The following is a 72,089-nucleotide window of genomic DNA, read 5'->3' on the forward strand; positions in this document are numbered from 1 at the left end:
AGTAATAACAATATGGGGACAATAGGGGCACAATAATAACAATAAGGGATATAATGACAATAGTAATGGGGGAATCACTAGTATTATAGGGGCCTAACAACATTGTTCATGTGTCCTAGGTGATATATGTTGTTGTGTCTTCAATTATTCTAAGTTGAGATCACATTCGAAGTATTATCATTGTTCACATTAGTCTAAATTTTCTTACACTTAGCCATTTCTGAGAAGGCTTCCCGACTAAGCAACTTGTATTCACCCGGCCTCCCTAAATAGTGTACTGTATAGTTCTAGTCCTCTAGCCGAGACCTTTCCCATTGACATTGTGTAATGCATAGTTCCTACCTCCCAAGACTATTGTACTACACATTTTTTTGCTCAAGCTCTGATCTTGACCTCCATAATTGTGCAATCATTCCTCCCAGCCCTGCCTTCACTGTGCACTGTGAAACCACAAGCCTCAATATCATCCCCTAAGCCTCTAAACTGCACAATTGTGTAGTATACCTTCCTTACTTGTCTCCCAAAATTGCAGAGTGTGTCATCTCAATTCTCATCCCCTCATCCTCTCCCATTGTCTCTCATAATTACATAGTTTTTTCCCTCAGTCCTACATGAACTGCGCAGTCTCAAGCTCAAGCCGCACCCTTGTTTGTTGGAATTATGCACTACATATTCACTAAGCCCTCCCTCCCAACCTATCACCTGGTTCTGGCTTAGCTAATGGATCAAAATGAACTATCTTAAACTAGGGGGCTTTCAGACTTATGTCATCTTGTCATCAGTGAATTACAGATGCAAGTACTCTATTAGACCATGGAAAGATGATGAATAAGGAGATGAAGGATGGAACCATGCTAAAGTACACACTTGTAGCTGAACATATAAGTCGATTAATTAAGAAAATAAAAAGGGACATCACTTTGCGATCGTAACTTAATACTTAAGATTATTGAAGATTCCATATTACCAAGTCATATCGAGGTGAAAAAGAAGATCATCTTCAAGGAGACACTCAACACTCATCACTCAGTAACAGTAGTGGCTTGACATTTCCACATCATGCGGTCCATGCCAACAGTATCATGTCATGTCATGTCATGAGTAGTCACATGCCACACCTTGTGGCCAATGATGTAACATATGTTTCAGAAATGTATTGTAAAGTGAAAGTCCAAAGGACATGTGTAGAATACAAAAAGTCATGTAAGTTAAAGAGTCATAGGAATTCAAACAATTATGAGGGTAGTCCAAAGATCATAGGGAATGGGAAGCATCACCCCTTGGTTATATATACTCCCTCATTGTATGAGCAAAGAATTTTTCACCTTGGCTCCTCTCGTAAAGCATTAGAGAGATAAGCTGGTTCTTTGGGGAGCAAGGAATGGCTCCAATGCTCCACTACTAGAGGTAGTGATGTACATTGTAAACATTTGTCTTGGAACTTTTACTTAATAATAGAAGCCTTCAATGCCAACACTTTCTTAATGCATGGATTATGAATGTTTGTAAGACTATTTTTTTGATGTTTGTATTCCATGCTTGCTTTCACATGTGCTAAGATAGTTGAACTATTTCGGTTGTTTTAGTACTTATCTTATTGAATAATGTGTTGCAATTGTTGTTATTTTTGTCCCATCCTTGTGGACTATTTCAAAAGACATTAGAAAAACCTTTCTTCATTTGTTGGTTGTAATTATTGTCACATACTCTGTGGACTATTGTGCTAGATGTTAGACAGATCCTTCTATTTCATGTGTGTCTTTTCTTGGGTGGTACTACTACCTCTCTCTTAGAGGCTCACTTTTCTCCCCTCTCTGTAGTAGAATAAACTTAACACATTTACAACTGAACACTCACCAGGAACACCATCTTGCTTTTCATAGGCACCATTGCATCACTCTCTCTTGCTAACAGTTAGTGCCAAGGCTAATATTTAAGGATTCGACAACCGAGCCTTTACACTTGATGGAATTCCTACACAAAACTGTGTGAGGTATAATTGGGACTTCATATCGGGGATATCCCCTAAATGTTGGCGGATCTAGCACCATCAATATTTATGGTGCTAGAAGGAGGGAAACCAAAATTTTATGGTTTATAACCCCACCAACCCCAATATTACTTCCTTTGGTGAAGGGAGTAACATTCCGAGCAACTACCCTGCGTACATTCCTAAAGTTGGTAATTATTCTCAGCCTGAGACTGCATAGCCTTATGAACTCTCATACGAAAAACTCATGCCCATCTACCCCATCACCTGAACATTTTTGAGAGATATTGGATTGATACCTCAAATAGAAACTCTTATGTATTTTCCGAATAATAACCACACCACCCCCACTAGGATAATGGTTTCAATAGTTGAAGAGTTTGTTCTTTCCACCCTTGAATAGTTAGTAGTCTCTAAAGAAAATAAAGAAAAACCATAACAACCCCCAACCTTCAACGGTGGTGATGGTTATAACAAAGTGCTCTCATATGATACTTTTCGTGGGTTTGGAAGAGAATTAGAAGAAGAAGAATAAGACCAATCAAAGTTTGAAGAACAAGGGGAATACAATGAAGAAGACATGGCAGACCAGGATTTGGATTGGATGTCTCAGGGCCCACTTGTTCTACCAGGTGTGTTACACAAGATATCGAGGCATCCGTAAAATTTCCTAACGAAGTACAACCTTGACGAAATAGTAAAGGTGGAGGATCATTTAGACAACTTCTACCTATATCTGCAAAAACTTGAGGTACACTATGATGATGTTTCATGTAGACTATTTCAGTGTAGCTTAGATGGTAGATTAGTTGTGTGGTATCATAGTCTTCCTCTGAATTCCATCCAGAACTAGAGGGGGTTTAAGAAACTTTTCCTTGAGAAATTTTTTGATGACAAGACCCCCACCATGTCTTTGAAAGAGCTGGGCACTCTTAAGATGGAGTAAAAAGAAAAAGTCAAAGATTCTAATAAGATGTTTAACCATATTTTGAATAAGTTCCCAACAAATTCTAAACCTCATGACTGCATCACCATTGATTAATACACTTCTTCCTTGCCAACCAGCATTATGCAGTTTGTAAAGAGAACTATGAAACAAAATTTGACAGAAAATTATGAAGAGGAAATCACGGTTGAAAAGGACTTGCACGTAATTGGGGTCATTGTAGATGATGAACCAGCCAAAGACTTCAAAGACATGGGTAAAAGGTCTCAGGCTTCCCTGAGTAAGGCTAGATAGAAACAAACTATTGATCTTGAGAGCTTGACTCGTACTGTCAAGAGTTTGTCAAATGAGTTGGCAGAGCTAAAACAAAGGTCAGGCGAGACCACCGTGAGAAGCAAGCCTCCTAAGTTCAACCTGTTAAGAAGGACTACAAATTCCAACAGTGGCAACAACCAACTGTTTAAGTCTGCACAGGGCTCGAATGTCGTATTGAATATTGAAAGCATGGGATATACCAATACTATTTGTATCATCAATAATATCATTCCGAGAAAACATGCCCATAATGGAATCACATCATGAGCGTTCTTGCTATGCATATTTTTGATGCGATAATGGTTGATGAGAAGACTGATCCTGCAAAAGAAAAGAAAGAAAGTGATCCAACCGAAGGGACTTCAAGTGTGGGGCACACAGTAAACATGTTCAATTTCATACTCACAACCTAAAAGAGTATGGCTGAAAAACAACCTCTGAGTGATGGTCTAGACCAGAAGAAAACCAGCTGGTACAATATGAGAAGCCAAGGGCTAGTCATTGGACCAGAGCTGATAAAGAAGAAACTCAAAGAAAATTTGTTAAGAAAGATCAATCCACCCGTCAACTCATCACAAAACACTCAGAGCAAGTCTGGGAACGCAACTACAATGAAAAGTGCTTCCGTAAGTAGTAAGAGTAAGACCAACATTTAGGAAGTGAAAAACCAAGTCACACCCCCAGACACATCGAAAATTTGTCCCACTTTGGATTACTACATAGTTTAAGACATGAAAAAGTTTCATGTGAACATCTCAATGTTCGAACTAACAAAGATCACCAGCGAACGAGACATCCTCTTACGTGCACTTGGGCAATCCACCACAGGGAATGATGCTTCTTCAGACAAGGGATCTGGTACGTCCTTTTGTTCCCTCGAATTTGTATTTAATGCTTTGAAAATGGATGCAAATACACTCTTCCCTCCTTTTCTGTTAACTTTTGAAATATTCAATTCCAATGTACACAATTGCTTGGTTTATTCTGGTGCATTGGTAAACGTAATGCCATTATCCGTCGCCAACGCAAAAATGGGAAAAAACAGATGCACAAATCATTTAGCTGGATAAGACTATTGTCCACATAGTTGGTGAAATTTGAGATGTGCTTATCCATTTATGATCCAATGAGCGAGTCCACCATTGTATCAATATAGTGATTGTGGACATTTTGGAAGCATATGGAGTATTGTTGAGCAAAGATTGGTCCACCAATATATAAGATTATTTTTCTATGGACTAGTCACATTTATGGCTTCCGTACAAGGGAAGAAACAGTCATATTTGAGTGAATTTAGAGAGATAAGGAAAAAATATTGTTACTCCCTTGAATGGACATAATGAACCAATAGCTTTCACGGAAATTATTTTCGACAATTGCTTCGTGGAAACTCAACTGGGTTGTTATCTTGTGCAGCCATCCCCAGTCCCACCAGATACACAGTTGGAGCTCCTTCCTAGTCCAACTGGTGAAAATGACATTTGTACTGTTAGTAGTGGTAGTAATAATAATACTAGTGAAGGTCCCAGTCCTTGTACATATGATATGTGGACTTTTGTTAGGTCCCTATAATACTAGTGTATTCCCTTATTATTATTATCATTGTAGCTCCTTATTGTTATTGTTATTCCCATGTTGTCCCCATATTTTTATTATTGTGCCCCATAGAAGCCCACTATTTTTATTGTTGTGCTCTTACATTATTATTGTTATGTCGGCTCTGATTATATCGTGACCCCTTAGACTCCTATATATCGAAAGGAGGCCTTGTCATTTGTATCATCCAAGAATTGTTCATTTTTATAATTTAAAGGAGGTTCCCCCCTCAAAGAGGCTACTTTTGAATTCATTGATCTATCTCATTCTGCTATTTTGTGAGCTGGTTGCATAACAATTGGTATCAGAGGTTTGGATTCTAGGGTTTTGCTGCTTCAAACAGGTCGTTGTGGAATTTACACTAGAACGTTTTTGCTACGAAGATTCAAAAGCTGAAATTAAAACCCATTTGAGCCGAAATAGCGATGAACCTAGGGACCAAATTTCAGATCTTGTATCGCTGTAGTTGTGGAGATATGAACTGAAGAAGTTAGGGTTTTTGCAGGCTCCCGAATTTGATTGCAAATAGGTCACCTTGGGAAAATCGCTATAACTTTGTCTCTGAGCATCATATTGAGATTTCGTATATACTTATAAAAAGAGTACAGAATTTAGTTTTCTTTGTATTAGTTTCAGGTCTGAAGGTTGAAACAGTAACACATGGCACTTCGTACAAGTTCGTTATATTGAACTAGTCTATAATCAGGTCATCATGGAAGATTTAACATAATGCATTCTTGGAGAATCCAATATGGATCAGACTTGTGGGGTTGGAAAGAGGACTTATATGTCTATCGCAGAATGAAATTTCACACCTCGGACATCCAAAATTACAGATATACAATAGATTATATATCTAGCTCCTACAAAGAGGAAAACGGCGTGTAGTCTTTTTAAAATTTTTGCATAAGTTTGGTTTGAAAATTTTGTTTGAAGTGATTCAAAGAGCTGAGTGAATCATATTTATCATTAGTTGATGCCAAGAAAAAATAAAATGGAAACACCTAGTAAGCAACCTGAAATCTCTCGCATGACTCATGAAGAAAAGGAAGAAATGCAACATGATATATCAAAATTACAAGACCAAGTGCAACAAATTTCACTCTCACAAAAAGTAACGGAAGCTAAGATGGATGGTTTAAAGAAAGGCATGGAAGCTAAGATGAATGGCGTGGAAGCTTAGATGGATGGCATGGAATCTAAGATGGATGGTTTAGAAGTAAACAATGAATATTTGAAGAAAGGCATGGAAGGTTTGAAAGGAGGTTTGGCAAAGTTGCTACAAGAAATGCTTCCTAATAGCGAAAATATAGTAGAGGAAACTCATGATGAGAACAAAAGAAATGTTATTCATGATTGCATACACTCTAACGTTGGATTGAAGACCCACCATGTTCCAAAGACTGATATGAGGAAGATTGAATGTAAGAATCCCGTAACATGGATACTATAGATGGAGCAATATTTCGATCTCCATAATGTGAAAAACACACAAAAGGTACACATTGTGACTTTATATTTGGAACCCAATCAGGATTTATGGTATCGATGGCTTTTCTCTCTTAAAAAAATTGTCACTTGGGAAATTTTTATGGAAGAAATGATAGCACATCATGAGGATACAAAAAGAAACACCTTTTTTAGCCAATTGATAAATCTCAAACAAAAGGGTTCATTGGTGGAGCACATTGAGGACTTCCAAAAATTGAATATAACGGTAAAAGATATTCCAGAGGAGCAAAGGACTGATGTGTTCATAGGGACTTTAAAGGATAACATCCAACATGAGGTTCACCTTTGGGAACCTGATTCATTGGAGAAGGCATTTAGGTTGGCAAGAAAAATTGAAAGCAAAATTATGGCAACAAGGAAGCCTACCAATCACAACTATAAAGATGGAAGTGTTGTTACCCCTATCTTTCCATAATCTAAAAGGTTGAAACCACAACAATTGGAAGAAAAAAGAGAAAAAGGGATTTGTTACAATTGTGATAGAAAATACACTAAAGGTCATAAGTGTGTTGAGAATAAATTATTTTACATAGATTGTGAAGAGGAAGAAGAAAAGGAACAAGAAACATCAAAAGAAGAGGATACACACCAGGAACAAACCCTAGAAAAAGAAGAAATGATTCTGACCATATCTTGTAATGCATTGGATGGAATTACCACTTCTCAAACTATCAATATAGAAGGCCATATCAAGAAGAAAAATGTAATAGTGTTGATTGATTCGGGCAGTACCCATAATTTTATTCATTGTAAGATAGCGAAGGAATTGAATTTCTTCCTATATCTAGCACCAGAGTGTCGAGTGATGGTTGCAAATGGAGGAACCATGCTCTGGAAAGTGCCATAATATCAAGCTATCCATGGGAGAATATGTGTTGAATAGTCCAATTCTTTCCATTCCAATGGGTGGTGTTGATGATGTACTAGGAGTCCAATGGCTGCAATCTTTGGGTACGATAGATTTTAATTTTCAAGAACTTTTCTTGAAAAAAAATTCAGAAGCAAAGGAAGTTGAATTAAGGGGTATCACAGGGAAACCAGGAAATATAATCATTTCTAATGGCATGACAAAGATTCTAAAGAAATAAAAACGTGGCGTAATTGCACAATTATGTTCGCTAGAGGTTCCTACATCGAAATCATCTATTTCTCCAGATATCCAAAAAGTCTTGGACAATCATTCTAAGGTATTGGAGACTCCCAAAGTCCTCCCACCTATTTGTGATCATGATCATGCTATTCATTTGTTTCCAGGAAGTGTTCCTCCAAACATCAGGCCTTACAAATATCCCTATGCCCAAAAGAGTGAAATTGAACGTATGGTTGCAGAAATGCTAGAGGATGGTATAATTCAACCTAGTCAAAGTTCTTTCTCTGCTCTAGTAGTATTGATGCACAAGAAGGATGGATCATGGCACATGTGTCTGAATTATAGGGAGCTCAAGAAGCTCACTATTAAAGATAAATTTCCCATTCCTGCCATTGATGAATTATTGGATGAATTGCATGGAGAAATTTACTTCACCAAGTTGGACCTTTTCTCAGGATATCATCAAATCAGAATGAAGACTAAAGACATTCTGAAAACAACATTTAGAACTCATGAGGTTAATTATGATTTTTTGGTCATGCCTTTTGGCCTTACCAATGCACCTTCTACATTTCAAGGTTTGATGAATTCCATTTTCAAACCCACCCTTAGAAAATTTGTGTTAGTATTTTTTGATGATATACTAATATACAACAAGTCTTGGAAGGATCATGTTCAACATGTTGATAGAGTGATCAAACAATTGGAGGAGAAACAATTATATGCAAAAACCTCAAAATGTTTCTTTGGAGTACAAGAGGTGTTATTTTTGGGCCATGTTGTATCTCATGAAGGTGTTAAGGTAGACCCTAGAAAAATTAAAGCCATTAAGGAATGGAAAATCCCCACATCCATAAAGCATTTGCGAAGATTTCTCAAGTTGACAGGGTATTATCACAAGATTGTTAAGAATTATGGGAGAATAGCAGCACCTCTAACAACATTACTGAAGAAAGATGTATTTTCATAGACTCCAGAAGCAACGAAAGCCTTTCAACATCTTAAAGAGTCAATGTGCCAAGCACCGGTCTTAGCTATTCCATACTTCACAAAAACCTTTATTATGGAATGTAATGCCTTAGGAAATGCCATTGGAGTTGTTTTAATTCAAGAAGAAAGACCCATTTCTTTTTAAAGTTGTCCAATGAAAGGAAAGTATTTACACAAAGCTATTTATGAGAAGGAAATATTGGCAATACTACATGCACTTAAGAAATGGCGACCTTACTTAATGGGAAGACACTTCAAGGTTAAAACAGATCATGATAGTCTTAAATAATTTTTAGAACAAATATTATCTTCAAAAGAGTAGCAAAAATGGGTCACAAAAATGTTAGGTTATGACTTTGAAATCATTTACAAAAAAGGGAAGCAAAATGTTGTTGCAAATGCACTCTCAAGAAAGGATCAGGATATCGAAGCATTTCTTTGTGCCATTTCTATTATCCAACCATATTGGATAGACGAAGCAAGGGATGAATGGAAGAATAGTGAAGAAGTGTGGGAACTCATTGAAAATTTGCAGCAAGATCCCAATACATCTGATACATTTAGCTGGAAAAATGATTCGTTATGGTACAAAGATCTCTAATATCTCTGTAAGAATTCCCAACTCAAACAAATATTCTTCTGGAATTGCACACCTGTGCCTTAGGAGGGCATTCAATATTTTTATAAACTTACGAGAGGGTTAAGAAGGATTTTTTTTGGGATGGCCTTAAATATGATATTCAAAAGTTTGTGACGGAATGTTTGGTTTGCCAACAAATAAAGTTGAGACAATTAAGACCCCGGGTCTATTACAACCTTTATCCATTCCAATTCAACGTTGGGAGGAGCTTTCAATGGTTTTTATTATAGGTTTACCCAAGTCTGAAGGAAAGAGTGTCATCATGGTGGTAGTTGATAGACTTACCAAGTATGCACACTTTTGTGCATTATCTCATCCATTTAAAGCTAGTACAGTTGCTACTGCATTTATGGAAACAATTCAAAAGCTACATGGAAACCCAAAGATTATTGTAAGCGACAGAGATCCTATTTTCACTGGAAATTTTTGGACAGAATTATTTTCTTGTCTGGGTACTCAGTTAGCTCATAGCTCATCTTATCATCCTCAATCTGATGGGTAAATTAAGATAGTGAACAAATTTTTAGAAGGATATATTCGTTTCTTTGTATATGATAAATAGACACAATGGTTCAAATCGTTGCCTCTGGATGAATGGTGGTATACCACTTCCTTCCATACTGCAACAAAAATGACCCCATTTATGGAACTTTATGGATATCATCCACTGTCCATCATATCATATTTATGAGAAAATTCTAAGGTTCAAGCAGTGGAAGATCACATCGAGCATCAACAAAAAGTTCTCCAACTCTTAAAGGATAACCTGAATTTGGTGCAGAATATAATGAAACAATAGGCAGATCAACATCGTAGCAAAAGAAGTTTTGGTGTAGGTGACTGGGTATTTCTATGGCTACAACCATACAAACAAATGTCCCTCAAGAAAGCTAAGAAGGATAATAAATTATCACCAAAGTATTATGGTATGTACAAGGTGTTGCAAAAGATTGGTACTATGGCATACAAATTGGAACTTCCTGCATCTTCTTGAGTGCAACTAGATTTCCATGTTTCATGCTTAAAGAAGGTTATAGGCGACAAGATCCAAGTTCAAACAATATTGCTAGAACTTGACGAGGAAGGAAAAATCATATTGGAACCTAAATAAGTCAGTGAAACAAGAACTCAACAACTATGAAATCGATCAATTTCAGAGTATCTCATCGAGTGGAAGAACTTACGCACTAAAGATTCCACATGGGAGGATGAGAATTTTATACGGAAGCATCGAGAACTACTCAAGCATTGAGGACACCAATTTTTTGAATGAGAGGGGCATGTTAGGCCCCTATAATACTAGTGTATTCCCTTATTATTTTCATTGTAGCCCCTTATTGTTATTGTTGTTCCCATGTTGTCCCCATATTGTAGAAGCCCACTATTGTTATTGTTGTGCCCTTACATTATTATTGTTATGTCAGCTATGATTATATTGTGACCCCTTAGACTCCTATATATAGAAAGGAGGTCTTGTCATTTTTATCATCCAAGAATTGTTCATTTGTGTAATGTAAACGAGGTTGCCCCCTCTAAGGGGTTACTTCTGAAGTTGTTGATCTATCTCATTCTTCCATTTTATGGGTTGGTTGCATAAAAACTTTATACTTTGATGGTTCTAAAATGTAGGAGGGCTCTAGATCTGGTTGCATTTTAATAGACCTGATGCAGAGAAAATATCTGATCTCTAGCCCCTTGGAATTTGAGTACACGAACAACACTACAGAATGCAAGGCACTTATTTTGGGCTTGCAAAGAGCCATTTACCTCAGCACTGTGATCCTAAAAGCAGTAGGTGGCTTAGAATTTGTTGTGCGAGAGGTACATGATACCATATAATATGTGTCACCTCATATTAAAATATTTCAACAAGAGGTATGGCATTTGATTTTTAAATTCCAAGCTTTTAATATTATCGTTGTTCTTAGAATGCGTAACGTAGTTGCTGATGCAATTGCAAATGTTGCTGCTAGGTTGTCAACATTAATGGATGGTTTTCTGTTGAAAATGTTTATAAGCCGTCCATCCCTGATAATATCACTAATTTACATGTTTTCAATGATGACCAACAGATATTGCACTTCATGGAAAACATTGATGTTTTCAAGCATGCATCAATTGATGAAGATGAGCACGAAAGAATGTTGCAAGATGCAACTAGCTCAAGCAAAGAAAATCTCATGCCGAATGGCGTGGTATCACCTACATAACCATTTTCGGGGACCTGTTAATGCTAAAACTCACAATTCCACATTGTTGCATGAGTAGATCTATTTGGGAACATAAAATGATCCGAAGTTTGTTAATCTTGGTAGTTGTTGTAAACCACAAGAGTGAAAAGACTTTATCTTCTTATTCAAGTAGTACCGAGATGTATTCACATGCATGTATGATGAACTTAAAACTTATGTCACATGAATTATAAAACATGTGATTCTGCTAAAAGAAGGGGCCGAGCCAATTCAAAAAAAGCTACGAAAGGTACATCCGATGCTTGAGCCCCTAATTCAAAAGTATTTAAGGAAGTTGTTGGATGCTCGGATCATATACAAAGTGAAACACTCCACCTGGGTATCAAACTTGGTCTTGATAAGAAAGAAGTCATGGGAAATCCACTTATCCGTTGATTTCTGAAATCTGAACCGCACCTCGGACAAAGATAAATACCCTGTGTTGTCTATGGAGAAGATATTGCAAAAATTATCGAGGTTAGAAATGTTTTCTCTCTTGGATGGATATTTAGGATAAAACCAAGTTCTGGTCTAAGAGCTTGATATGCTTAAAACAACTTTCCGCAAAAAATGGGGCATGTTCACATTCAGGCGAATGCCATTTGGGTTGATTAATGTCGATGCTACATTCCAACGTTCCGTGGACATCTCTTTCCGATGTTTGATTGGACATAGTGTAGTGGTCTATCTTGATGATGTTACAGTTTTTTCTAAACAAAGATTGAATCATATACACCACTTGAAGATTGAGATATCTCTTAATCCCAAGAAGATTATCTTTGCAGTGTACAATGGTAACCTCGTGGGCCACATCATTTCTAAGAGAGGGATTAAAGTAGACCCAAAGAGGGTCAAATAAATTACACAGATTCCTTTCCCAGTGAACAAAAAATCCATGCAGCCCTTTCTGGGGAAAATCAATTTCCTGTACAAGTTCATTTCCAATTATGCTTAGATTGTTAAACCAATACATGAGATGATAAAGAAGGATGCAGTATATAGATGGGACCAAAGGGAAGAGGACACATTTTCCTATATCAAACAAGTTATCACAGAAACACCTGCATTATACAACCTAGACTTCAACATATATTTTTTTCTCTACACCTTTTCTTCTGACACTTCTCTTGTCTTTGTGCTCACACAAAAGGATGATTAGAATAATGAGAAACCTATATCTTTCATGATCTCTAGTCTTCAAGGACCCAAACTTAATTATCCCACTATTGATAAGCTGAATTATGCAGTATACAAGGCAGTGAAGCACTTTCCGTCCTATCTTCTAAAAAATCATTATATGATATTTGTTCCCCACCCAGTAGTTAGATCATTGTTTGTCGAACAAAATCTAGGTGAGAGAAGAGTGAACTAGATGACTAGTCTACAAGACTATGACTTAGAATTCAAACTAGTTCACACAATCAAGGGTCATGGTCTATGTCGACTAGCAGAAAAAGTAGTATACACAGAGGAAGAAGAAGATCTCTCAGGTTGGGAGCAAGAAATTGAAATTTCCAATGTCAAGCGAGCTTCCCCCTTTTACTGTCATGAACTCTTGGTACAAGGATGTGCACCAATACCTTGAGCATGACATTGCTCCCTCCCATCTATTTGCACAGAAAAATGTAGCACTCAGACTCAAATAATTATCCTACCAGCTGCTGTAGGGGGTGATTTTCAGAAAGCACCATAGTGGAGTACTTATCAAGTGCTTGGAAGCACATGATTTAGATAAAGTACCGTGTGATCTCCACGATAGACTAGTTGGGGGACATTTTGTGGGTAACAAAATAGAACATAAAGTTATGCGGGCCGAATTGTATTGGCCTACATTATCCAAGGATATTCATGCTTACACCCACAAGTGTCTAGTTTGTCATAGGTGTGCCAGCAAAAACAAGAAGTTAGCCACCCCATTGCAGCTTATTGTAGTGGAAGAACCTTTTCAACAATGGGGCTTAGATATTATTGGAGAAATATTTCTACATTCGTCAAAGAAACACCATTATATTCTCACTGCTAAAGATTATTTCACATGGTGGATAGAATCAGTTCCACTCAAACAAGTGAATGATTAGGAAGTCAAAAATTTCCTTCAGCAGAACATCGTTTCTAGGTTCGACATTCCTACTTCACTTGTTTTAAAAAATGAAACATAATTTTCATCGCTAATACTTTATGATTTTTCATTGGAAAATGGTATTTTATTGGAGAATTTAGCTAATTACTATCCACAGGGGAATGATCTTGCTGAATCCATAAATAAGAACCTAATCTGTATCTTCAAAAAGATAATATTGTCTAAGTAGCAAAATTGGTAGTCTACTTTGGTAAATGCTTTATAGGCTCATCGAGTCATGAAAAATCCCTTTCTGAACACCTCCACTTACTTCCTAGTATAGGAAAAAAAATACATCCTCCCACCTAACATATACTTGCCTACAATCCAACTTTTGCAAGAATCCCAAGGCAAGCCATGCTTACTAGTGCAACATAGGATGGAAACCCTTCACAAATTACAAGAAGAAAGGTTGAAAGAAAAAGGAATATTTTCACTTCATTAGAATCGTATGAGGAGGTGCTTTGACAAGAAGTTTGTAGGGAAGAACAACTTCAGTGTGGGTGACTTAGTATTGAAGTGGGACAAATCCCGCGAGGAAAAAGGAAAACACACTAAGTTTTAATCCTTGTGGATTGGTCCATTCACTATCCACGAAAAGCTTGCCTAGAACACGTATCGTCTTCAATCACTTGATAGGAAGATTGAATCTCTCCCTATCAATGACCAATACTTCAAACATTACTTTCAATGAAGATCCGCGGTTTTTCCGTACATTGTGTACATAGTCTTTTCTTTCTTGTTTGTTTGAATTTTTTTTTTTCATCATATGAATAAGTTTTGTGAATGAACATGTTGTGTCTTCTTAGTGTGTGTGCGTTCAAACTCTAAAGATTCTTGTGACATTTCAACATATGGCTAAACTTCTGTCCATCTTCATTGTGTTGGTTACATCTTTTGGCCGATGAAGTTCCGACAGAAAATATGATCCCTCTGTAAGGAGCTTTTTGGTCCAACGATGAACCCATGTATATTCTGGAAATCTGATGCTTACACTTGGTCGTTATGTTTCATTGTTTTCATGCTTATCCAATTAGTAGAAGAGGAGAGGGGGAAAAATCTAAACGAGTTGTTGGGTGTGGAGTCTGATCATCTTCCTGATTCAGAGGTCTTAGTTTCAGCCATATGTATACCATAGGAAGGTTGTACACCCCTCCACGTGGGGTGAGCAGATCTGGGGGAGGGGGGGACTTGTCCCCCCCTCCCGTGGGGGTCTGGGGGGGTCACCCCCTATTTGGGGGTCCAGGGGTAGCTCCCCTAAAGCTAAAAATAGATGTAAAATTACCTTGTAAAATATTGTAATTTCATAGTCAATCTGAGTCGTTCATTAGGTGGATTATATGGTGATAGAATTTATGTTTAACTTAGGGATTTTTTTTCCTAGAAGGATACCCCTCACTATATATCAGGGAATTGTATTGCGGTTGTGGATATGTGTATTCTGAGTGAGAAAGAGAGACGAGATTGTGTGAGATCGAAGAGGAAATTACAATGGATCTATTGTAGGTTGTATCTCTTCATTTTTCTAGATAATATAATGGAAGGACTGGTTGTTTCTCTGTGGACATAGCCCAAATTGGGTGAATCATGTATATCTGTGTCTCTCTCCTTTTATTTGTTTTCTGTGTTTGTGTTTCTGCAATATTTTATGTGTACCATTGCTTTGTAATATATAATTTTCTAACACAAGCAAACCTAAATCAGAGATATCTATATGGTTCTCTGAAGGAACAACCTCTTCTACTCTCAATAAGTTGGGATCCCTCTTCGACGCAAAAATGAATTAGTGCTCATGATCAGTCCGGTTTAAAATAAATAAATAAAGGCGAAAGATGAGAAAGGATTCCTACGCACAGAGGTGAAACAAGCAACTCTGCTGGGGTACTATCCAGGCTCACTGGAAGTAGAGAAATGATTGTGTTCCTGTGTGACTTTGTCGGGGTAATCTCTAGGCCTACTGGTAGCGGAGCAACACCAGAGATGAAAAATTATACTCTAAAAATCTTAAGCTCGTGAGCTACACTACCCTTCCCAACTCGAAACATTGTGATATCACTGAATCTTATGTTGTGTTCAACCAAGAAGGCATAAAGGAGACCATGTCTATTGATGGGATAAGTGTGAAGACCAAAGTAATCTTCGCGATGTATCAATACTCCTTGAAGAACCAAAGCCCTGCACAAAAGAAGTTAAGAGAGGAAGAGAAGCTAGAATCCTACTAGTGTGTCACCAAGTGTTGTAGCTGCTATAATACCCTCCAAAATTTTAGCCTACACTTAATTTCAAATCCTTCCTTGGTTTTGCATCCTACCGTAGCAAACACTGAAAAACATTTCATGATATTTCTTAAGTATTTTTCTCCCCTTTGCAAGTTGGGTTAACTGTCATCTTTCGACATGATTGGTTGTCGCACAATGTGTAGAAGCCCGTTCTGATGGTTTCAAGGGTTTACCTTTGTATACACGAGTTGTTATAACTATGTAAATATCTATCACACTCATTCACAAATTTTTGAGCACTATTGCACAAGTGTTGTCACAATGGTTTCAAAGTCTATCTTAAGTGCCACACTTGTCGTAACCGGTCGTAAAGTGGTTGCATAGAGGGAAATGAATTTTTCATGTGTCCTGGGTAATTAATGTTGTTGTTTTGTCAATTATTCTAAGTGTGAGATCATAGTCGAAGTCTTATCACTATTCGCATTAGTCTAACCAGTCTTACACTTAACCATTTCTGAGAAGGCTTCTTGACTAAGCATCTTAGCTTCACCTAGGCTCCCTACATTATGGACTATGTAGTTCTAGTCCTCCACATGAGATCTTTCCTCTTGACACTATGGATTGTGTAGTTCCTGCCTCCTAGGACTGCAGCACAACGCAATTTATGTGCTCAAGCTTCGAGCTTGACCTCCAGAATTGCACAATCATTCCTGTTGCACAAAAAATTGTCACCATGACTTTCTGCAATCTGTGTGAGTCTATCACCACTCATACTTACCTCCTTTGCAAGTCTTAAGCCTCAGTTCTTCATGTCAAGCCTTGAAAATGAGAAAAAGCCCTTACAAAGCTCTAAAACTCTGGGCCCACACTTTCTCTTAGCCTTTCCTGCAGTCCCACACCCACTGGTCATGTTCCCTGTGGACCTGCCCGCTCTGTCTCTAAAGGAATGGGTGCGGACCCCTGTAGAAGTCAAAAAGGCGGAAGTTTATTCTTAAAAACTCACTTTGGGTAAATTCTGGAAGCTTCTAGAGGGAATATTGCGGTGGCAAGTTCGCTCCTTGGTGGTTCATGCATCCCATTATGAAAGGAGCTAACCCCTTGATGTGAGGAGCTTATCCCTTTGAAGGAGGCCTCTATCCCTTCATTGGTGGCCCTTGTAACCTCCTTCCATTGCACTATAAAATGAGGCATTGGGCTGGTTACTAGGGAGGTTGAAAGCTGAATATTTTTTAGGGTAAATGCTGTTGGAATTTAGACTTCCTAATTGAGCTTGAGAGGAGAGATTACATACCTTTTGATCTTATTGGGAAGAGAGTGAAGCTTGTCAAAGTAGAGGAGATTCTTGTCTGGATCCTGGGAGGAGCTTGTACAACATCAAGGCGCCAAGGTTGTAAAGTTCTTCTTATTTTGAAAGTTAATACAATCAAGTTTATTTTTCTCAATAAGCTGTCTTCTATGGTTTATTTCATGGACTCCTTGATCATCATGATGAATATGATTTATTATATTGGCTATGCAGGTGTTATTTGATGTGTGCTTGTTTGTGTTTGAAGGTTCTTAAAAGGAAACTTGTTCGGACGGTCGAAGCGTGGCTGCCACAAACTAGCGTTGGACTTAAGGTAGGGTCTAAAACACCTCTTGGTTTTTATTTATAAATCGCAATATATTTAGAGAAATGTAGATTTGCTTGTTCTGTTCGTCGCTAGATATCAGTTGATACTAGGGAGATCGGTCTTGTCCGCAAGAACGATTTATCCGGCCGACAAAATGGTGACTCCGCTGGGGACTTGAATTTTGGTTTTTTGCCTTTACTTTTACTTTGACTTGAGAAATTGTTTCTCTGTTTCTGGTTTTTTCTTGATGTGTGTGGGATTGGGTAGGTTTTTAGATTTTGAATTGTTTTTTGTTTTTTCACGTTTTTGAGAGAGGACCGCACGTGCTGTTTGTAACACAGTGCAGACATCCCCGCACTGTTTCTTTACTACACAGTGCGGTACCGCACCTGGTTATACCGAGGCCTGCAGACCCTGTCAAATTTTTGAAAAATTTAAAATGTTTCCTCCAGTTAGGTTTAGGTTTTATTTACGGTTTTTAGTCTACCCAGATCTGCATGTGTTCTGTCAAAAATCCTTGTTTATGAGTTTCTTTCAGCAAATTCTTCATCTCATCAATCTCCATTAAGTTAATTGGGTGTTTTGAGTCTCTTTTTTGAGAAATTCTTAATTTGATTTCCTTTGGTCATTACTTGGAGGTTTGTCTCAGTCTTTGAGTGTTTTTATTTTTTGATCTTTGGAACTCTCACCCAATTTTCTTGACTTGCACTTGATTGGTTCTTAGATTACATTAGAATCATCTTGTGTTTGAGAATTCTCTTGCATAGATCACATTTGCATAATTAGAATTCTCATTTTCAGAATATGAATGAAAAATGTGCATAGATTACATTTGCATACTTTTCAAGTGAATTGTGCATAGATTACAATTGCATAGTTTACATTCTGAAAAATCAATCGTAGATTTAGATCAGTTTTCTTTGATTTGAATTTAAATATTTTTATGCTTGTTTTTAACACACAAAAATAAAAATAAAATTGTTTTGGAATTGATTTGCATTAGTTTTTCTTGACGAAATTAGTGCATTAGATAATTTGTTATATTTTCTCTTAGTGATCAATTTTTTGCATTGTTGGAAGTGAATGGAAACTCTCTCCTTACTTTAGTTAGGATTCATCGAATTGAAAAGATTACATTATCATATTCGATTGCATTCAGTTTTGGGTCGGGTCATAACACCATTGGTTTCATATCCATTTACCCTTTTGAGTAATAACAACCTACATAACACAACGCTTAATTAAAATTCATCTAGTAATTTTTACATTTTTAGGGCTCTTTCCACCAATCTAGCTTAGGCTAGTGTCTTGGAATAGGTTTTAGTTAACTCTCCAAGACAGTAAAACAAACAAGTAGTTGATCTTGCGGTAGGAAAAATTCCAATTGTTGCATGTATGCTCTGGGAAGCTCCTCCTAAAGGAGTCAAGCACGAGATCATATCTGAACCAGTGAGGTAATCAATCCTTCCTCATTGGGAACGATAGCAGATATACACGTATTAAAAATGGTAAACCTCAGATTGACCATTGTTGAGGAGCCTGGGGTCACTTGTTGGTAAACCTTGGATTATGTCAAGGAGCCTTCAAGGTTATTGAGCTTTTTTACTCTGCCCTTGCGTGTGTATCGGATCGTAGACTGTTGCCCCAGGTATATTTGTTTCTGTTGGTAACCTTAGTGGCCATAATCTATAGGATTCTTTCCTAAGGTGACGGTGGAGGGAAGATCCCACTGTACCTGGAGCAGACGTCGACTAGACTCACTTGGACTCTCTGGGGGGTTCTCTTCACTCGAGATGGTTTTGTGAAGAAACTTGTGCCAGTCTATTTCATTAAGCAGGTTGTTGGGGTAACTGTTCCAACCGCCCTTTCTATATTAAATTTCTACTAAGTTGGATTTCATCACCAACTAGTGTTTTTGGTACGGAAAGTTACTGTTTGTGTGTGGTTTGACTCCTAGATTTGATAGCGTGTGTTAATTTGTTTGTTTTTACTTTTAGAGACCATAGGTGTGAATTGTGAATTTTAATTGTTAGGTGTGAATTGTGAATTGTTAATTTTGGTTTTAAATTGTTAATAAAATTCACTGAAGTTGAATATAATGGCAACTGTTCCGGAATTTACTGACCAAGGAACCCCTCTTAACGAGGATCCTAGTACTTTTCCTTTCTTTGGAAATGTTGGTCCTCCTTATATGGCTACTTTGTCATTACCTGGATTTACAATAGGTTTACCAATATGGCTATTTTCAACTTCGTTGGCCCCAAATACTCCAATTGTTCCACCTCAACCAAATGCTTCACCTCAACAGAGTTCACCATCTCAACATCACCAACTTTCTGTTGACCCTTTACCTTCTTCGCCTAATATTTCTTCCTCCATTTCTTCCTCTTTGCTTGGTAAAATCTTTGATGCTAGTAACCAGGTGGCTAAGAAGAAGAAGAAAGGGAAGAAGAAGAAGAAGAAGAAGAAGCAAGATAAGAAAGAAGTCAACCAACCAACCATGGCTGTAAGTGTTAGTTATGTTGAGGAAACCTCCAACATGCATCGTAAACCCAAATACCCTTGCAGGCTTTGTAAGGGTGACCACTTCCTTATCAATTGTCCTGGTATTCCAAAGGTCTTGGAAGTGTGGTCAGAAAAATCTCATCAACTTTCCATTGATCCATCAACCAATGATAGTCAGGTCCCTAGGAAAAAGAGTAAAGTTAGGTTTCCTTGTAAGTTATGCAAAGGGAGTCATCAAACTCACATTTTCCTTCACATGGATGAAGCCTCAAATTTGTTGGAAAACCTTACTGTTCCACAGCAAGAATTTCCAACTGGTTATCGTAAACTTTCTCCCAACCTACCGTCAACTGACGGAGTGATTGATCTAATTTCAAGTACAGTCGATCCCACTCTTCCATTGGAGAGTGAAACTCATATCACTCAGGTTGATGATCCTTTAGTTGATCAAGTGGTCGATTCAATTTCACATTCGGTCGATCCCACTCTCCCTTTAGAGAGTGAACTTCATACCGCTCAGGTTCTTCTTGTTACATCAGATTATTCTATGCCGGGGGGCATTTCACCTGTATCTACAGAACCCCCTCCAAGTACTAAGGTCTTTTCCTTTGATTGGAATAGACTGACAGAACCTCTTCTTCCTTCCTCCATCCCTTTCCAAATCATTGTCAAGGCTGGTGGTAGGGACATACACCGCACACAGGTAGATGAAGGTGCTTCTGTTAGTATTTTATCCTCAAATGCTTGGAAAGCTTTGGGTTCCCCTCAGCTTGTGCCTATTACACAGAATCTGAAAGCTTTTAACAGAACCATTAGTGAACCTTTAGGGATCCTTCCTAAGTTTTCTATTACCTTGGAAGGTAAAACTGTCTGTATTGATCTTATGGTAGTTTGAGGTCCCTTGGATTTCAATTTACTCCTTGGGCGAGACTATGTTTATGCAATGAAAGCTGTTGTATCGACACTCTTTCGTGTGATGTCTTTCCCTCACAATGGAAATATTGTGACTGTAGACCAGCTTTCATTCCCTAGTCTTGTTTCAACTACCAATAATATGACACCCCTAAATGTTCCTAATTCTAAAGTGGTATCTACCCCGCCACGGGTTAATTATGTGGCAACTGGTCCCATGTTTTCAGTTATGGATGAAAGTGAGCCTCTCACTGTTTGCTCATCTTCCCTTGATTTAGATCCAGTAATTGACATGGAAAACTCTATGGGATTACTTGAACGCGATGTTCTTATCCCTTTTGAGTCCCTTGACATGTGTTCCTTCCAGAGAACTATTCTTCCTTCTGATGAAGACCTATTGGAAGCCATGATCAAAGTGTGTCCATTGACATGTCTTTCTTCTAGTTGGAAGCCATAATCAAGGGTTTTGAGGACAGTTTTTTTATACTATTTCAATCTCGTTAAAAAATGAATCAGTGAGTATGAGGATAGTTCTTTTCCTGTGTCAACCTCGTTAAAAAATGAATCAGTTAGTACGAGGAAAGTTCCTTTTACTGTGTCGACCTCATTAAAAAATGAATCAGTGAGTACGAGGATAGTTCCTTTTCCTGTGCCAACCTCGTTAAAAAATGAAACCAGGAGTCATCAAGGAAAGTTCCTTTTACTGTGTCGACCTCTTTAAAAAATGAATCAGTGAGTATGAGGACAGTTTTTATACTGTTTCAACCTCGTTAAAAAATGAATCAGTTGGTCAGAGGATGGTTCCTTTTCCTGTGCCAACCTCGTTAAAAAATGAAACAGGTGTCAGTGAGGACAGTTCCTTTTACTGTGTCGACCTCGTTAAAAAATGAATCAGTGAGTTCGAGGAAATTTCCTTTTATTGTGTCGACCTTGTTAAAAAATGAATCAGTGAGTATGAGGACAGTTCTTTTCCTGTGTCAACCTCATTAAAAAATGAATCAGTTGGTCAGAGGATAGTTCCTGTTACTGAGTCAACCTCGTTAAAAAATGAATCAGGTATGAGGACAGTTCTTTTCCTGTGTCAACCTCATTAAAAAAAAAAAAATGAATCAGTAGGTTATATAGGTAGATTGTAGAGAGTAGACTTGAGCATAGTTCCTTGTCTTGTGTCAAGCTCGTTAAAAAATGAATCAAGGATTTTTGAGCATAGTTCCTTGTCTTGTGTCAAGCTCGTTAAAAAATGAATCAAGGATTTTAGAGCATAGTTCCTTGTTAGGTAGATTGTAGAGAGTAGACTTGAGCATAGTTCCTTGTCTTGTGTCAAGCTCATTAAAAAAATGAAACAACTCCCCCGAGTCTTTCCAAGATCTTGAAAGTAAACCTTCATTTCATCCACCTGGTTGAATGCAATGAAGCTTGGGGGGCATGTACCTCGATTTGCGTCATTATGCTGGGGGCATGCGAACTTATAACAAGCATAGTTTTTCATTTCAAGCTTTCGTAAACAGGAAACCGAATCCGAGCATAGTTCTTTTCCCGTGTCAAGCTCATTAAGAAATGAAACAAATCCTCCTCTAATTGAGTTGAGAGTTTGACTAGATCTCATAAATGTTAAGTTGTATGTTTAGGTTAGTTATTTCAGTTTTTTGCATAATTTTCTTACAGTTTTAGGTCGAGTCTTTCATATGATCTCGTAAATGAACCTTCATTCCATCCAACTATTAATTACCAACAATGTACTTAGTTGAATGAAATGAAGCTAGGGGGGCATGCGCTCTAGCAGTTACGCTTAGGGGGCACCAAGCACAGTTTTCTCTCTGTTTCAAACTTGTGTAAAAATGAAACTACTTTGAAGCATAGCTTTTCTCTGTTTCAAGCTTTTGTAAAAATGAAACCTATCTCGAGTCAACTTCAGTTATTTTCAAGACTTGTTAAACTCATGAAAATCCCGAGATTATTTTGCTATCTTTCATTCTCGCAAAACAAATGAAAATGCCGAGTTCTTTCCGTCTTTTCCTGCTCGTAAATTAAATTGAAAGTCGGCCATATGAGTACATTTTTATCCCTTTCGGTTATTTTCAAGACTCGTTAAACTCATGAAAATCCCGAGATTATTTTGTTATCTTTCATTCTCGCAAAACAAATGAAAATGCCAAGTTCTTTCCGTCTTTTCCTGCTCGTAAATTAAATTGAAAGTCGGCCATATGAGTACATTTTTATCCCTTTTTCGAACTCATTAAAACTTGTGAAAAAGTGAAAACCATGAGTACATTTTTATCCTTTTTTCGAACTCGTTAAAACTTACGAAAAAGTGAAACCTTGGAGTTCTCTTTTAAGCCCTTTTCAGACTCACTAAACATGAAAAGATTGCCGAGTACTTGATTATTCGAACTCGTTAAAGTAAATGAATAATCGTCCTTTCAGTATAAGTTTACCCCTTTTACGGACTGAAGTGGACTATTTACGAAAAAGGTATACGTTGACTAATTACGGTCAATGGAGTCCTCTTTATGCTCTTTTCTGACTCGTAAAATATGAAAAGATTGCCGAGTTTTTCTTTTTAAACTTGTTAAAATGGAATTAAAAAGACAATCCACTTACAACTCTTTTCTGACCGTATAAACATGAAAAGATTGCCGGACTTTTGTTGTTTCAAGTTCGATATTGGTAATAAAGCGTCGTGTCTTTGATCACTTTTTTACTTTTTCAGATCAGGGCCACTAATTATGAAAAGTACTCCTTGATTGTAATGATCAAGCGGTTCTATCAAGTATTATTTTATACTTTTTCGGGCTTGGGAGACACAAATTTACGAAAAAGGACAACCATGGAGTTTTCTTAAGTTTTTCTTCTGACTCCCTAAAATTGCAAAACACCGAGTTTCTCCTATACTAGACTCATTAAAATTTAACAGTAAAGGACTTGTTCAATTACAAACAGGAACGGACCACTCCTTCTTAGGGTTCGAATTTTAAACTAAGTTGGACTCATCCGAAGGATGAGCTTATAACCAAGCAAATGTTATCCTCCTCAAGCTTGTCAAAAATAAAGAGGTACTTGCCAGAAATGGTGGGGGAAAAGAGAGAAAAATGAACCTGTTTGTCATACTTTGTGTCCTAGAAAAGCATTCAACCACTCTTGAACACGACACTTTTTGTTCACCTGGGTTGGGAAATCCTTTGCCTAACAGTTAATCAAACCATATTGAAAGTCTTCAGCTGGTTTCTGGGTATTAGCTTTGGGTCAATTGTCACCAAACCATCTACAGTGTCGTTATGTGTTCAAGAGGTCAGTGCAAATAAACCATTCATCTGCAAAATATCTGTCATCCATCTTGACCATCCCTGAGTTAGTCCTTGCAAATATATTTCTTCAAACTTGATCTATGATTTCGTGTTGTGGGCTTGCCTACGACGGATCGCTTTCTATCGACTTCAGCTCATTATCTAGAAAGATGATCTAGAAATCGTCAGTACCTTGGAATCTGCATGCCTCAATGGCAGGTTTCTCGCCTTCGACGACAGGTTGCATCATTGGCCTTCGATCAAAGGATTCCATGACGTGTTTGACATCAACTCATTTATTCACATTTCATGGATTGTACTGAGTAATTTGAGAGCCATTGACATTACTGGTGGTTTCTCTCACACTTGTTAACAGTTTACATCATTGACTGGTAATCAAGTGGTTTCTACCATGTTCGACTTCGACACATTCATTCACATGGATATAATCGTACTAGTTCGGGAAGCAGAAATCAAGACCCTGGATCTAGTTTCCATCATCCAGGCTGCAAGGAATTTTGTTATTCATTATACAGTGGACTATTCATAAACAGATGGCTGCGTCCATACTGTGTCTAGATATGTTTCTACTTGTGATGTATTACAAAATCATTCCTGTATCAGAGCAGTTTAGTTAGTTTTCTAGTCAGTTTTGATCTGAGTATGGGAATGCCTACCTCAGCGATGATATGTTCACATATATATATTTTGTATTGAATGTTTTTACAGGTTCCAACCAGGCTCTCCACTGGATGATCCTCAAAATGATAAAGTACTTCACTCTTCTTAGATGAAAAATACTATCCTCATCTATTACAGACTTCGCACTTTAGGGGGCAATCTGTTGCACAAAAAATTGTCACCATGACTTTCTGCAATCTGTGTGAGTCTATCACCACTCATACTTACCTCCTTTGCAAGTCTTAAGCCTCAGTTCTTCATGTCAAGCCTTGAAAATGAGAAAAAGCCCTTAAAAAGCTCTAAAACTCTAGGCCCGCACTTTCTCTTAGCCTTTCCTGCGGTCCCGCACCCACTGGTCATGTTCCCTGCGGACCTGCCTGCTCTGTCTCTAAAGGAATGGGTGCGGACCCCTGTAGAAGTCAAAAAGGCAGAAGTTTATTCTTAAAAACTCACTTTGGGTAAATTCTGGAAGCTTCTAGAGGGAATATTGCGATGGCAAGTTCGCTCCTTGGTGGTTCATGCATCCCATTATGAAAGGAGCTAACCCCTTGATGTGACGAGATTATCCCTTTGAAGGAGGCCTCTATCCCTTCATTGGTGGCCCTTGTAACTTCCTTTCTCTGCACTATAAAATAAGGCATTGGGCTGGTTACTAGGGAGGTTGAAAGCTGAATATTTTTGAGGGTAAATGCTGTTGGAATTTAGACTTCCTAATTGAGCTTGAGAGGAGAGATTACATACCTTTTGATCTTATTGGGAAGAGAGTGAAGCGTGTCAAAGTAGAGGAGATTCTTATCTAGATCCTGGGAGGAGCTTGTACATCATCAAGGCACCAAGGTTGTAAAGTTCTTCTTATTTTGAAAGTTAATACAATCAAGTTTATTTTTCTCAATAAGCTGTCTTCTATGGTTTATTTCATGGACTCCTTGATCATCATGATGAATATGATTTATTATATTGGCTATGCAGGTTTTATTTGATGTGTGCTTGTTTGTGTTTGCAGGTTCTTAAAAGGAAACTTGTTCGGACGGTCGAAGAGTGGCTGCCACAAACTAGCGTTGGACTTAAGGTAGGGTCTAAAACACCTCTTGTTTTTTATTTATAAATCGCAATATATTTAGAGAAAGGTAGATTTTCTTGTTCTGTTCGTCGCTAGATATCATTTGATACTAGGGAGATCGGTCTTGTCCGCAAGAACGATTTATCCGGCCGACAATTCCTCCCATTTTGAACTTCACTACGCAATCACAAGCCTCAATCTCATCCCCTGAGCCTCTAAACTTCACAATTGCATAAAATACTTTCCTTCCTTGTCTCCCAAAACTTTGCAGTGTGTCCTCCTAGTGCTCATCCCCTTAGCATGTCCCACTGGCTATCATAGCTGCGTATATTTTTCCCTCAGTCTTGTTTGAACTGTGCACTGTGTAGTCTCAAACCTCAAGCCTCACCCCTGGCTACTAGAACTGTGCACTACACAATCATTGAGCCATCTCTCCCAACCTATCACTTGGTTCCGACTCAATTAATGAATCAAAATACATTATCTTAGACTAGGGGGTTTTCAGACTGATGTCATCTCATCATGAGTGAATTTCAGATGCAGGTACTCTATCTGACCATGGAAAGATGATGGAGAAGGAGATGAACACAAAAAAGTCGATTAATCAAGAAAAGCAAAAGGGACATCAATTTGTGGTCATAAATCAAGACTCACAATCATTGAAGATTCCTTATCACCAAGTCATACGAAGGTGAAAATAAGAACACATTCAAGAAGACACTTAGTACTCAACAACAATAGTGGCTTAACATTGCAACACCATCATGCAGTCCACGTCAACAGTGTCATGTCTTGTCATGAGTAGTCACATGCCACACCTTGTGGCCAATGATGTAACATACATTTCCAAAATGTATTGTAAAGTGAAAGTCCAATGGACATTTGTAGAATACAAAGAGTCATGAAAAATCATAGGAATTCAAACCATCATGAGGGTAGTCAAAAGGTCATGGGGAAGGGCAAGCATCACCCCTTGGTTACATATGCTCTCTCATTGTATGAGATGTTGATCAATGGTTGTTATTGATGTCAACTTAAGCAGCACCAGGGGCTACCCCAATATTGCATGGGAATTTTGACTTGAAAACTTACTCTATTCTCAGTTAAGGATCTTCTAGAATGGATTCTAAACATCAATATGTTTCCATTGATATATGGCATGCCAAGTAATTCTTCCCAGATTGAGAGATATTCATGTTTGAAGTTAGTAACCCCAGTTAGTGGGATAAAACCCTATGGGGTTGTGGCATGGCACTCATAATTGGTTGTGGTCATTGAATAGCCAATAATTAATAATAAAAAAAATCTCCTAAACTCCCTCCAATGTTCACTTGTTGAGGACCCTCTCAACTCAAGACATTCATATAAATAATGACCCTCATACCCTCCTCTAGTATGGATTTTGTGGCTTCAAATAGGTCATCATTGAATTTTCGCTATAAAGTTTTTCTTGCAAATATTCAGAAGCTGTGATTAATACCCATTTGATTTGCACTCTAGATGAACCTCGTGACTTAATTTTAGATCTTGGTTTGCTATATTTTCGGATATATGACCTGAGGAACTTATGGTTTTTGTAGGCTCCCAAATTCCATGTCAAACAGGTGACATTGGGAAAATCGTCATAACATTCTTTCTGAGCATTGGATTCAAATTTCATAAATATTCATAGAAATAGGATGGACTGTAGTTTTTTGAGTAGCATTTTCAGGGCAGAAAGTCGCAACAGTGACACGTGGCACTTCATACAAGTTCTCTCTACTGAACTAATCTATAATCAGGTCATCGTGGGATATTGGGCATAACTATATCTTGAAGAATCCAATATTGATTAGACCTGTGGGGTTCGAAAGAGGGCTCAAAGTGCTACCATAAGACAAAAATTCAAACCCTGGAGATCCGAAATTACAGAGATACGACAGATTCAATATCACACTCCTAGAAGGAAATAAAAAGCATGCATTCAAGGATCACTACAGTAAGGACCACACATCAACAGTGAAGGGTAAGTCTCCTATAGCAAGATATGTATGATTAGTGTTTACATTTTAATTCTGAGTATCATCTCTGGCATATGTTTTTGAAGGACAACGTAAGTATATATTGTGTCTTGGTTATATCTCTATGTATCTATATGTCACAATTAGTTTTTTCGGATGTCCTATTCTTGATACTACACATTTTATGCTACATATTCTTGATGCTACACCAAGTTTGTTAAATCTATATGATGTTGTAAGTTCATGTTACTTTTCTTGTCATAGTTTATAGAATGGTCTTTGTTGTTGTACTTAGAACTTGGTCCATCATAAGTCTAGGGTCCGTCATCAATTTTTATTGTGTATATCATTAGGTCAGTTTTGGATATAGTCTTGCATAGAGTCCAGGCCTATATCAAGACTGAGGTTCTTTGTCTACTGTTGCAACAAGTCAACAACAAAAGTGATAATAACACTTTAGGTACACATTGTAATTTTAATTTGTATTTATTCATTATTATGCACTTACATGTGTTTTGTAGGCAAAGGTAATTTGAAGGGTATTTTGTTTTGTTTTAGGATTGGCTTTGTTAGCCTCCTATTGCAATAGGTGTTCATATTTCATGATTGACAGTGGAAGTGCCAAAAATGTTCATCTTTTCCATGCTGCAAAAGTTCCATTTTTGAAGGATTTCACAATAAAGAATTGTGATCCATTTCATGTTTTCAAGTGTCATATCTATTCAGATCACAAGTATAAGGCCAAGTCTATTTGGAGGAGCTCAAGTGAGGCATGTCAGACTTCCCCTTCTCCCTTTTTCCCAAATTATTCACTAACCTCCCCTAAAGAGGTCAAGATCTGCTTGATATCTCTTAGTCTCATCATTGTTCATATCAGTTGCCTTGGAAAAGATCCGCTTTACTTAAGGAGTGTTCATATTTCCTCTATGAGTCATTGTCCCCCTTAATAGCCTAAGATCTCCAAACTTAGCGCTTTCTTATCATTATCATATTAACTGCTAACTTTACTATGTAAATCCCTATCTATTTCCCCTCCCCCTACTAAAAATAAGTTAAAAAGCTCCCTTATATACTTATCCCCTCCCCCTGGTTGAAAAATAACCATTAGTATGCTTGGAAATTGCTAAGTTTGCCTGGAACTTAGCAAGAACCCTCATTTTCCCCTTCAAATCATCTTCCAATGCATTAGGACTCATTCCTATGCATAAAATCCCTTCCAAGTGTATAAAAACCATCATTAACCATGTTTTAACCTTTTTAAAGGCTCAAAACCCTTCTCACAACATATAAAATTCCTCTTAAATGCTTTTGGACTCCTTCCAAGCATTAAAACCCATCTTTTTAGGCTATCGGACCCCTTCCGATGCCTTAGAATCCCTTCAAAACATTAAAAAGGCCCCTCCGATTTCACAAAGCCTCCCTTTAGTGTTAAAGCCTTGCTCCAAATACAAAAGCTCCCTTTTGGACCCCCTCCGATGCGATATCGCAGTCGGGAGGGGGCAGTCATGTGTTAAAAGCAATATATATATGGGCTCGATTGATAAATGCCGATTGCGATTTCGTTTATCGGCGTATCGTATTGTTCCAAGTCATATATGTATGCTCCCCGCTCATGCCGCAGATAGCGATATTGCTATCGCAGCCGATAGCGTATCGCTATCGGGACTGTTTCCCCCTATCCATATATATATATCCGCAAAGCTCTGTTTTGGTTATAACCGCATTGCCACAATGTTTGTGTTTATCGCATATATCGTTGCATATATCGCATCGCAAGAATGTTAAGGGCCGCACCCCCCCGTCCATGCCGATCTCCGAAACACCGATTGATCGAGAGCCGTTGGATTGGGCCCTCAGATCAACGGCTCCGATCAAGTCGCGCGCCCCCATTTTCGCTCGTCCATTGTATATTACATGCCACCCATATGCTCCTCCCGATGGGCGCCCATCGCATTACAAGTCATATATATATATATATATATATATATATATATATATATATATATATATATATATATATATATATATATATATATATATTGCCGCCCCGATGGAACTCCCGACAGCGAAATTGCGATGAGATCTCAGCCGTTGGATCGGGCCCTCAGATCAACGGCTCACATTTTGTCGGCGATCGCCCCATTTATAGCTCCGCCGGGCCGGAGCCGAAAAGTTATAAAGAACAGTTGAATAGCATTTCGGGTCTGCAGGGATATCGCATGTCGGAGGCATGGTGGTTTGGAGGTCCGCCGATCGCCAATCGCCGATTGCGCGCCGACCGTTGGATCGGCCCACGCCGGATCCAACGGCCAGGATCTAATCTTATGAACAGTGTTCCGCCTGCGCCCAATTTTGATGGTTTTTTATGTTTAAAGGCATTTTTGCCTGTTTTAAAGGAAGAAGGGCCACTTTCATTGTTTTATATGCGGCGCCTGTGCCCGACATAGCTGCAAAAGAAACAAAGCATCCCTCAGCCAATTTCAATCGCTCCAAGCCCGAAATTCTTCCAAAACACATAATTTGGCCTTGGCATGCCTCCAGAGCTCCACTATTCCACCAGTTATTGCAAATTTATCAGTTTGAAGGCATTTTTGATCGGCCAAGCGCCGATAGCAGCTCCTAAGGCAGCAGACAGTGCGACAACAGTTCTTTGGGCCGAACAGCGGCCAGAAAAGGGGTGATTTGGGTGTTTAAAGCGTTTTGTAGTAAGGAGGGCCCAGATTCATGCGGCAAAGTGTATCAGGAAGCGGCAAGGATAATTTTAGGGGCGAATGTTCGCCCTTTGGCGAAATTAAGGGGTTTTAAATTTTTAGTGGGCGAATATTTTGTATCATAGTACATTTTTACAAATCACCTCAAATAGCCCACCTTATTTTAAGGGAGAGGGTAAAAAAGGTAAATTTAGCCCTTGAAATTAGGACTTACAACCTTCCATTCACCCATTTTCAAGAATAGGTTTTATTTAAGTGAATCCTATGGGCCAAATACCATATTTATAAAAGAGGTATGGTAAATTAATAAAAATATAAATAAATGAGAGGTATGGTAAATAAATAAAACATTTTTTATATTTACTCCATAAGTCACCTTATATACATGTAAGGGTGTAAACAAATAAAAATATAAGTAAAGTGGAGGTATGGTAAATAAATAAAACGTCCTTTTATACTTACTCAAAAGGTATGGTAAATAAATAAAAATATAAATAAACTAGACGTATCATAAATAAATAAAACCTCTTTTTATATTTAGTCCATAACCCTCATTCTATTTATGAAGGCTCAAGAAAGAGGTTTTATTTAAGTGAATCCTATGGGCCAAATACCATATTTGTAAAAGACGTATGGTAAATTAATAAAAATATAAATAAACGAGAGGTATGGTAAACAAATAAAACATTTTTTTTATATTTACTCCATAAGTCACCTTATATTTACGAACACTCAAAAAATGGGTTATATTTAGGTGAAACCTATGGCCAAAATACTATGGGACAAATACCATTGACTAGATTGTTATTAATACCATGCAAAAAACCATTATTAACCCTAATATTAGAATTAATAAAAATAAAAATGGCACATGGTATTGACCCATGGTATTCACCAAAATGGAACATGGTATTGACCCATGGTATTCACCTGGAATGTAGCCTATTTAAATGGGGGAATTAAACCAGCATGTAGCCTATGCTAAGATTCACTAGGACTTTACAAAGTTTTATTGTTTAGTGAAAGACTCGCCAAGATCTTACAAGATTTTATAATTGAGTAAAATATTCTAATAAAAATAAAAATGGCACATGGTATTGACCTATGGTATTCACCAAAATGGCACATGGTATTGACCCATGGTATTCGCCTGGAATGTAGCCTATTTAAATGGGGGAATTAAACCAGCATGTAGCCTATGCTAAGATTCACTAGGACTTTACAAAGTTTTATTATATAGTGAAAGACTCACCAACATCTTACAAGATTTTATAATTGAGTAAAATATTCGCCATGCCTAGTGAGAGATTCGCCAAAAAATTATATATACATATTATAGTATTGATAAAATCGCCTTCCATTTTTCCTATATACCATGGAGATTCGCCCATTTATTATATTTATAAATTTAGGGGGGGTTCTTAAAATTTTCCCTGGGAAGCGACAAAGAGTATCAGATGAAGATATCAGTGGAAGGCTTAAACATCAACACCGGTGGGCAATAAAGGCCTACAACAAAGTCAAAGGAACAGTCCTGAGCCATAAAGGCTCACCAACTCACAGTTTTGGGCTTTAAAAGCCACTTAAGGCAGCAGAACTACTTGAAGGCGCAGGTAAAAGAATTCAAAGCATAGTTATTGCAAAAATAATGTATTTGGCCGCCCTTGAGGGCAGCGCTGCAGGCCCAATGCTCAGTTATGGCCAAGAGGGCTCAAAGGACACTTTTTAGACCCATTTTTGAGGCTGCTACCTCATACGCAGCCTAAGATAGTTATTTTATGAGGCTGCTGCCTCATGCACAACTGTTATAGATATTTCTAGCATTTATTTTTAGTACAAGTTAGGATCAAAGACAGTTATTACCACAGATCTATTTTAGATCTATTTTGAAGATATTTTCTGAGATATTTTTCTCCCTTGAGATCTGTTTTAGATCTGGTCTGTACATTTGTTTCTATAAAAACCACCCTATGGACTGTTTTAAGGGTTGGTTGGTTGATTTCCTCTTTCAAGACTTGCGTTGTATATGTTGAGAACCTCTATAATCTAAGATCGCTGGAATGCTTGGATGATGAACTGTCTGTTGTGTTTTAATGGCTGAAGAGTGACTATGGAATTCTAGTGCTTCTACATGGCCCAATAAGTGTTTCTTACCTCTGTTTACAGTTTATATGTGTTTATGCCACCATTGTGTCACCATCTAAATAGCAGGAAGGAAGAATAGCTTAGACTTTGCTTAGCAGCACTCTATGCTCAATTTCTGTTATTTCTACATGTTTTCCTCTGAATTAGTCCTGAATATGAATACTTATTTGCTCATATTTGCACTAGTTCCTTCATATATGAATGTTGTTTAGGAATGCTTGATTGCTCCTATATAAATGTTCATTCACCTTCCCTCTGTTAGCATAATGAGAGCTACTTAGTTGCCTTTCATCTCTGACCTTCATTCCATCCTTATTCCAGCTTGATATTGTTCTATGTGTAGCTATCCTGCTCTGTATTCCTCTTGTGACCAAGAAAACGCACCAGCAGCCCTTATCCTTGACTCCATGCCCAATGGTTTGAACTTCTCACACTTTGCAGTCCAACTCTGTTTGAATACATCACCCATCCCACCAAAATCAAAACAAAACCCATGTACACCATAACTAGCCTAAAATCATGCCAAAACAAAGCTAAATTATAAAGAGAGAGCCCTCTCTGATTGCAGGTAGGCTAGGACCTACAGTCCAAAGATTGGTTTGTGGTTACCTCGGCCGTATCCCTTAAGGAGCCAAGGGACAACCTGAGTGATAACAGGTTTCGCCAGGAAAATTTTGCATGAAGGTAGAAGAAGATTCAAGTACAACTTCAAGCAAGAATTGAAGAGAAGAAGTATAAAATCAAGAAAACATTGTAGCGGAACATCCTTTGAAGACAGACAACCATCTGTATATTGTGAAGAAGTGTCAAGGCCAAGAGTCATCATTGTAAAGTTGTAAAAGAGTCATTTGTAAAAGTGTCATCATTGGAAGAGTCATTATTGTAAAAGTGTCAATTTGCGTAGAGTCGAAAAGGCATTATTGGGAGGTATAGGAGTCTCTGTTGGGATGATGTCATGGTTGGGTTGCGGGTCATGTTGGAAATAATACTGAGAGGGGGGGGGGGGTGAATCAGTATTATCAGAACTATAAAACTTTTTCAATGCTCAGAAACATATACGCTACTTTCGTTAAGTGAACCAGCGTGTACACACAACTGTGAATAAAGAAAATAACGTATAACTAGAAATCTTATAATTCAGTGAGTTTATCTTCAGTTAAGTGCATGAGGACATTATTCACCATATTAAGAGTAAACAGATGCAGTAGAACAGATCACACAGAACCACACACATGAACACCAAGATATAAGGTGGAAACCCAATGTGGGTGAAAACCACCTGCTGCAAGTCGTCTCTATCTTTAATATGAAACTTCAGTTTACAATCTTTTTGTACTGGTGCAGCCTTATACCAGTACGCAGGCTACAACCTGCAGAAGGCTACAACCTTCTCTCGTTCTCCAAACTTCCTTGGAAGGGAGCTCCAACCCCCTTTGCTCTTGTACTAGCTAAGATACTAGTACGTAGGTGCAGGCCTACAATCTTCTTTCTTTCAGGTACCACCTTTCATACATTTTTAGACTGGATATTCCTGAAGCACAACGTTACAATCTGAAGACCACAATTCATTCAACTTTCACAACAAATCATTGAAGCACAAAACATCCAATACTAGCATCATCAATCACTGAACCACTGAAACCCTGTTAAACACCAGTTACCAGAACACAGAGCAGACTACAGAACTCTGCAATAACAGGCAGACCCAACTGTAACTCAAAAATCAAGCTCCAAAATATATACGCTACTTAAATGAGAGAAACCCGCGTATACACGCGCTTTTACCGAAGCCAACCTGCGTACAGATCTAAAAATAAATTCTCTCAACTTGCAGCTGTACCAGACATCAGTTAGACCCAGAACATAACATTGCGTCAGTATGCAGATCTAGAAATACGCATAATCAATCATATCATAATAGTGCATTTCAAATCATTAGATCCCGATCTATCCTTAGATCTAGTCTTCCATCAACCGAATTGATCTCTCCTTAGCTTAGATCAAGCAACCCAGAACCTGCATACCAGATCTCTTTCTTTTTCAGATATTCAAGCCTTTTTCAGATGAGATGCCTAATGATCTTCTCCTCCTTATATAGCCTTAGGCCTTGCTCAATACCAAGAGCCAAAACCATAGAAATCCAAAACCATCAACTTCAAAACTAGAGATCTACATGTCTGTCGAGGTACTTTGGTCCAAAGACATGGGCACAAGTACCGAGGACTAACTACCATGGACCAAAAGGAAACTTCCCGACATATACGCCCTTTTCTGTTCATGCATATGCGTGTATACGCGCCTTCGTATATAGATATCCTGCGTATACGCGACGTAGTATGCATATCACCAACGTGTATACGCAACTTTGACTTAATTAACCTGCGTATATGAGATTTCTCTTCATTCTGTAGACTGAACGGAGATCTGACATCAAAGAGAGTTGCCATCAAGGACAACACCTGTATCAAAGCGCCACACCTGTGCCAAAATGCCAACAATCTCCCCCTTTGGACTTGATGGCAACCTCAAGATCCTTAGAATCATTCTCCCCCTTTGTCATCAAGGGCAAAGGGCTGTGCTCCCCCTGAGTACATGCTGATACCTCTGTTTGGCTGTGCTGAAACATGCTCCCCCTGACTGTAGGCCAGATCTGCAAAAAATGTTCTTCAACAAGAACCAAGACTTATACACCATAAGGGACCTTCCTATCACCAAAAGACTCAATACATACATCCATACTCCCTACCAAGAGGGGACACATCAGAAACAACCAATTATATTACATCATTCATCCCAGGCATAGTGGGGAAACCAACATAGGCCGTTACATGACCTTGACACCATAAAAGAGATATCACAAAAGAAATACATGACATAGAGACAACAGATCTAGACCAAGACTTATGAAAGTTACCAGCAACATCTGATAAACATCTTTTAGATCAGCAACCAGGATTTCTTTCTGAGCTCCTTCTCCTGAAACCAATAAACAAAACATCTAAATGCCAATAATGCTTTATGAGACTTTTAAGCTGCTCCCCCTGAACCTGTGCCTGCTGCACCTCCTGAAACTGTGTCTGAAGGATTCTGACATACCCATCTCAGATCTTTTCAAACCAGAGGTTGCCCTTGCTGCTCAGAACTCCATATACGCGATTTATCCTGCACAAACCGGCGTATGGACGCGGATATACTCTCTGCAACAAGCGTACACCATACACGCGACTTTCTCAGCGTAAATCGGTGTGTATACGCGTATATACCTTACGTAACTTGCGTATACCAACTTTTCTGTAGACAAGCTTCAACAGCAGGATGAAGCATCAACTACTCCCAGCTTTTGTCTGAGATATTCAAAAGTTTCCCTGGGCAGTGGTTTTGTGAGAATATCAACAACTTGTTCCTTAGAAGGGACATACTCCAACTTGACCTTCTGCTCAAGCACTTGTTCCCGGAGAAAATGGTACTTGATAGGTATGTGCTTGGTCTTTGAGTGCATGACTGGATTCTTTGAAATGCTGATTGCACTTGTATTATCACATAAGATAGAGACTGGTGGAGTGCAAGTGATTTGAAAGTCCTGCAAGGTCTGCATCATCCAAAGAAGTTGTGTGCAACAAGATGCCGCAGCCACATATTCTGCTTCAGCTGTAGATAAGGCAATCGAACTCTGTTTCTTGCTGACCCAAGATACTAATCTGGAACCCATGAAGAAAGCACCACCACTTGTGCTTTTCCTATCATCCACACTTCCAGCCCAATCTGCATCTGTGTAAGCATGAAGAGTGAGATCTGTATTTCTAGGATACTATAAGCCATAGTTTTGGGTCCCTTGAAGATACTTGAAGATTCTTTTGACTGCCTGAAGATGAGTTTCCTTTGGGTTGGCTTGAAATCTTCCAACAATTCCTACTGCATGTGTAATATCTGGTCGGGTACCTGTCAAATAGAGCAAACTCCCAATCATGGATCTATAAGTGGGTTGGTGAACTGCTGCTGATTCATCATTTGCACTGAGGCTGCATCCTATAACCATGGGTGTACATACTGGCTTTGACTCTTCCATGCCATACTTCTTCAAGATCTGCTTGAGGTATTTGGTTTGAGACAAGAAGATACCTCCTTCATTTTGTTGAATTTGCAATCCAAGAAAATATGTCAATTCTCCAAGTAGTGACATTTCGAATTCTTTCTGCATAACCGAGGCAAAGTTTTGACTCATAGTCTCTTCATTGCTGCCAAAGATAATATCATCTACATAAACAACAAGAATTAGCAATTTGTTATTTTCAACTTTTATATAGAGATTGCTATCTGCTGATCCTTTTGAAAAGCCTTGTTGGTGAAGATATTTGTCCAACCGATAGTACCAAGCCCTTGGAGCTTGTTTGAGTCCATAGAGAGCCTTTTTCAATCTGCATACAAGGTTTGGATCATTCCCAAGAATGAAACCATCTGGCTGCTCAATATATACTTCTTCTTCTAAGTCTCCATTCAGAAAGGCTGATTTCACATCCATTTGAAATACCTTGAAGTTTTGAAAGCTTGAGAGAGCAAGGAACATTCGGATAGCCTCAAGTCTTGCCACAGGAGCAAAGGTCTCTTCAAAATCTATTCCTTCTTGTTGTGCATACCCTTTACAAACAAGTCTGGCCTTGTTCCTAATTACTTCTCCATTTTCATTCAATTTATTCTTGAAGACCCATTTTGTTCCTATTACATTTTTATCTTTTGGTCTAGGAACTAATTCCCAAGTGTTTTTCTTTTCGATCTGCTCAAGTTCTTCATCCATTGCTTTGACCCAACATTCATCCTTGCATGCCTCTTTCACATTTTGTGGTTCAGTGGAGGAGAGTAATGCCAAATAGCTTGAAGCTTCTGCAAGTGTCCTTCTTGTTTGTACTCCTGCTTCTTTCTGCCCCACAATCTGAGATTCCGGATGATTCTTTTGAACATATCTGGATGGAGTCTTCTCTTCTATTCTTGTCTGCTCCTCTGGTTCTTCTTGAGGTTCTTCTTCTTCATCATTCCGTCTTTGAGGGTAGCCTTCATCTTCTTCAATGTCTTCATGATGAACTTGCCTAGGAATATATCCCTTCTCATCAACCACTACATCAATGCTATCAACAATTTTGCCAAGTCTTTTATTGTAGCACTTATATGCTTTGCTATGTGGAGAATAACCAAGTAGAATGCCCTCATCTGCTCTTGGTTCAAGTTTGCCAAGTTGCTCATCAGTATTTTTAATATAACATTTGCTCCCAAAGATTTTGAAGTGCTTCACCGAAGGAGTCTCACCACTCCAGAGCTCATGAGGTGTTTGAGTGTTGTTTACTCGGACATTTGTTTTGTTAAGAATAATAACAGCAGCATGTGCAGCTTCACCCCAGAAGGTTGCGGGAATACCTGATTCATCGAGCACAGCACGAGCCATTTGTTGGATAGTTCTGTTCATTCTTTCCACAACCCCATTTTGCTGAGGAGTTCTAGCTGTAGAGAATTCTCTTCTTATCCCATGTTCATCACAGAAATCGAAAAATTCATTTGAGGTGAACTCCCCACCTCTGTCAGATCTGAGGCACTTAATTTTGTGTCCTGATTCATTTTCAACCAAGGCTTTGAAGGATTTGAATTTTTCGAATGCTTCATCTTTGTGCTTCATGAGCCCTAACCAAACAAATCTGGAGAAATCATCAATGAATAATATCAGATATTCTTCTCCTCGAGGTGTCCTCTTCCTAAATGGACCACATACATCTGTATGGACTAGCTCGAGAGGCATGCTAGCTGATCCTTCCTTCTCTGGAAATTTAGTTCTGGTTTGCTTTCCAAACTGACAAGATTTGCATATGGTATTGTCTGGAATTTTGATATCTGGAAGACCACGAACTGCCTGATATTTGCATGCTTTCCTTATTTGTGAAAAGCTTAGATGCCCCAACCTCCGATGCCATAGCCAATGTTCATCATCCTTGCTTAAGTAGCATTGTTGTCCTTCCTCAAAGATATATAGATTATTTGGAGTCCTTCTTCCTTTGATCACTGTTTTGCCTGTATCAAGATCGCGAACACAACATCCATTTGATCTAAATATTACCTCGGTTCCTTGATCGCACATCTGACTGACACTTAGAAGATTATGCTTCAATCCATCAACATATAACACATTTCCTGCTTTGACCTTCTCTTTCAACGGAGCAACACCTTTTCCTTTAATGGTTGCAGAGATATCGTTCCCAAAAGAAACTTTCTTCCCTTTTTCTAATGCGGTATATGACTCAAGCTTTTCTTTGTCCCCTATCATATGCTTCGAACATCCGCTGTCAATGTACCATAGACTTTCTTGACCTTCTGCATAAAAGGCTATCCCACATCTTTCTGGTTGTGATTCTTTTATTCTCCATGTTCTAACATTTGAGGTTTGTTCCTTCTGAGTTGTCTTCCGGAATCTGCTCCTGCATTCAGAGTCTTCATGACCAAAGTTATTACAAATAGAGCATTCAACTTCATTTTCAAGAACCGAAAAATTGTTATAAGTCCTTTTCATGGTTCCAGTCATTCTCCCTTGCTTTTGAGCTTCTCTAGTCATGATTGTTTTGTAGGCAACACATTGAGCTGCTTTGTGACCGAAGTTATGGCAAGAAAAGCATTGGCCATTAAAGAAACTTCTGCGATAATCAGATCTATCATCCAACCGATTGTAGCTTCTATTCATTCTTGGAGCAAATTGGGAAGATTTTACCTGTGGCTGATTGTAGCTTCTGTTTGTCCTTAAGGCTGTTTGTCCCTGAATTTCTTGATGGTCTTTATTTGTTCTTGAGATAAACTGTCCCTGATTCACCTGATGATTTTTATTTGGCCTTTGCTCGCTTCTCCTTGCTGCATCAAGATAACTTTTAGAGGTAGAGGCTTGAGATGTTTCTCCATTATATCCAAGACCTGTCTTGATCAGAGGAGATCGCTGCACATTGATAATCTCATCCAAGGTTTCAGATCCTTTAACAAACTTAAGATTAATTGCTTTGGTTTTCTCAATCTCCTTTCTAAGACAAACAATCTCACATTCCAATTTTTCAAGATGTTTTTCCTTTTCAACTAGTTGACATTGTAGAGAATCAATAATAGCACTCTTTTCTTCTAAACAAACTTTGAGATCTTTCATTTCTTCATAAAAGCCTTCTGCATCTATAACATCCATGTAGTCATCATCTTCAAAAGCCATTAAAAGTTTATATCTATTACCTTGTTCATCTTCATCACTATTTGAAAGACCATCACTATCCTCATGAGTGTAATAGCTTTTCTTCTTTTCATTCTGTTTCTTGTTCCATCTAACAGGTTCCTTTCCCTTGTCATTCTTATCTTTGTGAGGACATTTGGCAGCATAATGACCTACTCTTCCACAAGCAAAACATTTAAAAGGTAACTTACCTCTGAACCTTCCAGAACCCCTTTGAAGATTTCTGACAAAATTTGATTCTTCTTCTTCATCTTCTGGCACATGATTTGCTTCATAATAATCTTCTTTGCCTGAAGCTTTGAAGGCAGCTTCTCTTCTGTCTGATGGACCTCCCTTTCTCATTTCATAAGCGGTTAGAATTCCATGAAGCTGAGAAATAGTGAGAATTCGGAGATTTTCCTTTTCTTCTATTGCAGATACTTTAGATTCAAACTTGGGAGACAATGATCTTAGAACCTTTTCAACAACTATAGCCTCTTTTATTTCTTCACCCAAATTTTTCATACAATTAACAATCTCATCTACCCGAAGAAAATAATTAGCCACACTTTCATCATTATACATCTTGAGAGTCTCATACTGAATCCTGAGAGTTTGAAGTTTAGCACGCTTTACCTGTTCATCTCCTTCATAGCTTGTGACCATTTTGTCCCATATCTCTTTTGCGGATTTGAAGTGCATTACCTTCATGAATTCCGTTTGGGATATACTTCCTAATAGAGTACTGACTGCTTTTGCATTTGTTTCATACTTCTTTTTCTCAGCTGGATCTGTAGGAGTAGCTGAAGGAAAAGCATAGCCTGTTTCTACAATGTCCCAAACTTCTGTACCAAGAGATTGAAGATATGCAGTAACTCTTACCTTCCAATAATTGAAGTTTGTCCCATCGAAAACGGGTGGCCTGATTGATGCTTCTCTCTCGTAGTTGCTCATGATGAACGATCTACCTTCAAGCGATCAAGCTTCTCTGAAGGACCTGCTCTGATACCAATTGTTGGAAATAATACTGAGAGGGGGGGGGGGTGAATCAGTATTATCAGAACTATAAAACTTTTTCAATGCTCAGAAACATATACACTACTTTCGTTAAGTGAACCAGCGTGTACACGCAACTGTGAATAAAGAAAACAGCGTATAACTAGAAATCTTATAATTCAGTCAGTTTATCTTCAGTTAAGTGCATGAGGACATTATTCACCATATTAAGAGTAAACAGATGCAGTAGAACAGATCACACAGAACCACACACATGAACACCAAGATATAAGGTGGAAACCCAATGTGGGTGAAAACCACCTGCTGCAAGTCGTCTCTATCTTTAATATGAAACTTCAGTTTACAATCTTTTTGTACTGGTGCAGCCTTATACCAGTACGCAGGCTACAACCTGCAGAAGGCTACAACCTTCTCTCGTTCTCCAAACTTCCTTGGAAGGGAGCTCCAACCCCCTTTGCTCTTGTACTAGCCAAGATACTAGTACGTAGGTGCAGGCCTACAATCTTCTTTCTTTCAGGTACCACCTTTCATACATTTTCAGACTGGATATTCCTGAAGCACAACCTTACAATCTGAAGACCACAATTCATTCAACTTTCACAACAAATCATTGAAGCACAAAACATCCAATACTAGCATCATCAATCACTGAACCACTGAAACCCTGTCAAACACCAGTTACCAGAACACAGAGCAGACTACAGAACTCTGCAATAACAGGCAGACCCAACTGTAACTCAAAAATCAAGCTCCAAAATATATACGCTACTTAAATGAGAGAAACCCGCGTATACACGCGCTTTTACCGAAGCCAACCTGCGTACAGATCTAAAAATAAATTCTCTCAACTTGCAGCTGTACCAGACATCAGTTAGACCCAGAACATAACATTGCGTCAGTATGCAGATCTAGAAATACGCATAATCAATCATATCATAATAGTGCATTTCAAATCATTAGATCCCGATCTATCCTTAGATCTAGTCTTCCATCAACCGAAGTGATCTCTCCTTAGCTTAGATCAAGCAACCCAGAACCTGCATACCAGATCTCTTTCTTTTTCAGATATTCAAGCCTTTTTCAAATGAGATGCCTAATGATCTCCTCCTCCTTATATAGCCTTAGGCCTTGCTCAATACCAAGAGCCAAAACCATAGAAATCCAAAACCATCAACTTCAAAACTAGAGATCTACACGTCTGTCGAGGTACTTTGGTCCAAAGACATGGGCACAAGTACCGAGGACTAACTACCATGGACCAAAAGGAAACTTCCCGACATATACGCCCTTTTCTGTTCATGCATATGCGTGTATACGCGCCTTCGTATATAGATATCCTGCGTATACGCGACGTAGTATGCATATCACCAGCGTGTATACGCAACTTTGACTTAATTAACCTGCGTATATGAGATTTCTCTTCATTCTGTAGACTGAACGGAGATCTGACATCAAAGAGAGTTGCCATCAAGGACAACACCTGTATCAAAGCGCCACACCTGTGCCAAAATGCCAACAGGTCATAGTGCGATTGGGTGTTCGGTCAAAATCATTGTAAATCATATTATATCGTGGATCGTTTTCCCCGACATGGGAATCCACACTCTTGTCTCATTTCAGTCATTATAGGGTGGCAGGGAGGTGCTAGGCTGGTGCATGAAGTCGCCTACAGGTTGGAGCCTATGAACACTTCAGGGTGGTAGGTTGGTCTAGGATGTTGGGGCATCCATTCAGTTAACTACTAAAGAAACTAGGGCATTGGGGCATCCTTCCAGTGGGAGTTGGAGAAGACTTCTAGGAAATTATTGCTTTCATTTCAGTTGGGGCTGAAGATTAAAGAATTTATTAGAAAAGTGCTCGGTGGTTTTTGACCTGGAGGGGGTTGTCCACCTAAAATTCTTGTATCTACTGTGTTATTTTATTTACTGTTATTACTGCATAAACATTAATAATAATTGAATATGAACTAATGCTCTTTAAAGGTTTAAAAGTGTTAATTGCTAAGGAATACTAATTCACCCCCCTCTTAGTATTTCCAACAATTAGTATCAGAGCCAAGTTCCTTCAATAGAAATCTAACAACTGGAAGGAGATCATGGAGTATACTAACAATAGATTTCCTTTGTTCAATGTAAATATATATGCACTTTGGAGTGGAAGAATGCATGTTCATTTGTTCGCACAAGGACGAAGTATGGGAAAGCATTGACAAAGGCTTCACACTGACCCAGGATGAACAAGGTAAGAAAAATATGGTATACGATGCAAAGGCTAAAGATCTTATTATCAGTGGGCTTATCAAATATGTTTATCTTAAGGTATCGAGCTGCAAAACTGTTAAAGAGGTATGGGGCAAGCTTGAAAATATATATGTGGTTGACTTAAAGGTGAATAAAGCAAAGCTTCAAATTTTCAGGTCTAAATTTGAGAAACTCAAAATGAGGAAGATGAAGGTATTGTTGTATACTTTCAGCGTGTTGATGAAACAAAAAATACATTGGAAGGTTTGGAAGAACTTGTTGAAACAAAAATTGTTGTCTGAAAGATCCTCAGAACCTTGCCAGCAAGATTTAACACTAAGGTATCTATTTTGGAAGATAGATCGAATCTGACCAATCTCAGCATAGATGAATTGCATGGAATTCTTATGGCATATGAAATGAGGATTGAAGAAGAGGATGGATCATCCCACTTAGAAGCAACATTTTCCACATCCAAGAAGAAAGGTAAGGACAAGAAGACTCAGAAAGCAAAAAATTACAGTTGTAAGGATGAAGAAAGGGAAGAAAAGGAAGAAGAAATCTCAGATAAATAATTCACATGGAAAATGAGAATGGGTACAGGAAAATTCAAAGGTAAACTTCCATTAATATGTTTTGACTGTGGTGAGGTTGGGGATTTTGTAGCCAAATGTCCTCACAAAAGTGAGGCTATTACGAATGGAAAGAAAGGTCCTAGGAAGTTCAACAAGCAAGGAAAGAAGAAATTGTTTAAGAAAAGTTTCTTCACCAAAGAAGATAGTTCCTCATACAAAGAAGATAGTGATAACGAAGAATAAATTAATGGAAGAGTATTGTTTATGGCCAAGCACAATAAGCAAGAGGCACCTAACGAAGAAGGAGATGAAGAAGAAGAAATGATTGAGGTTTAATTTCAAATGAAGTGATCAATGTTATCAAAGAGCTCAAAGCTGAGAAGAAGCATGTCAACACTCTTGAAGACGATTTGAATATAGAGAGAGAACAAGTCCTCAACCTTAAAATCAAGGTTGAAGAATACAAGCGAATTAAAGAATCTCTCAGGAAAGAATTAAAGGAAAACAAAAAGGAAAGAAAAGCATTAGAAGCTGAAATAGTTGCTCAATGAAAGGAAGTAAAAAATGGAAAAACGTTTCAAAACTATGCCAACAGTTCAAATATTTTGGATAAACTCATCAGCAACCAATGATCATACAAGGATAAGACTGGTCTTGGTTACAAAGTAAAATTTGAAAAGATTTCGAGTCCGTCTATGATAGTTAAAGAAGATGGATATGAAAAATATACCAAGCAGGTAGATCTCCCAGCTAGATCAAGAGATCAAGATTCGCAGGAAGAATCTTGGAAGACAATTCCTCAAAGAAGATTTGCTCCTAGGTATCAACCTATATTTTATGGTCATTGTTATTCACGAGGAATTTTGGACATAGAGCTGCAGAATGTCACATGTATGTTTGGAATGAATATAATTCCAGGAGATCCTTCAAAAATGGATATTCTAGAACTCAACATAATATTATCAAATTTGATCATTTGAGAGATGATGTCAAATGTTAAAAATATAACAATTTTGGACATATGACTAGAAATTGTGAAGTTTTTGACAGGTACAATCATTATTTGCAAAAACCTAGAAGCAAGTTTGTAGGATCACGAGATAGGTTCCAAGATGATTTTTTCAGAAGAGAATACATGCTAGATGGGCCAAACATTGAATGTTTCAAATTCCATAACTATGGCCATAACACTCGCGGTTGCAGATACCAGATGGAATCACCTATGGACAACATTGAAAGCTTCAAGTGTCATAATTATGGGCACATGGCTCAAGATTGCAGGAATAAGAAGGTCTGGAAAAGGAAACAGGTACAGGAAGACAAAGTTGATAACAAGGTTTCAACAGTTATTCTTTCATGATTTGTAAAAGCAAAAGGTCATGAGGAATTAGAAGTTGCTTTAGATAATGACTCAAGTCAATATGGCCCATTAGGTGACTCACTATTTTGAACAATCTGGCTTGTTGACTCCTTAATGTTTGTAGAGGAGAATTCTATGCAATAGTATATGAAACAAGTCTACGATTAACAAACAGGTATTATAGATTCGAGAAATGAAGCATTGACAATTAATCTCTATGTGAAAGTGGATCAAGGAAATCTAATGATTATTGAGATATCTTAGTAGGAGAAAGGAATATTCATATATCAAATCAAGTACAATAAGGAAATGCTAAAGAAATTCAAGATGGAATATTGCAAGCCTATCCTTACCGCCATGGTAACAGGTTACAAGAAGATTCATCAACGGATGTGGATGAAAGGTTGTATAGATCCATGATTGGTAGTCTCTTCTATGTGACAGCCTCCCGGCCTGATGTGATGTAGGAAGTTGGATAAGAAGCAAGATTCCAAGAAGCACCAAAATAATCTCATATTATTGCCATCAAAAGAATTATTCAGTATCTTAAGGGAACAAAGAAATATGGTCTATGGTATCCTAAAGGAAATGATCTGGTCATCCAAGATTATACAGATGTAGATTGGGTAGGAAGTGTTGATAATCATAAGAGTACCAGTGGAGCAACATTCTATCTAGGTAGTTGTCTTGTTTCATGGTTAAGTAAAAAGCAATCTTCAATATCATTATCCATAGCAGAAGAAGAATATGTCACGACAGCAACTTGTTTTACACAAGTTCTTTGGATGAAGAAAACTTTTCAAGTTCTTCAAGTCAAGTTTGATGAGCCTATGCCCATATTTTGCGATAACACAAGTGCCATTAGTATCTCCAAGAATCCTTTGATGCATTCCGAAACAAAGCACATTCTGATTAAATATCATTTCATTAGAGAGCAAGTCATTGAAAAGAATATCAAGCTTGAATATGTTAGCACAAAGGAACAAATTGCTGACATATTTACCAAACCATTACCTCATGAAGCATTTGAGCATCTTCGCCAAAATATTGGGATTCTCCCAAGTTTTCATTAGACTCTTTCTCTTATCTACTCAAGTAGAAAGGGGGAGTTGAGGTGTGTACAGGTCTGCAGGATGGTTGTTTGTCAGGGGGAGTTACCCTTTGCCATTGATGACAAAGTGGGAGAGAAGGCAATAGGAAGAGGTTTCATGATCGCAGGGGGAGTACTTGTGTTGCCATCAATGCCAAAGGGGGCAATTGTTGATCAATGGTTGTCATTGATGTCAACCCAAGCAACACTAGGGGCTACACCGATCTTGCATGGGCATTTGGCTTGACAAATTACTCTATTTTGAGTTAAGGATCTTCTAGATGGTTTCTACTCGTTGAGATGTTTCTGCTTATATATGACACACCAAGTAATTCTTCACAGTTGGAGAGATATTCATGTTTGAAGTTAGTAACCCTAGTTATTGGGCTAAAACCCTATGGGGTTGTGGCATGGCACTCATAATTGGTTGTGGTCATTGAATAGTCAATAATTAAAAAAAATAAAAATTGCTCCTAAAATCCCTTCAACATTCACTTCTTGAGGACCCTCTCAACTCAAGACGTTCATATAAAAAATGACCCTCATATCATCCTCTAGTAGGGATTTTGTGGCTTCAAGCAGGTCATCATGGAATTTTCGCTATAACTTGTTTACCACGAAGCTTCAAAAGTGGAAATTAAAACCCATTTGATAAGTAATATTTATTAACCTCGTGACCGAATTTTGTATCTTGGTTCGCTATATGTTTAAAGATATGATCTAAGGAAGTTAGGGTTTTTGTAGGCTCCCGAATTCCATGTCAAACAGGCGACATTGGGAAAATCGCCATAAATTTTTCTCTGAGCATTGGATTCAAATTTCGTAAATAGTCACAGAAATAGAACGGACTTTAGTTTGTTGAATATCTTTTTCAGGGCCGAAGTTCATAACAATGACACATATCATGTCGAACAAGTTCGCTCTACTGAACCAGTCTATAATCAGGTCATCATGGGAGATTAGGCATAACTATTTCTTGAAGAATACAATATTGATCAGGGCTATGGGGTTGTGATAGAGACCTCAAAGGGCTACCACAGGACGAAATTTCAGACCTTGGAGACCCGAAATTACATAGATACAATAGATTCATCTCGAGCTCCTAGAAGGCAAGAAAAAGCATGCATTCAAGGATCACTGCAGTAAGGATCACTCCAATAAGGACCACACATCAACAGTCAAGGGTAAGTCTCCTACAACAAGGTATGTATGATTAGTGTTTACATTTTATTTTTGAGTATCATCTCTGACATATGTTTTGTAGGACAATGTAATTATATACAGTGTCTTGGTTATATCTCTATGTCTCTATTATCACAATTAGTTTTTCAGATGTCCTATTCTTGATACTACACATTTTATGCTACATATTCTTGATGCTACACCAAGTTTGCTAAATATATATGATGTTGTAAGTTCATGTTACTTGTCTTGTCATAGTTGATAGAATGGTCTCTTTTGTTGTACTTAGGACTTGGTCCATCACAAGTCTAGGGTCTGTCATCATTTTTTATTGTATATATATTTAGGTCAGTTTTGGATATATTCTTCCACAGAGTATAGGCCTATATCAAGAGTGGGAGTATTTTCTACTTCTGCAAAAAGTCAACAACAAAAATGACAAGCACACTTTAGGTACACATTGTAATTTTAATTTGTATTTATTCATTATTATGCACTTACATGTGTTTTACAGGAAGAGGTAAGTTGACAGGTATTTTGTTTTGTTTTGGGATTGGTTTCATCGGGAAAATTTTGCATGCTGGTAGAAGAAGATTCAAGTACAACTTCAAGCAAGAATTCAAGACCAGAAGTATCAAATCAAAGGAAGCATTACATCGGGACATCCTTTGAAGACATGACAACCATCCGTATATTGTGAAGAAGCGTCAAGGCCAAGAGTTGTCATTGTAAAGTTGTAAAAAATTCATTTGTAAAAGTGTCATCATTGGAAGAGTCATTATTGTAAAAGAGTCAATCTGCCTAGAGTTGAAAAGGCATTATTTGGAGGTATAGGAGTCTCCGTTGGGATGATGTCATGGTTGGGTTGCAGGTCATAATGTGATTTGGTGTTCGGTCAAAAATCATTGTAAATCATATTGTATCGTCGATCATTGTCCCTAGTACGAGAATCCACACTCTTGTCTCATTTCAGACATTATAAGGTGGCAGTGAGGTGCTAGGCTGGTGCATGAAGTCGCCTACAAGTTGGAGCCTGTGAACACTTCAGGGTGGTAGGTTGGTCTAGGATGTTGGGGCATCCATTCAGTTGACTACTAAAGAAACCAGGGTGTTGGAGCGTCCTTCCAATGGGAGTTGGAGAAGAATGCCTTTCTAGAATTCTAGGAGGTTGTTGATTTCATTTTAGTTAGGGCTGAAGATTAAAGAATTTATTAGAAAATAATTCGGTGGTTTTTTACCCGGAGGGGTTTTCCACCTAAAATTCTTGTGTCCACTGTGTTCTTTTATTTACTTTTATTACTGCATAAATGTTAATAATAATTGAAGATTAACTAATGCTCTAAAAATATTTAAAATTGTTAATTGCTAAGGAATATTGATTCACCCCCCCCCCCAGTATTTCCAACATGAGTAAAGGAATTTTGACCTTAGCTCATCTACAAACCATTAGAAAGATAAGCTAGTTCTTTGGGGAGCAAGGAGTGGCTCCAATGCTCCACTACTAGAGCTAGTGATGTACATTGTAAACATGTGTCTTGGAAATTTTACTTAATAACAGAAGCCTTCAAGGCCAACATGTTATTCATGCATGGATTATGAATGTTTGTAAGACTATTATGCGGATGTTTGTGTTTCATGTTTGCTTCCACATGTGCTAATATAGTTGAAATATTTAGGTTTTTTTAGTACTTATATTATTGAGAATGCATTGTAATGGTTTTTATTTTTGTCCCATCTTAGTGGACTATTGCACATGATGTTAGATGGACATTTCTTCATTTTTTGGTTGTAATGATCGTCGCATCCTTTGTGGACTATTATGTTGGATGTTAGACGAGTCCTTTTGGTTCATGTGTGTCTCTTCTTGGATGGTACTACTACATCTCTCTTAGAAGCTTACTTTTCTCCCCTCTCTAAAGTATAATAACTTTGAAACATTTACAACTAAACACTCACTAGGAACACCTTATGTCTTTTTGAAGGCACCATTGCATCCCTCTCTCTTGCTAATAGTTAGAGCCAAGGAAAATATTTAAGGATTTCGCAACCAACCTTTATACCATATGGGACTCCTATACCAAACAGTGTGAGGTCAAATTAGGACTTCATATCGGGGATATCCCTTGAATGTTAGCAGGTCTAGCACCGACAACATGTTACTATGCATGCGATCAAGCATAATATTTCTTTAGGTACAACCCATTCCTAGGTTGCGCCAATGGAATTCCATCAAAATCAACTAACTCATGTGCCCCTTTTGCAAGAACACGCTTGACAGTGTATAAACCTTACCACATAGGTTGTAACTTTCCTCATCCAAACTTATTAGATTCTTGGTCATATAAAAGAACACGGTCTCCTTCTAAGAAGACACGAGGCTTGAAACTTTTGTCATATTGCGCCTTAATACGTCTTTTACGATATTCATTAGCTATGGAAACATCATGTTATGTCTCATCTAATCAGGTCAGATGTAAAAGATATTCCTCTTCTACAAAAGTGGCAGGAATAAGTTCGATAGCTAGTTTCAGTGACAAAATCTCACATTCGATTGGAAGGACTACTTCTAAACCATAAACCAACTGAAAGGGTGTAAGTCATGTAGTAGTCCTTACTGAGATTCGGTATGACCACAATGCAACATAAAGAAGCAAATTCCATTCCAATTTATGGACCCCTACCATGCGTTGAAGCATAGTTTTGAGAACTTTATTGATACCCTCAACCCATCTATTAGCCTGAGGTTAGAAGGGAGTGGAAATTTTATGGGAAATTCCCATATTATAAGTTAGTTCTGTCATCATATGATTCTGGAAATGATTTCCGTGATCCGTAACTATGGCTTGTGGAACACCAAACTGTGCAAAAATGTGATTGAAAAATAATTATGAAGTCGTTTTTCTAGTGTTGTCAAATGTAGGCATCACCTCGACCCAATTAGTAAAATAATCTATTGTGACAATGATATAACCATGCCCCCCGGTCGAATGAGGGTTACATGTCATGACGTTAATACCCCATTTCAAAAAAGGTTTGGCAGTGATAATGGGACGCAATGGACTACGCAGAGCATGGGTCTTACAATCATAAATTTGGCATGCATGATGCTTCTGGACAATGAGAATACAATCTCGAAAAATAGTATGTCAAAAGTAACCAGCGCATAAGATCGTATGTATAGTAGCATAACTAGATAAATGACCGTCACATGCTCTTGAGTGGCATTCATTAAGGACTTTCTCGGGCTCCTCATGCATGAGGCACATTCATAAAATCATATCAATACCGCATCGATAAAGGGCATCACCAATAATTATGTAATGTGTGTCTTGGTATTGAATAAATCACTCCTTGAAGTGAGAGGTATCAGACTGGAAAGTCTAGGTCTAGAGATTTATCTGAATGTCTCCATACCATTGTCAGATGACAAAATCAGAAACAACGACTCGTCAAGGATAGAATCATTAGATGTCGATTTAGAATCAGGGGAAGGAAGGTCGCATATAAACTCAACGAAAACCAAGGATTCTTTGACTTGGATTTGATAAATTCCAAGTCAAACACTTGCAGGATGAAGATCCATTTATATTATTCCCCCCCATAAATTTACATGAAAAAATGTATGTCATAGGGTTGCAATTTGAAACAACCATAGTTTTTCAAAGCAAGGCATAATGGAAGAACCTTTGAATAACTTGAACAGCCACCAAAGCTAACTCTTCTACATGGGTATACCTGATTTTGGTATCATTGAGATTCTAAATCGAATAATATATGGGTTGTTCTGTCCCTATATCATCTTCTTAGACCAATACCATTTATATAGTAGAAATGGCAGCAGTGAGATATAATAAATAGTAGCGCTGATAATCAAGGGGATATAAGGGAGATGCCAAAACCAATATATCTTTTAAAGAATCAAACAATTTCTAAGAAGTGTTGTCCTAATGGAAGGGAACCCCTTTCCTAAACACATAAGTGAATCCTTTTGTTAACTCGGCATAATTACAAATGAAACTTTGCAGGAAGTTAAATTTCCCTTGAAGTCGTTGAAGGTAAATGAGTGAAGAAGGTGTAGGTAGGTCGATGATTTCATGTAATTTCAGAGGATTGATATGAATTCCATGTTCTAAAATAACAAAACCAAGAATTTGACAAAAACTAACACAAATTACACATTTGTGTGGATTCAGTCAAATATTATAGTGTCTACACTATAAGAAAATGGCCCTAAGATGCATCAAGTGATCACCCTGATACTTAGAATGAGTAGGGAGATCATAAAAATAAGGATGCACGATGTGTTTAATATCATGAAAATCGTAATCTCTTTCCCGTTGAAACATGACCTGTGCATTCTTCAGACCAAATGGAAGTTTCCGGTAGGAAACTGTATCACAGGGACAAATAAATGGAGTTTTAGGTTGATCTGCTGGGAAAATGTTGATTTGATTATATCCGTAGAAACCATCCATGAATGAATATATTTCACAACCAATGCAATCATCAACAATATGGTCGATGAACGAGGTTAGGTAATTGTCCTTTGGACAAGCATGATTCACATCCCTATAATTGACAGATACACAGATTGTCCCCTATTTCTTCATGACAGGGACAATGCTTGACACCCAATTGGTCAAAGGAACAGAGTAGATGAAGCCAACATGAAGGAATTTTTCAAATTCACTCTTTATCGCAACAACCTTCTTTAGATGGACCAGAAGGAGGCATTGCCACACTGGTTTAGCATCAGGATACTTTTTAATCTCATGCACCACTATATTTTGGTCGACACCTGGAATTTCCTCATACGTCCACAAAACGACATCATGAAACTACTGGAATAGGGCTTTATAGGTCAATCTCATATGGAGAGTAAAACACACCAATATGCATATTTTTGACAATACCCAGTTTAAAAGAGATATCAAGAGGTATCATCTCTTCGATATTCAAGAGATTATTTTCGAAATTGACTTCGTGGATGGAAATGGGATTCATAAAATAATCCACGACATTGTATAGATACACATCACTGAGATTATCCTTAATGGAATCTGGTAAGGAGGAATGATGGTGATGATCATCCCACGACGCATCATCTGACATCATGATATCCATGATGATCTCATCGGTAGAGAATGGATCAGAAGACGTGCCATAATCCAATGCTTGATCGAGCTAATTTATCAAAGAGAAGGTATGAGCCACACAAGCTAAATAGATGGCTTTGTAATCAAGTTCAATGGGGCTAAGTGGCATTTGGTCGCAAAAACTATCGATGCTAGTTTCATCTGGTATAATCCATGAATTAGTTTGGATAGTAGCATATGATATCATATTGATATAAGCAACCAAAGATGAGTTTAGAGAAGAGGAGGAGGAGGAAGTGAAAAGGTTCCCATGAGTGAGGAATCCTTCAGCAGTTCAACCTCGACATGCTAATAAGAATGTAGAGTTTCCCCTACAATAAAGACACTTCCAATAACATGAGAGTCAGAGGTGAGAAAGGTGAGTTCATCAATGGCCACAATCCCACCCTTATGAGGAAAGGAGATCATACGGAAATAAGTCGAAACGACGACGAATATGGCATAAACCCATGTGCGACCCAATAGAAGACTATAATTAAGAGGTTTGTTAATAAATTTCACTTCTATGGATATAATTTCCCCCCTAATTCTACTTGTAAGGAGTTCAGAATACCACAAGGCTTATATGTTCTCCCATCAAAAGCTTTCAATGTGGTAGGTGACTGACTCAATTGAGGAAAACCAATCACTTTCCATCAAGATAGATCAATGAATATTCTTAACATAGATGGCAACCTCGGTGATGAAGACCAATTAAGCTAGAAGGCGAGAGGTATAGTTTTCATGACTGAAAACAACTAGGTTGGAATCTGAAAGATCCCAACATCTAATAGCTCAAAAGAAAATCCTTTTTCTGGGCAGGGAAGTTTTGCAACTCTGCGAGGTTCAACATAGATGATGGAGACTAAGCCAAGTCTTCAACTACATTATAATTTTGAGCAGCCCTGACATGAGGGTTGAAAATAGACTTATGAACAACTCCCTTCAGAGGCTTAATAGTTAACTCCATAGAAATCATGGGTAGAGGAGGATCAAATCGAAGTGATGTCGAATTGGTAGGTTTATTAGTAGCCTAACTGTTTAGAGGATTCACATTACCATAGTATTTGTTTCGAGCAGCTACCATAACATCAGATTGCTAGAGTGAAGGTCAAACAGTTAAAGGAGAAGCTCAATAAAACCCTAATCAAGAAAAAAGGAAAGGAAAAATTATATTTTATCGTTGATGCCTCCCTCATAGCATAGAATACCCATTGGTGACCTCGCATACCAATTTTGAAGAGTTTTTGAGGAAATTTTATTTTTGATATTTTTTTGCATATTTCAACACAGTCTTGGAGGAGAAAACACAATGTGCCCCACGTTGCACTTTAGTTGGGGAGCTCCAATTGAAGTTTGGTTTGCATTTATAGATTCCTCATGGTACATACATCATTTGCACCCTAAGAGGAACATACGTTTGGAGAAGTTTAGCATGTGAAAAAGTAAACAAACCATAAAAAAACCACATTTCTGCCACCCTGATGGAGGCCACACAACGTTTTCCAAAGTACCTATGGGAGAATGCATTTTTGAGGGGGTAGGAGTAACCGTTTTGAGCTCCTTAAGAGTCCATTTTGTAGCACACATCTTCCTCTTTCCAATGAGCTATCAAGGTCATGATTTTGATTTCAGGAAGGCCCTCAAAAACCGCTTTTTCCAATTTCTCTACATTTTCCTTAGCTTCACTGCGTTTTCTCAGAAATTCATTGTTTTTTTGTCTGTGGTGGTTTTTCTCCTGTTAAATTAGATGGATTCAGATTTTCATGATGTACTTGATTAATCCTAGTGTAAGTATGATGTAATAGTGGGTAATTGGTCTTGTTAAGTTGTTTTGATGTAAATTTAGCCTCATTTATGAGAGTGTTTGGAGTTAAATTTAATTGGAGGAGTTGGTTTAACCTCCCTAGTCTTTAGGGTTTTGGTTGGAACACCTCATGGAGCAGTTTCTAGACTCATGGATTCGACCCTTGAGAGCAGGGTGATGTTTTTTTGGTCTTTATGTATCATTTTCTCAGTTATAAAATAGTTTGGACATCAGAGGAGAGAACTATTGTAACATTTACTTGGACATTTTATGGAAATCAAAGGATGCAGTTTGCAGCTATTATCTAGGAATTCATGTGAAATAAGTTTGTGATGTTGTATTTTCTCTGTTATAGTTTTATATGAAATATATTCATCTTCTCTTTCCATTCATCAATTCTTCAATGGTTTTCCTTACAATTTATAAACATAATTCTTTGCATAAAGCTCTGTTTGATGGAAATATCATTATGTGTTACTTTCTTTCTTGCTTAATGAATTCATGTTTCATGCTCATTAAGACCTTTTGTTTCTTCTAAACACTACACTACATTGACAAACCCTAAGATCCATCACAGAATTATTACTACCTTGATCCTCCATATCTTTGCTATTGTAACCCTTTGAGCCTCTGACCTAGCTACCTGGTTTTTCTCCCTTATCCAGCACCAAAGCCCTAATTTTTCAAAACCTACCTGAGCTAAACATACCTAGCCTAAAATCCTTTTGCATTCCAGTCAATTCTTTGGCTATGATTTTATAGGGAGAGCCCTCTCTGGTTTGGTAAGGCTAGCTACCAAACTGAAAGCTTGGTATGTGGTTACCTCCGTCGATCTCCTCATCAGCTTAGGACATTGTGGAGGATAACATTTTGGCGTCGTTGCTGGGGAGACGAGTGATATATCTTCTTTGGGAAAAAATGAAAAGGATCAGATCTAATTGCTGATGGTGAACAATGATCAGACACAAGAAAGGCTATGCATCTTTCACCTAGCGACTCTAGTGTCGAAGAATACAAAGTTTTAGAATTTTCATGGCAACTCCACTGTTCAAAAATCGGTAGTTTTAAGAACTTCTTGGTGACTTAACTATTTTCAAAATGGATTCAACTACTGAAAGGTATGCTCCTATGAATCGAGATCATATTCCTGGTTTTCTGAATCGTATTCCTTGCATAGATTGGCAAACTAATTTGCCCAAATTCATATATGGAAACAAGGATGAGACTATTCTACATATAATGAAATTTCACTGGCATATACATAATATTGGGATTAGTTTTCATGAGGATTGTTTGATGAAAATGTTTATGGACACCCTAGAAGGAAAAACAAGATCATGGTATGAAGGGTTAAACCCAGGTATCTTATATTCTCTTAAAGATTTCCATGGAGTGTTCTCCGAGAATTATGGGAAGTATCTTTTACAAATATGTTGTGATTACTATGAAGGCTTTATTGCATATCTTAAAAGTATTGATGATATCGAATGTATGGATGATGAAGAGATCATTGGAGCCTTCTATGATTTTTCCTTCCAACAACAATCTGAAGAAGCTAATCACTTTGATACACGAGATCATACTCAGCACACAATAGCCTCCTCTTTGATTGATGAAGAAACAAATGATGAATATTGTCTAGATGCTCATAAAGATTCCCCACAGGAAACAATTCTGGCAGCAACACAACACACTGATCAGCTAGAGGTTAAGGAAGAAATTCAACAACCTAAAACTAATCAAGAAGAGGAGAATAATGAAAAAGAACAAGTTATTTTAGATCTTGTGGGTGTACACATTAGCATTGTGGTTTTCGAAAAAGTCCTCTTTCCAATCATCAGGTAAAATCAATTGAATATATCATTGAAGAATGATTTTTTCATTTACAACAATATTATGATCCACAAGAACATCCCCAACAAACAAAAATTTCTACAGCTGAAAATGAAACTGAACAGATTGTCAAGGATCAAGAAAAGAGCAGTGAAAGAGAAGATTTTGTTCTAAAGCATCTTACAAAAGAAAATTGTATTCAGGAAAATTTCCAGCAAACAATGTCTTCTTTGACTGAAGATAATATTAATCAGCAATCAATTGATGAAGATTACATTCATTCCATTGAATTATATGAAGGTATTCAGGAGTGTTCAGGAGACCAAGACATTGATGAGGAGTGTCAATCATATTTCTCTTTAAATATTTCATTTCTTGATTTTTTTTTTCAAGATGAAACTCGCCCATTTATATGTTCAAAATTTTTTGAAGACCAAGAGCACACTCTTGCCGAAATTCATCATGAAGAGTGACTAGTTGCAATAGAAGGATGTTTCTTGATTCCTCCAAATCAACAAGAGCCAATTTTTCATGATTTTCAAGATCCCGTGGAAAATTTGTTACAAATAGTAATGAAGGTGATCAGTTTTAGCACATAGACAAATCAATAGTTTGGAATGAGGTTTGTTTTCCTGTTTTAAATCATCCAAAAAATCATATGTTGTGCCATGTTCTCCATGATCCTTTGGTTAGTTTATTGCAGTCATCGGCGAAGGTAGAATTTTCTTGGTTCATCAATACATGTATTAGATCCAGTAGAAAACCTGAGTTTCCACTTTCTTTTTTCTTCTGCCTGCTTAAGAAAAGCACAAGTAGAATTCAAATAAGTAGTCATCTGCTGGATTGGTTACACTGGAGGGATCATTTCACATGATTTTATACCTATCTTCAGCAAGTGGGCGGTTATCATCAGGATTTGAAGCCCAAGGTGAAGGCCCTAAGATCCCGATGGTCTGCTGCCATAAGTAAGTTCAGTCAATAGTTAGTTTTAGAGTTAAGTCAGTTCAATTTGTCAGTCGACTTTTAGTATTGAGTTTTGTCTTTTGTTTTTTACTCCATGCCCAATGGATCAGACTACTTGGTCTACGGTGTTCTTGACACCTCCTAAAGGAGATTCCATCCCTAGCTGGAGCCAATATTAGTGTCATTCAGTTCTTCCTGTCACCAGTGATCAAATATGCTCTTACAAGGTTTACTAGGGGTCTCAAAGTCAAATTTTATCATGTCACTAGGTTCTAAGAATAAAATTTGGTCGCTGGCTAGTGCGTCTAGTTCTATTTCTGCTCCTTTAAGTTTTTCATGTTCCGGTCACTACCATCACTCAGTTGGATGTTCCATTATTGAAAAAATTATCATCATCATCTCAGCCATGTCACCATGGTCTTCATTCAACTCAGTGTCTCCATTAGGTCATTAGGGTTAAAGTCATCAAGGTTGTCATTTCATTCAATAAAACCAGGAAATGAAGGAGTAGTGGTAGGGTTTGATTAAAAGTTTTGTTTCAAAGTATATTTCACTTCAAAATGATGTAATAAGTTATGTTTCAAAGCTGCATGAAAAAGTTCCAAGTTACATAGTTTTATCAAAAAAGAAAATTCAAAATTATGGTGGGCCCCCCTACCATTCTAAAATTGAGTTCTATAGCCTATAAAAACCACTTCATTCTTCCTCTCACTCTTATATTCATTTTCAAAAAATCTCTCATCCATCAGAAGACATTTCCTCAACGTTTTCAAAGGAAAAAACACTCCAAAAATCAAGTCAGGCAGCTTCGCTACATTTTCTAACTATTTGCCGTGTTTTGTGGTAATTTCGCCATGTTTTCTTGGTTTAAGCCCTAACACTGGTTCTGCAAGCGTTTTTCAGTGATTTCAAGTGTCAATCATCCTCCTACAATTAATTTAAATACCCCCCCCCACCTCTCCATATCCTTGTTTCATTTATCTTTAAGTTGAAAACCCTCAATTACACCCTTTGTTGATTTTTTCATTGTTTTTCCTAGTGGAAAGTGTTTTAATTTCCAAAACCATACCCTTCACCTATTTTACATCATTCCACTTCCTAGGGGTCCTTAAAATTCCTGCCCACCTCCCTAAATTTTCCTACCCCTTTTCCCCTTCCCTAAACCCTCCGTCCCATCACATCTTTCCAATCCCCTATTTTCCTAGCTAGGGTTTCACTTGCAAAATAGACAAATGTAGGAGGAGAAGAAAACCTATAACAAAGGAGGTCAAATATTGAGGTTGGAAAACCTCATGGAGCAGTTCCTAGACTCATGGATTCGACCCCTTAGAGAAGGGAGATGTTGTTTTGGTCTTTATGTATAATTTTCTCAATCATAGAATGGGTTGGACATCAAAGGAGAGAACTATTTTAGCTTGTACTTGGACATTTTATGGAAATCAAAGGATGCAGTTTGCAACTATTATCTAGGAATTCATGTGCAGTAAGTTTGTGAGGTTGTATTTTCTCTGTTATAGTTTTATATGAAATATATTCATCTTCTCTTTCCATTCATCAATTCTTCAATGGTTTTCCTTACAGTTTATAAACATAATTCTTTGCATAAAGCTTTGTTTGATGGAAATATCATTATGTGTTACTTTCTTTCTTTCTTAATGAATTCATGTTTCACACTCATTAAGACCTTTTGCTTCTTCTAAACACTACACTACACCGACAAACCCTAAGATCAATCACATAATTATTGCTACCTTGCTTCTCCATATATTTGCTGTTGTAACCCTTTGATCCTCTGACCTAGCTACTCGGTTTTTCTCCCTTATCCAGCACCAAAACCATAAATTTTTAAAACCTACATGAGCTAAACATACATAGCCTAAAATCCTTTTGCATTCTAGTCAATTCTTTGGTTGTGATTTCATAGATAGAGCCCTCTTTGGTTTGGTAGGGCTAGCTACCAAACTGAAAGCTTGGCCTGTGGTTACCTCCATCGATATCCTCATCATCTTAGGACATTGTGGAGGATAATACAATCAAGGCATAGACATTGTTCCTCTTGTTTTCCTAAATGATAATTTCCTTGTATGAAGTTGGTTTTTCAGGTGCATTATCTCCTTCTCCTTCACAAACTCCTTTCCACAACTCACTGAAAAATAAGGTGTGTTTTATCTTCCTAGACCACTCATGGTAGTTCCCTTTTCCAGTGAGAACTACTTCCGCTATGGAGATGAGTGAATGCTTTTATGATAAAGTTTTGAGCTAGGCCTCGAATAAATAAAATCCTTTCAATAATCTTTTGATAAAAAAAATCTCTTCCAAAAATTAACCAACATATATTCAAATACATATATGAAGAATTCAAAACTCAAGGCCACATGCATATAAGATTAAACCAACACATATAAGCTTCATCATATACACCATATACATGGTGATGCAATCCATACATGTAAACAACACACGATTCAAAAAGTCTTCTCTTCACCTACCACACACTCTCCTAGCATATGCAATGCATACAATATCAATGCTTCAACGATATACAACCAACCATCATACGCATTATGTAAATATACCAACCATACCATACTATGAAATAGTAAAATGCCTTCACATAGAATACAACACCCTATGAACCATATTGATCAATATAAAGCACACACACTAGTCAATGAACTGGGATACTCATGAGCAGTGCAACAGTTCACAGTTTGGTCATATTCACACTGTGCAAGTATTCTCAGTGGCATTATTACCATGGTTTTCCAGAATAGAAATTACACATGGATAAACTTCACCTCACATTATTTTTTTTTTGCTGACATACATCCCAAATAGGAATCAACATAACACACCAACCATGCGCTACTCATTGTTATCATACACGAATATTCAGTGCACGAATAATTCAACGAGTGACCCTTTGAAAAAATGTAAAGGTCCTTTAACGTAGAGCTCGTTACAGCGCATAGAAAAAGAATTAAAATTAAGTAAAAAGACAGGTTCTTTTAAATACGACCCACGACCATCAAAAATGGTTTTCCACCAATGCACAGGAAATGCACAACCTTGGAGTTAACACAAAGATAGATAGAACGCATATGGATAGAATATAATGGCAGGAAAATGATAGGAATTGCAACATAAAAAACTAATTTGGGAGTTATCTCTTATACCATTTCAGGCTAAAAGTAATTCCATGAATATAATTGTGTTTTTCATTAAGGGAGAATATGAATATATACAAGGAGAGGAATACTATTGGGTTTCATCTCCCAATTTCTCTTTTTCCTTCAGCTTCCTTTATTTTGTTATTTACAATATTTACATAGGTTTTCCTAATCCCAAAGATTAGGTGTCAAAAATTATAAATAAAGCCTAATAACTTGGAACTTTCATTTAATTATCAAAAGGTCTCTGAGCCAACACACTTTCATGCATGTATCGTGGATGTTATAAGACTATTCTTTAAATGTTTATGGTATATTTTTTTATACATCCTAAGTTCAATGAACTATTTCATTAGATTTAGTATATATATTATTGAATGTGTGTTGTATTTGCTTTCATAATCGTTATTATCGTGTCAACTATTTTGTAGGCTAACTAACGATTCTTTCATACTTGTATGTGTCTCTTTTAGGATAGTACTATGAATTTTCTTCTAGAGGCTCACTCTTATTTTTGCGTGGAAGAACCTCTTATGCATTACAATTGATATTACACAAATTTTACTCACTTGTTTTTGCCAAAGATATGCATATGTCTTGTTATGTGTTTATTGCAACCAAGTTACATATTTAAGATCACTATTATGGATATCATTGGTATTTCTGGTTGAGGCTCCTACTCCAAATGGTGTGAGGTCTAATTAGGACTTCATATTGAGGAGACCCCCTTCCCTATTGTCGACATCCAACACAACCAATGTGACCATAAGAGCATCAACAAAATCAACATCTCCTATTTTACTATTGCTATGTAGTGGTGAAAGCCACACCAATGAGGATAAATTCATGTTTGGACGAGACCATAATTAATAATGGATATGAATTAATTTATTAAAAATTTAATAAATTGAACAACTGAAGCTTGGACCTCCTTATAGATCCTTGGGTTGAGGGAAAATGTTTAGGTTTTTTCTTGCTACCTTAAACAACCATATTTCCCCCTGCCAAATTAAATGTCAAACCACCCCCCCTCTCCCCCTTAGAGTGAAGAAACTTTGTCCCTTGTTTTGACCAAAATATTAAATTTTGCATGACAGATCTCTCAGAGTCGATGACTGAGCTAATTTAGAGTCAATAGACCCGCCAAATGCTCGTGCCTTAAAAAGGTAAAGTGGCTAGGAGGTGCAGACAAAGATTCAAGGTGTTTCTCCTTTTGCCCCTTTGAAAATAAAAAAAGTGCATGTGAAGGCTGTGGGAAAAGATGGCAATGCCTTCTCGACTAAGCCAAGAGGCGTAGAGGCAGTAGAGGAAGAAGTTAAATTTCCATGCCCTCATGGAAACGAGGGGGAACTCCAATTTTAACACTATCTCATAGAGCTCCTAGAGAATAAATCACTCATACCATTACTGCTACTACCACTCTCAAGCCTCACTTAAACTACTTCCTAATCACACTAGTCCTCCACTCCAACTACTACACCATTTATCTCATGTGTTGTTACAACCCTCATTCTTTTCACTCTAGCACTAGCCATCCCCTATTTACATTAGAGTCATTAGCGAAGAACTTCCTCCGGCCTTGGATCCAGCTCGGGGTGGTCAGTTGCTATAGAATTACAGTGCAATTGGTCTACCATTGGGAGGGGAGTGGAAGTCCCTCCTCCAATTTCCCACTAAATCGTTCAAATAAGTAATGTGTTCCATGTCCTTTTGATTTTATGAAGTCCACATTATATTTATGGATAATCACGAGTTATATTTATGTTGCTACATGTGCTACAAGTGACTACTTTCTGACTATGTATCTACGATTGATATTGACTTGGGATGTTTATGGAATAGACCTTATAAACCATACCAAAAATAAATAATTTAACATGGATATTACTAATCGATGGAAATGTTATTTTTACTCTATATATTCCATATGTTCTTTATAATGACTGGACACTAATTCCATGATCATTATGAGATTTAATTGATAATTCATTATTCTTCCCTAGCGAGGTTTTCTTGTCTATATTCTATTCTCCAACCTTATCATTATTCCTAATGAAGAACCCTCAAGGCGCAATATCATGAATAAGGTTTTTGTTTTTAAAAGTATTTATGACTTTTGATTTATTATTAATAATTTGCATTAAATCTCTAAAAAAAAATTAATTTATTATTAATAATTAGCATTAAATCTCTAAAAAAACATTTTAATTTTAATTTATTATTAATAATTAGCATTAGATCTCTGAAAAATATTTGGGGTCCATTTCATTTTACAACTATATTATGGCATACCTAATTATCGAGTCTATATTGATTAGACTTGGGTCATTTACATTAATTTAATTAATAATTAGCATTAAATCTCTAAAAAAACATTTTAATTTTAATTTATTATTAATAATTAGCATTAGATCTCTGAAAAATATTTGGGGTCCATTTCATTTTACAACTATATTATGGCATACCTAATTATCGAGTCTATATTGATTAGACTTGGGTCATTTACATTAATTTGGGTTTTCTCAACTATCAACATAGGAATTTTTTTAATTTTAATTTATTATTAATAATTAGCATTAGATCTCTGAAAAATATTTGGGGTCCATTTCATTTTACAACTATATTATGGCATACCTAATTATCGAGTCTATATTGATTAGACTTGGGTCATTTACATTAATTTGGGTTTTCTCAACTATCAACATAGGAATAATTACAGATTATACCCTTACAAGGATTGTTTTACACTTTGGATACTTGTACATAATATACCATATGATTAAATATTATTCCATCACAAGCAATATATATATATATTACGTATTTAGTCATTCGATATATGTCAAGCTCGGAAGTTCTTAATATAAAACTTATCAACCTTGGTTTTCAGCCTCCATGTGGTATATTACTAACGATATGGTTTTGGATTCTTCCACTGACGTGGCACATAACATGTGCCATTCCATGGTGTTAATGCATCGACTCAGCCCTTTGATCGATTAAACCCTAAGGATTGACAATGTACATTCAATTAGGGTTTTCTTGTTGTTTCAAAAGACTTTGCTGATCACCAACTCATTCATTTGCTCATTCAATGGTTTTCAAACAAATCTCCAACGCCTTGCAACTAACTTATTCTAGTTCCTTACTGTTTATACAACTGTAATTAAAACGAGTCTCGTATTTTCTATCCTCCTTTCGTCGGCCATCTAAGGCGCAGCTATAAATCCTTGAACTTACGGAGTTTTTTTTCGTGAGGTAACTATGTCTCACTTTTAGCAGATAATTGTGTTTAAATTTATATGTTTTGTAGTTGTTTTCTTCAACAGATACTTTGTCTTCTCCCGTGCCTGTAGACAGATGTAGGGTTTCTTAGTTTAGTTTTGGGTTCGTTTACCAAACGGGGTTGTTGGCCATAAATTTTTTGGTAGGATATTTCATAGTTCTCTTTGCCATTTGCAAGGAATTGTTGAGTTCATAGTCTACTTATAATTGGGTATTTTCCAAGGTTGTTCTTATAAATCTCTTTATTATTATCGTTCTTCAGAATTCCTTCTCCAAGATTTAATCCCTCTTTTTTCCATTATAGGTATTTTATTTTAAAGTTTCCTATGGTTGCTTCCATGGTTGAAAATGGTGTTTAAACTTCTCATAAACCTTTTGTACATAGCTTTCTCGACTCTTTTGAAAGAATGTCTTGAATTTATGTTTTAGGTAATTTCTTATCATTACAATTGTTTCCTGTTTAGGTATATCTTTGTATTACTTCCTATCTTTGGTTACAAAATTATGGTCTCTTCTATTTTCATATGAATATGTGAATAGTTATTAGCTTCCTTGTATAATGTGGGATTCTTATTACGTTTTATTAAATTACGGCTAGGGTTTTTATCCGTTATATGAATACATATGTTTTTCTTTAGCTTTCATTCTCCTTTGGTTTCATTCTAGGAACTTTTACAGGGTTTTAAACCCTTACTCTCTTTAAGTTAATTTTTATCAAGCTTCTAATTCCTGTAAAAATCTTTTTTTTTTTTTACACATGTTATATGTATAACCTACTTCTTTTGTTAATGTGTTGATTTGTTGCATATTTGGTTAATTAAGTTTCGACTGGGTTTTCTTAACTAAAACCCTAACCCTCCTTGAATTATTAGTGAACTCACAAATGGGATGTTTGTAAACCCTATTAACATGATTCGTATAATGATTTTACAAGCACGGGTGTAACTTCTCTTGCATATTAACAACAGTATGTTGAATAGTGTTTTATAGTCCAGGTTTTAGTCCCTTCAAGTGTTTTTCTTTTACATAAGAAAATATAAACAATTGTTCTTCAGAATGCATTCATTCTTTTTTCTGTACATTTGTCATATAAAAATTCTTACAAGGTCTTAGACCTGGTGTATTTTTAATTTATTCATCAAATAGTTTCTGAATTTTCTTTCTTCAAAACTGAAGATATAATACTGCCATTTACTAAGGCATCGTTAATCTGTTGTAGAGGTTTTTAACAAAGAATAACGTTTAAGTTATTCTCCAGGTAAATATTGTATAATTTCTCTTTTTCTTTCAAATCTTCATACCATTTATTATTTCTATTAATAATCATTGACATACTTTTCTATTTCTTGCATACATGCAAGTAATACTTCCACAAGTCTATTAAATATTTTTCCTTCAATATTTCCGGATTGGGCTCTTCAACAACTTATAGGACATTCGACATCCTTTTCCACATCGGATGTTCCTGTACCCTTGGTTTACTTATCTGCATGAATGTGCCTCATAAGTTCGAGAGCGAGAGGCCAGGCCATTTATCATTATTATTTTTAACAATAGTTTTTCCGAGACTGCTTCATGTCGATATGTTTTCATTCTAAAGGCCATAAGCATGTCATGTGTTTGATTATTGGGAAGTTTTATCCCATACTTTGAATTTTGTAATTGTCTTTTACAATCACTATGGTCATTTCTAATCTTTCCCACATTTATAGTAATGAAAGCTTAGCTATGACTCTGCAATAAATATGTATATGTTTTTCAAACAATTTTATTTCTGACATATGATAATATATTTGTGGCAATCTTCTATTCGTTCTTTTGGTACTTCTATGTCTGTTTTATTTCTACCATGATTAATTTTTAGACATATATTAAACCTTTGTGGGGCTTTTAATATAGGTATATATTGGTGTCCAGCCACCTATTCCACTTGGAACCCCACCAGTGTTTCTTTCAATTTCCTTAATTGTAGCACATTTTACTAGTTTTTGGCATTTTTTCTAGGTCCTCAACTTCTGGAGCCATTTTGAGGCCCTAAACGACGTTTTTTCTGCAAAATGGTAAACTTGTAGCTAGTTGTATGGGCCTACAGTCGAAAGTTGTAATCCTCAGATCTATATTTCTAACGAGTTATCATACGCATCCTCGAATAGATATTTCTAACAAGTTACAACCTCGAGAAGTTGGTGTACCAACTAACCCCAACAAGGCCCACAAAGTTTTGGCATTTCATCTCCTAGGGTTAGGTTTTTGGATGTTTTGGGTTTTCCATTGTTTCTCAATAATAAAAGGGCCTTCAAGCCTCATTGTAACACAGTTCAGAGGCATGTAGCCACCACATCTCTTCTCAGAGATAAGCTACCATCACCCGAGCTAATTTATTTCTATTCTACATGTAAACCATTTTCAATATTGTTGGAATTGATGTCAACGACCTCTTGGTGCTACTAGATGTTGTGTGATGAATGATTGGTGTTGGTCTTGTTAGTTGGCATTGATGTCAACATGATGATGACTAGACCTAGTGGAGATGATGTTGTGGTTGCTGACTTGGAGATCATTTGAGTTGTGATGTTGGTTTGAGGTTGGCCTGATGAGTTGGTTGGAGAGCTGCTTATGTTGTGTTGTTAGTAGGTGTTGTTATAGTTGTTGCATATGTCTCTATATTTCTTGGAGACATTGGTTTTTTGCTTCATGAGTTTAGTTGTGAGCTACTTGTGTTGGAGGTGCTTCCACATGTGATGGAGGCAGTTGTATGTCTTGAGGTTGCTACTGTAAATGATAGTGATGCTGCTACCAGTGATCATTAGAGAACTTTTGAGGTGTAAAATTGGTCTTCTAAGAAAAATGTACAACCAAAATAAAATTTATAAGAACCAATAGGATTCAAGATGATGATGTCAACCATGGGGGATGATTCACCATTTTTGGTGTATTCAAATTGTATTTTCAACTTATCTCCCTAATGTTTTACTCAAATTTCTAGCAAGAGTACTTGCTGGATGCAAAATTTAATTCCTCATCCAAGGAATACCCATGTTGCACACTTTCAATGCATTAGGGGAATTTTGAGGTCTAAAAAGGACCTGCTAAGAAAAATGTACAACTAAAATACTTTATAAGAACCAATAGGATTCAAGATGATGATGTCAACCATGGGGGATGATTCACCATTTTTGGAGTAAAAAAGTAAAAATATTAAAAAATAATAAAATAAGAAAACTACCTTTTCAAGTTATCTCCCTAAGGTTTTACTAAAATTTCGAGTGTGAGTACTCATTGAATGCAAAATTTAATTCCTTATCTAAGGAGTATCCATGTTTCATACTTTCAATGGACCCCGCTACATGAAAAATGAGAAATACATTAAAAAGCGTCATTTCAATCACATTTTTCATGTGTTTTTCATTTTTCATGTAGAAATATCTATCGAAAGTATGCAACATGGGTACTCCTTGGATGAGAAATAAAATTCTGCATCCAACAATTGTTTCCGCTCGAAATTTGAGTAAACCCATAGGGAGATAAGTTGAAAATACGAGTTGAAAAGACTAGTTTTTTTTATTTTTTCCTTCTAAAATTTGAAGATGTAATCTAATCTTATTTTATTGTTTCCACTATTATTTTATAATTTCCTTAGGAGGTCCATTTTAGACCTCAAAATTCCCCTAATGGACCCTGTTGCACAAAAAATGAGAAATACATGAAAAACATGATTACATTCACGTTTTTCATGTATTTCTCATTTTTCCCGTAGCAGGGTCCATCGAAAGTATGCAACATGGGTACTCCTTAGATGAGGAATCAAATTTTGCATCCAGCGAGTGTTCTCACTCGAAATTTGAGTAAACCCTAGAGAGATAAGTTGAAAATACGAGTTGAAAAAGTAGTTTTTTTTCTTTTTTCCCTCTAAAATTTGATGATGTAATCTAATTTTCTTTTATTATTTCCACTATTATTTTATAATTTCCTCAGGAGACCCATTTTAGACCTCAAAATTCCCCTAATGCGGAAGGTTGTTGTAGGTGTTAGAGTTGTTGAGAATAATTTGACTTAACCATTTTATAAAATTAAATAATAGAGGAAGAGAAGAAAACTTATGTTGGTTCTCTTGCGTGAGGAAATTGTCAAACATGCCAACTCATAAATTCATTGGATAAAGAAGTGATAGTTTTGCGTTAGATTTTCCATGTAAATCAGGATGTATCTCAAAATTTTGAGACATGGTTTTTGTGCAGAACAGACCAAATTAGTTTTCCCTAGATAATTTTTTCAAAATTATATCTAGATTGATATAAACGAAAGGTTCTTCGAAGGAAATTTTCGTATAACTTCTTTTGTTCAAAAATGCCAACTCATAAATTTGTTAGATAAATAAGTGCCAGTTTTGTGGGAAATTTTCTAGGTAAATGAGGATGGGTCTCATAATTTTAACACACGGGTTTTGTGACGAATGGACGAGATTAGTTTTCTAAGCAGAAGTTTTTCAAAATTCGGTCTAGATTGAGAGAGAAAGGTTTTTTGAAGGCAATTTTCACAGATTTTCTGTTGGGACCATTTTCCAAATTGCCCCAATTACAATTCCATATACGATTTTCTTCTAGAAATTAATTAAGTTTGAACTTATCAAAAAGGCTAGTGGATTTATTGGTTGATCGAGTCAATGAGCTTATCCCATAACGAAATCAAGCATGTGAACAGGATTGTTGAGCTCATTAGTTCTAAGTAATTATTGAGTTGAGCACTTGAGTTCATTTATACATTGGAGATAGCTCATTGTGAGATGATTGATTGTCTAGTTGAGTTGTGTGTGAGAGAGCTTGGAGAGTGAGTGAAGATAGATCATTGTGAGATGATTGATTATCTAGTTGAGTTGTGTGTGTGAGAGCTTGGAGAGTGAGTGAATATAGCTCATTGTGAGATGATTGATTTTCAAGTTGAGTTGTGAGTGTGTGAATGTGGAGAAGAATCTGAAAACTGCATGTGCCTCATAATACGATGATTTTTTGAGTTAGTTTGTAGTGATAGCAACAGAGCGCTGAAGCACATTTCATCCATTATGTTTATGCAGTGAGTGAGGTTTTGGTGTGTGATTCTAGTACTGATTGATGAGATTTCTTTGCTCCTTGTGTGGATATTTTTGTATGGAGTTTTGATGGCAGTAATTGCTACAAATTTATTTGTGCTTGATGCTATGTTGTTGCAGTGCTCATGTTGAGAAAGTTTTCAAAGTCTAGTCTGAAAATATATGAAATGAGGCTTGCATGGTGGTAATGGAGACATGGAGGTTTTGAGTAGACAATGATTTGGTGGATTCGGTAGAAGGAAGAGTTTTCTCCATCCAATAGGATTTTGATAGTCCCATTGCATTGGGGCGAGGATCAACTGATCGTGGTGGCCTTCAGTGGATAGTGGTCTGAAGATCCGAGAGAGAAACAGGCTCTTGTCTGAAAAGACAAAAATATTGTGAAAGAAGCAAGTGTTCAAGTCTCAATGGAGTGAGATTATCCATGTCTAATTTGTTCAGCTATTAATAATAAAATTGAGCAACACAACAGAAACAGGGTGGTTTTTTTCCTGGGATGGGTTTTCCACCAGAAACACATGTGTCCTTGTGTGATTATTGTTTATGGTTGTATGTTTATTTTCATGTTCTAATCTATGGTTTTGTGTTTTAGTTTGTGCATGGTTTAAAGATTATTTAATTGGATAAAAATTTGTATAAGTTCCACACTACTAATTTAGCCCCCCCTCTTAGTAGTGATCTGGTTTCCAACAATTCCTATCAGATCAGGGCTCTCGATTGTAGCTTGATCTCTAGAGAGTGGATATAGGGTTTGTTGGCGAATTTTGAATTTTGAATTTTTTTCAAAATGGTTATCCTCACTACTGCAAATTACAAGGTATGGCACAAAAATGTAAAATCTCAATTATCATCTTGTGGATCTAACATTTGGAGAATAATATGTGAAGGATGTGGCAAAAATCCAATTGCAGATGATATTTTGGAGCAGGATGCACAAGCATGATGTATAATCTATGAGAATATTCATAATGATGATATGAATATACTAGTGGGTTTGAAACGTGCCATAGATATGTGGGATAAGCTAGAAGCCATATTTTGTGATGGTACCAGTGGCAATTTAGAAATTGAGAAGAAGAGAAGTAAGAAGAAGAACAAAAAGAAGAGCCTCCAGAAATAAGAATCTCATTCTTCTAGTGCACATGATTCAGAAGATGATGAGTAGGAACCAGAAAGTCAAGCTCCTAAAGGTATAAATCTTGATGATTTTATGTTAAGTTATAATCTTGATGATTATGATTTAGATAATGCTGAAGCACATAGTGAAGATGAGAATGTTAATAAATTCTTAGATCTAAGATTTCTAGACTAACATCTACATGTAAGGATCAAGAGAAACTTTTACAGATCTGTGATGACAAGGCAGTGAAGCTCAAGGAAGAGGTTGTGAGCTTGAAAGTTGAATTCGCATAATTTGAGAAAGTTGAGGAAGGAATGAGGAAAAAATTTCTAGAGAAAGAAAAAGAGATTGAGAAATTAGAAGAAGAAGCTTTTTCCTTGAGAAAGCAACGAAATATGGAGAAAATCACAATAGCCTTGCATAATTTACTTGAGATCCAAAGATCACCTCTAGATAAATTTGGTCTTAGATTTCAAAAGGGTGAATTTAGTTTGCATGTAGGTAAGAACACTAAAGAAGAACCCAAAAAATCTGTAGCAAACAACACCAACAACAAAAATGAGATCCAGGGTAATAAGAAGTAGATCCAGCAGCTAAATATTAATCAAAAGAACCAAAAAAGGAAGAAACAACAACAGATCAAGCAGCAAAACCAACAACAAAGAAGAAAATATCAAGGAGAACCTACATTCAAAAGATCCTTTTCTCCTAGAGATGATCATGGCAACTCCATTAGATTTCAAAGGAATCAAAGTCCTTTTATTCATTTGATGTTGATATATAATGTTATAGTTGTCACAAGTTTGGGCGTGTTACAACAAATTGTTGGAGCAGATATTATAGACCATATCAGCAAAGGTTCCAGCAATACTAACAACCAAGGAGAATGACCAATAGGTATAATCGTGATTTTTATGGTTATTGTTACTCATGTCACTTATTTGGCCATAAGGCAATGGATTGTGGGTCTAACTGTTGTAGGAGAGACACATTTTATGCACAATTTAGATTTGGAATGATAAGAAGAAGAGTTGACCCTCTTAGCCATGTGGAGTGCTATATTTTCCATAGATTTGGCCATATGGAAAGAGATTGTTTGTTTCCTCGTTACTCAAGACAAAACTGATAAAGGCAATAAAAACCAAGAGGATTTAGCACTAAACCAATGAAGCAATAAAGGAAGCAGTTGAAGGAATAAAAAAGTCATATCAAGGAGGAGAAGAAGCAGCCTAAGATAGTATGGAGGAAGAAGGAGCTTCAACTCTTCAACTAGTGAAGAGCATTCCCTCCTATGGTCCATGATTATTCATGCATACTTTTAGAGGACTGCAGATCATGACAGGTGCATAACCTCAGGGGGAGCGTGTGATGAATTTGCAACAACATATGATGAGTTCATTTCAGCCTTCATGCATTTTCAATTCCACGAGATCAAAATGTCTTATGGGAGGTGTATTGATCTCATGGCAAGCTATGCATGGTATTGAGATTCAAGATTTATCTTGTCTCTTTCATTTCTTTTCGCTCATGTAATTGAAGCAACTATATGTTTGGTTTATGCTAATGATGTTATGGCAGTCATGCATTATTTAGGTGTGATGACGGATCACACATTCAGGGGGACCATTTGTGCTTCCAAATGGTTTTGGAATGTGTTGGCATTGTGTTTCAAGAAGATTTTTGTTGTTGCTGCCACACATTGCATGTTGGCTAAGATAGTATGGTGGCATGGCAAATTTGGCATTTTGCTGCAAGATGGTATGCTTGCATGACATAGTTGGTCTTTTAATGATATACTTACTGCTAGATCATATTTTCTATATGTTGTCATGCATATGTTGCTGCCATAGAGATCTGTTGATGTGTTGGAGATAGTTCATCTAGATTATGCATATTATTGCTTATGTTATCATTTTTAGATGAATCGTGCATGTTGCTGATATGTATTTGGATGGATGAAAGATGATTATATATGTTGTTTCTCATATGTGGAAGATATTTATTTTGCTACTCACTGATTTGATGTTTATGCCTCATTGATAATATGTTTCTCACCTACGATGAGGATAAGTATTAGTTGTTGTTCATGATGGTTTGACATGATGGATGTTTCTACTTGGTATTTGCTCTCATGGGGAGAGAGAATGTGATTATATGGATTTATTTGTTGCTTATGAAATATTCCTATGTTTCTTCTATTAGTTGACTTTATTATTAATGAACATGTGGAGTATGGAGTCGGTTGCTAGAGGATGTACAGATTTTGTTGCAGGATATTTGTAGATGGGATGATGATGGCCCCATGCACTAGCACATGCTTTTGTTAGTGTTCCTATTCATTGATGCATTTGGAGAGATTATGTTATAGCTCATGGAGGCCTTGTGTTTGATGGATATGCCATGTATTTTTTCTACCATATGGAGCATATGTTGATACTTGTTGTCATC

Source organism: Pinus tabuliformis, chromosome 1_1 (genome assembly GCF_031772625.1).
Source record: "Pinus tabuliformis cultivar Carrire ecotype Pingquan chromosome 1_1, CPIR1, whole genome shotgun sequence".
NCBI lineage: Eukaryota > Viridiplantae > Streptophyta > Pinopsida > Pinales > Pinaceae > Pinus > Pinus tabuliformis.